This window comes from Octopus sinensis, linkage group LG1 (assembly GCF_006345805.1).
Source record: "Octopus sinensis linkage group LG1, ASM634580v1, whole genome shotgun sequence".
Lineage (NCBI taxonomy): Eukaryota > Metazoa > Mollusca > Cephalopoda > Octopoda > Octopodidae > Octopus > Octopus sinensis.
The window spans coordinates 99,618,747-99,687,442 of record NC_042997.1 but is presented as its reverse complement, the minus strand read 5'-3'; the positions used below and the strand labels follow the sequence as shown (position 1 = coordinate 99,687,442).

Genomic DNA, 68,696 nt, shown 5'->3' with positions numbered 1-68,696 from the left:
TTGGGGTCCACACAACAAAACAGTAAATTTAAAGATCCACAATAATATTTTAAGGGCCCCTGAAAAAAATTTGCTTTTGATGTATTGCAAGAAACAGCTAAGTTTCTTTCTCTAACATTTTACTCAATTCAACTTACACAAGTTGATGTATGTAAAACAAAATAGGTATTTTGAAAGAAGTTTTTAGAAAACTAGTTTTTAAACAATGAATGGCTATGGGGGTCCACTAGAGTAAAATAGTAATAAAGGGGTCTAAAGATAAAAAATGATTGAGAATTCCTGTAAGACTGTCCTCAAGAAAAGCCACAGTACTTCAACAACTGGTGGACATGTGTGACTTAGTGGTTAGGGTGTTGGATTCATGATTGTAAGATTGTGGTTTCAGTTCCTGGATTGAGCAATGCTTTGTGTTCTTGAGTAAAAACACTTCATTTCATGATGGTCTAGTCCACTCAGCTACCATAAATGAGTAATATGGTGATGTCATGACAAGCCTGGCAAGCTGGTGATGGATGGTGGACCTACCTAAGAAACAAACAAAAGGGAACTTCTGAACTCACAAGGCAAAAGGCCTATCCTGGTGTTGGGTATTATCTATTTCTCCAACAACTATCTCACATATACGCTGTTTCTTCTCTCTGTCTCTTCTGTCGCTAGTATAATGACTTCTGTACTGTTGAACCAATAGTTGTATACCCTCTCCACCTAAGTTTATTCCACTCCTTCATTTCTCAGACTGATTTGTCTTACTCTCCATATCTGGCACTATTATACTGAATCCTTCCTACTCATTATTACAATAGCATAGAACTCACAACTTGCTCACCATTTTACTTTATAGAATGTTTGTGTCTCCTTGACGTTACTAACAAGTGTCACAGTCATACAAGCAATGTCATTCATTTTCAGTATTCTGCAAAAGCATGTCTTGCAATATTACTTTCCTTTAAGGCAGCGAGCTGGTAGAATTGTTAGCACACCAGGCAAAATGCTTAGTGGCATTTCGTTTGTGCATACATTCTGAATTCAAATTCTACCAAAGTTGATTTTGCCTCCCATTCTTTTGGTGCCCATAAAATAAGTACCAGTTGAGCACTGACATTGAAATTGCTGGCGTTGTGCCAAAATTTGAAACCAGTATTACCTTGCTTGGATACAGGTGAGGTTTGTGACAAGAAGAGCATTAAACTGTAGAAAATCTACCTCATTGATCTCTGTTCCACTGTTGCAAGCATGAAAAAGTGGATGCTAAAATGATGATGATAAAATCCATGTTAAAATTCATATGCATTGCCCTCATCAGGGCCTGCAACAGTCATGGCTCTTAGATCTTATCATTCAGCTGCTTCTTTTTTATTTTGTCACATTACACTAATACCAACTTGCTACACAATTTTATCAGTTACACATTATCAATTCTTCACCACATTTGTGTACAAATATATCTTGTAAATACCAACTGATCAGTGTCCTTCATGCTTTTTAAATTCATTTGCACACTACTAGCTAAGCTGATTAGTTAAATATAATCAGATAAATTTGCTCAAGTAATATGTTTGTTTCCTTATAATCTAAAAGTAGTTATTTTTGTTGGTCATCAAAATCATCTTTTACAGAAAGAATATATATTTTGTCTTTCTCTAAAATAAATTCAGAGAGCAGCTTTTATCATTTACTTGTTTCAGTCATTTGATTGTGGCCATACTGGGGCACCACTTCAAAGGATTCAGTCAAAGAAATTAACCCTAGTACTTATTTTTTAAAACCTGGCACTTATGCTATTGGCTTTTTTTAAAAACTGAACTGTTAAGCTACTGGAACATAAACAAACCAACACTGGTTGTCAAGCAGTTGTGGGAGAAAAACACAAATACAACGATACACATACATAAATATATACATACATACATATATATGATGAGTTTGTTTTAGTTTCCACCTACCAAATCCACCTCTAGATGAAAACTGTGGAAGTCTATTATGTGTGTATGTGTGTGCATATATACACATATATATATGACATGTATATGTATCATGTGTGTGTGTGTGTGAGTGTGCCTGTCATTATGTTTCTTATCATACCATTTGACAACCTGTTTTGGTTTTGTTTACATTGCTATAACTTAATAGTTTGGTAAAGGAAACTGATAGAATAGGTACCAGACTGAAATAAATAAGTACTGACATCGATTTGTTCAACTTAAACTTGCCAAGATGATGCCCCAGCATGGTCACAGTCCAATAACTGAAACAATTAAAAGAATACATAAATATCCAAACCTGTTTCTGTAGGATGCAGAAGGAAAATAACTTCTGGAGTTGATTTGAAAAGGAAATACTATAATGCCCCAATATACAAGTTAATTTGTTTGCAGAGATCACTGGTTAAGCAAAGCAATAATTTCCCATACTAGCAATGCTATAAATTGTAATTTGTTCCCAGAAAAATACTTCACTTATAATATTTATGATACTCATAAATCAGTAGCAATGAAATAACAGCAGAGTGTAAAGAATCTTTTATATAATCTAAAAAGAATGTCTAGATCATTTATAATAAAAAATATTATTATTATTAAAATTTTCTGAATCACATTCACTCATACTAGACGCATGCACACCATTTCACATGTAGACACAATTGCTGATTCACAAGCACTTGTAGACGGACTTGTAGATTTCTTTTTAAAAAACAAGTCTAGAGTTGTTTGCTTAGAAGAAGAAGCTGTTTTTCGCTCTCCATAAATTTCTTGGTAACACGCAGCAGCATTTGTTATGGTAGTAGAAACTTTTGCACTTCATTCAAAATTTGGATTTTGTGCTTCAAAAATTTCAGATCATACAAAAGAGAGTTGAAAAATAAAACTCGTAAACCCAGTGTCTTGTAAAGTGGGTCCTCGTAAAGTGAGGTGTTACTGTGTTTTTTTTTCTGTTTATCACTTCGATATATTTAACCCTTTAGCATTTAAACCGGCCATATCTGGCCAAAATAATCTACCTGTTTTATCTTCAGATTGGCCAGATCCAGCCTCTCACATTTACCTTACAATATTATTCTAAAAATTAACAATCATGTCATTGAAATCCTAAAGCTACAAGGTAATGCATGACTAATTTAAATCAATGTAAATAAATAAACATTACATTTGACACAGAAATCTGAATGCTAAAGGGTTAAATTTTGTTTTATCTTATTTATTCGTTTATTTATTCATTTATTTACTTGTTTTTTTCCAGGAACATGTACATCTGTTCCAGAGTTCTGACATTGTTTCAGAAACCACATTCAAAAGAAAGGACAGATATGTACCAATTTGGGTACAACTGATCAGCAATTACATAAAAAACTTCTTTTGATAAATTATTCTCCACAAACGACAAAAAAAAAAGAAAGAAAAATACAAAATACTCATACACACATCAAAAACAAAATACAGAAGGAAAAATTTTTTCTTCAATTTTTTCATTTTTTTGTACTTGTGCTGGCTTATTTATTCTAGAACACATGCATTTATATGCATATGCATATATATAAATATATATATATATATATACATATATATATATATATATAAATGTACACTATATATATATATGTGTGTGTGTAAATCGTATTAAATAATTAATATCCTTCATGTTTTGTTTTGTTTCTTGTAATTGAATGAAATGTTTGAAATCACATACTTGCAATGAATTCCTTTGTATTCTACCCAAAGAATCCCTGTCTTTTGTCTACAGATTTCAAATACTACTAGGGAACACCTGAAGAGAATTAATAAACTTTATTTACCAGGAATATTGCACAAACTCAGTATTAGACTATGGTGACAAATTTTAATTTGCATCTTCCACTATTTCCTGAGTTTTTAATTATTTAAATTTTTTTTTACCTTTTGAGAGAGTAATAGTGAATCCTTTGTTTTTCAAAATTATTTTATGCAATGTTTTAGGGGAAAAAATGACAGGATCATTAGAACATTTGAAAGAATGCTCCTTGTTATTTGTTCTGAGTTCAAATTCTGCCCTGGCCTTATCAGCACCTGTCAAACTGTCCAACCGATGCCAGCATGGGAAACTGGCATTAAATGATGATGATGATGATGATAATGAATCTATGTAGTTATGTGTTTTCATGTACCCTTGTCTTGACATCATGTAATGTTTGTAAACAAGCATCAGTGTGATTCAAGCAATAGTTCATCTCCAGTCTTCCATGAAAGCATGTTTGGCCATGGGAAAATATTACCTTGCATGGAAACAGGTAAGGGTTGGTGATAGGAAGAGCATCCAGTCATAGAAAATCTGCCCCAACAAATTCTGTTTGATCCATGCAATTGTGGAAAAAAAAAATTAAATGATGATGATATGGGTAAAATAGGAGTAGAAAGCATTAAAGAGCTAAGGAGGACTGAGGCAAGCAAAGTTATCTGCTTCACTAGAGTTATGACAGGAGTTGTAATAAAATTTGAGCACCTTGATTAGTATGAAAGTGTTGGGGTTGTAGAATTTGCTTCTATTTTTTTATATAAAATATTTCAACTACCGTAAATCCTCGAGTATAATCCACATTTTTTTCTCAAATTTTAAAGGTCAAAATCCCTAGTGCGTACTATATACGAGGTTAAAAATGAAAATTATTTTCTAAGCAATGTCCGAGTCTCTATTTGCTGTCCGGCAATGTTTATTCAGGTGCATTTTGTGAAGTCGGGCGCAAAAATACCTTAAGCTAAGCCTGAAAGCAATGAACTCATAAAAGAATCATCCAATGTTTATTCAGACACATTTTGTGACGTCGGATGCGAAAATACCTTAAGCTAAGCCTGAAAGCAATGAAGTCATAAAAGAATCATCCATAACTTGCAGTAAGCAACATTTATTAAACGTTATTACTGTTATTTCTTTATTTTCTGCAAACAAAATGCACAAAAAAGCTACACGTTTGCATAATGTTATATATACAATAATAATAATGTACATTACTGTATACATTTTTACAAACCAAGGACGTTGTATAGACCTCCTTGACTCAAGTTAGAGAAGGGGTACATATTATACAAAAGGTTTAGGTTTATCAGAGGTACAGCCCCCTAAAAATCCCCTGCATATTATACTCAAGGGTGGACTATACTCGAGGATTTACAGTATTTTATACCTGGATAAATGGTCATATCTTATGACCTGTAATACAATATGTCATTGTCATTGGGGCATCTTACCAAGCCACTTTATGATTCATCATTGTAAACTGAATTTGATTAACAAAAGCTATGTAGAAGCTTTGTGTGTGTGCATGTTTGTGTTTGTTTCCCCACACTATTTGTCTTCTAGTTTTGGTTGGCTTAATATCCTTGTAACTTAGAAACTTGGCAAAAGCGGGGTGATAGAATAAGCAGCAAACTTAAAATGCTTATTGGTATTGTCTGACTAAATCCTTCAATGCAGTGTCCCAGCATGGCCACAGTCCAGTAACTGGAACAAGCCATAGAATAAGATAACACACACACATGTATGTATATAAATAAAGCTTTGGGTGTTAAAGGTTGTTAAATTTTATGAAATCATGAATCATATTTATTATACATATTGGGTTGACTCAGATTTCTGAATTTCACCTCTAGCAACATTTTTGTGCAATGGTTCAAATACATTGATGTTGTAATACTTTAAATGTAAAAAAATAACTAAAAATATCAGGATTTGGGGCATATGGTAATTCATTGAGCAGTAGTATGTGGATAATTATTTGGATATGTACAAAAGACCATCACAGTTAAGCAAACGTTCACACAAACCTTTTTTTCAGATGCTGTCCAGTTTAAAACTTCAGAACTGGTAGAATGAAAGGTAATTCTGGTGAGATTGTTGAAATGTTAGAATGGAGGTCTGCAGATGTGTGCTGTGTGCAAGAGATGAAATGGAGGGGAGCCTCAGCCAAACTTTTCACAGAAAAAAGGCCTATATGTACTAGTTCATACACGCATGTAAAAATTGGGATCCAAGCAAAGTAGTGATGGCCTGAATCAAGAATTAGAAAGTATAAGCTGTTAAGAAGCAGAAGATGTCTGTCCATCCCTCTTTGTTTTATTATTTTGTTAAAATTGTTTTGGAATCCCATGTTTTCAACAACAGAGATTATGATTTTGCCCTGCATGCACAAAACTATGCATGGCAGGATTTGCAATTAAAGTTAATTTCCAGCATGTTTTCTTTTGCAGTGTTATCTTCTAACATACTCAAGTGCTTTGCAAAGGAATTGAGAAACTGTGTGAAAGCCTGTCGTGTGTATTAAGCACTGAAATAGAAAACGGAAATGCACATGCATATAAATGGACCCTGCATATATATAGATGTGGCTGTGTGATAAGAAACTTGCTTCTCAACCACATGGTTCTGGGTTCAGTCTCACTGTATGACACCTTGAGCAGCTGTCTTTTTCTATAGGCTCAGGCCAACCAAAGCCTTGTGAGTGGATTTGGTAAACGGAAGCTGAAAGAAGCCAGCCGTACACACACACAAACATTGTTTTATTGCTTTACTTGTTTCAGTTATTTGGCAGTGGCTATGCTGGAGCACACATATATATATATACTTCTATGAAATATTCTAAGCACCAAAAAGAATTTATTTTACTTGTGGTCTTAGTGCTAACTGCTCTTGCACATGGGCTAAATACAAAGTCTAATTGTTACAAACCTGCTGGTATTCTTATTTCTTTATTGCCCACAAGGGGCTAAACACAGAGGAGACAAACATGGACAGACAAAGGGATTAAGTCGATTACATCGACCCCAGTGCGTAACTGGTACTTATTTAATTGACTCCGAAAGGATGAAATGCAAAGTCAACCTTGGCAGAATTTGAACTCAGAATGTAATGGCAGACGAAGTATCGCTAAGCATTTCACCCGGCGTGCTAACGTTTCTGCTAGCTCGTCATCTTCTCTGTACCCTTTTCTGGGGGCACCCATAGACCACAGTGTATGGAGTACCTACCCAGGGCTTTTCTGCATATGGAGCATGGCCATTTCATTGATGGTAACAGAACCTTGTCTGCTTTTTTAATTAATATATTGGAATTCCCATGAACAACCATCTTAGTGGCTTAAGAACGCCTACTTGCATCCCATTGACAATTTTCACATTGTTGATTGTATCTCTGTACATAGCTTTCATCACTTCTTCAGATAAACAAATGCAAGGTAGAGTTGACTTACACTTAGCTAAAGCCTTCTCTTACAGTTATGAGATATTTACAGAAGTCAACTAAATTTGAAGATGCCCATATGTATTTATTATATTCTGTATTTATTGAGTATCAGCGAGGTACAGGCATGGTTGTGTAGTTAGAAGTTTGCTTTGCAATGACATGACTCTATGCTCAGTCCCACTGCCCGCCACCTTGAAAAGTGTTTCCATAGCCCTGTGGGATTTCTAAAGCCTTGTGTAGATTTCCAAAACCTTGTGAGTTGATGGAAACCGAAAGACGCTTCTACTCTAGCATCACACACGGATTTCCATGCTTTCCGCTTAACAGCCAGAACCTCAAACCGACCGAGAGCGACACCTCATGAAATGAAAGACCGCTTTAGATGATCATGAAAATGAAGCTTTCGATGTCCATGAGCCCAATCTCCAGTTTCGATCTTGCTGAAGATAAGTTTAGCTGAGGCTCTCCTCCATTTCATTTCTTGCACACAGCACACATCTACAGACCTCCATTATAACATTTCATCATTCTCACCAAATTTATCTTTCATTTTAGCAGCTCTGAAGTTGTAAACTGGACAGCATCTGAAAAAAGGTTTGTGTGAACTACAAAAAACATGTTGTTTACTCGTTCTTTCTTTTTTTTTTGTCATTTAGGTGGTTGTGAGGCGTGCTAAAAATAACAGCTAAATAACGTTTTTGGATAAATCTTTTAAGTTCGTGGTGTCGCATTAAACCACTTGCTGACGGTGTATTCTACTGTTTTAACCACCTGGAAATTTTACCTATCTGTTGACAAATATATTGAAATCACTTGTTGAAGCTGTGTTCCACTGTTTTATCCATCTGGAAATTTTACCTGTCTATTTGATTATGGCAGAAATCTCCAGTAACCATCTATGGTGAAGACTATGGTGAGAACAGGGGAGGATGTTGTGTCGTACCTACAAGAAAAGGGTGTTATACCTAAGAAGAAAATTATGTAAAAGGAAGAAGCATGTTATGAGTACAAGAAGATGAGGTGAGAATGTGTACTGGCGATGCTTGCGCCAAGGATGCGTGGAGTCTGTGTCAATGAGGAAAGACACATGGTTTGAAGGTGGCACTCTTCCTTTTAGGACTGTAGTGCTATTCCTTTACTCATCGGTTAAGGAATTGACTTCAGTCCGGTTTTATGTTGAAGAACTGGGGATGAACCATTGCACAGCTGTTGATTATAACAGCTATGCTATGGAAATATGTGCGGAGAGACTTGCTTCATCATTCAGTTCAAGGTGGTGCTAAAAATAACAGCTAAATAACGTTTTTGGATAAATCTTTTCGTGGTGTCGCATTAAATGCATATATATATATATATATAAACAACACATCTTTTGTTATCTGAAGCATTTAATATGCATTTAATGAGACACTAAGAACTTAAAATATATATATATATATATATATATATATGAATAAAAAAATGGAGTTAACACAGGTGTAATCAAATATTTTTACTTTTGACATTCGAGATTTTTGCTGCCCTGGTAACTATTTATTTTTTCCATGTTAATTGTTAACAAGGTAAAAATACACTCATCTATTTATATATATATATATCGTTTTGGATTTGGTTTACAAGATTCTTTATGTGTGTTCATGTGTTGATGCATGAGAATGACTCTCCCCAGGCACAACAATATATATTCGACCCAACCCCCAACCTGACACGTTCACACTTCTTCTAGCCAAACTTGTTCTCTCCCTCAACTGCTTCTCGTTTGTGGGGGAGTTGTTACACACAATAAGCGTAAGCCAGTGTTAACAGTGGTTCCAGAAATTCCGAGCGCGAAACTACAGCCTAGAAGACGAGCCTCATCCTGGAAGATCTGTAGAGCTTGACGAGGATGTCCTGCAAACCCTGGTGAAACAAAATCCCATCGTAAGTGTTGAGGAACAAGCAGAGAAGCTTGGATTTGGCCATTTAACCGTTTGTTGACACCTGCGTACCACCGTAAAAGTCAGCAAGTTGCATCAATGAGTTCCTCATGAAGTTTCCGAGTCTAATCATGTGTAGGGAATGAATGCGTATTCTTCTTTGCTGTCACGTCCCACGAATGAACCTTTTTTGGACCGAATAGTAACTGGTGACGAGAAATGGGTTCTCTATGAAAATGTTAAGCGCTGAAGACAGTGGGCAGGGAAAGGAGAAACACCAGCATCCCAGACTAAAGGTCACCTACGTTAGGTGGGATATGAAAGGTTCAGTTCGCTTTGAACTTTTAAACCCAAACCAAACGATAACAAAAGAGATCTAATGCAAGCAGCTTACATCAGCGCTAGAAGAAAAAACGACCATTCTTGGTTTCAAGACGAAAAGTGTTCTTCCATCAGGATAATGCTCGGCCACATACAGCGAGGATGACATTCCAAAGTCTGGAGCAGTTTGATTGGGAAACGATGCCCCACCCACCATATTCGCTAGACATTGCTCCTTCTGATTATCATTTATTCCGCAGTCTCCAAAATCATTTGGACAGAAAAAATATGAATTCTGTAGATGAGGAGTATTTTTCGTCACGGACAAGTGAATTTTGGAAGAGGGACCTTGCAAGTCTACCAGATAGGTGGAAGAGCATTGTAGGAATGAATATTTTAGAGTAAAAAAGATCTTTATTTTAATTTTGAAAAAAAGAGAAATATATATTTTAAAAAAACCACGTTATCTGTGGGATGACCAATATGTTGTATTTCGGGATGATCATTTTTTTTTTTTTTGCCAAATAAACACACATATTATATATTCATTCTTCACTCGTTTATTACTATTTTATTTTAACTGATGTCCATTGCCCCGAAATCTTTGTATATACAATATATGCACTCACACACACACATAGATGTGTTCCCCAAATGTAATGATATAGCAAATAAAAGAAAAAGTCAATTATTTAAGCATTTCGTGATCGAATGTAAGTATTAATGGATGAAAATGCTTGAAATTCTAATATCCGCCTATACCCATGCTAGACAGTCCTCGCAAATTACTATATCGCTATCAAGACAAATGTCATGTATTTATCTCCCTTAGGACAGGAAGGAGAGGGGGGTACCAGACTAAGGGAGGTAACACCGGAAAATTGATGGAAATTTCATTAAAGCACGTCTGTATCTTGCAACATGTTCTAGTCATTGAACGCCGTGATGGTGCATCGCCTTGAAACGTTTTAGTAGGAGATATTGACAATCAGTACTTATTTTCTGAAATCTGGTACTTATATCGATCACATCTGGCGAACAGCTAAGTTACGGAGATGTAAACAAGCCAAGAGATATATGAAACATAGACACACACACAACTGGCTTCTTACAGTTTCTTATTTCTTTATTGCCCACAAGGGGCTAAACATAGAGGGGACAAACGGATTAAGTCGATTACATCGACCCCAGTGCGTAACTGGTACTTAATTTATCGACCCCGAAAGGATGAATGGCAAAGTCGACCTTGGCATAATTTAAACTCAGAATGTAGCAGCAGACAAAATACCACTAAGCATTTCGCCTGGCAGGCTAACATTTCTGCCAGCTTGCCGCCTTCTTACAGTTTCTGTCTAGCAAATTCACTCATAAGGCTTCGGTTGGCCAATAGTAGTAGACACTTTTCCAATGTGCCATGCAATGGGACTGAACCGGGAACCATGCAGTTGGGATGCAAACTTCTTACCACAGCCACATCAACCAATTAAATAGTGATTTCAAATTTTGGCACAAGGTCAGCAAGTAAGGGCAGGGGAATCAATTACATTGATCTTACTTTCTTGACTGGTACTTATTTTATTGGTCACTGAAAGAATTTGGGCTCAGAACATGAAGAATGAAATGCCACTAAGCATTTTGCCCAGCTTGGCACAATGCCAGCTATTTTGTGGGAGAAGGCTTGTCAATAACATTACTCAACTGATACTTATTTTATTGACTTCAAAAAAGGATGAAAAGCAAAGTTGACTTTGGCAGAATTTGAATGTAGAGATGGACAAAATGTCGCTAAACATTTTGCCTGACGTGCCAATGGTTCTGCTAGCTCACTGTCTTAAATATTCTCATTTTTATGGAAAAGTTGAGAGTTCTTGAAGAAAGGAGGTAATAACTTTCTTGGAAATAGGTAGAGCAAGTGATGTCATGAAACCCTGTCAGTGGGAAGTGTGCCACCGACAGAAGGAGCAGTGGCCCATCCCAGAAGGAGGGAAGATGAGTTTGTCGTATTCTTTCTGAAGGGAGGAGCAATAGAAAGCTTCCTAAGGAAGCAAGGTTTGAAGGAGGAGCCCTTAGCCTTGACTGGAGGTGACTGCGAAGGTCATGTCGGAGGCTAACATGTCAATGGTGGTGGGCTCCTTTATGAAGGACTTGTACAGAATTATGAGTTGGGACCCCTACCGGGATCCAGGGCAGTACTTATGGGCAGCCCACAGCCTGGTTGGGGGTGAAAAAGAATAGGCCTAGTGCTGTAGTGTGCATTAATATTGTTGTTATTTCTGTAAGAGGGTTATTACCTCAAGATGTGTCTTTTTAAGAGAACAATGTTATAGAGAAGCAGAGGGTCGGCAGGCGCTTTCTGTCTTCTCCCATTTTTTATGATTCGCCTCATTAATGTCTTGTCCAGTACGCAAAGCTAACCCTCTATGGCAAATTTGATAAAATAAAGTGATGTCATTAAAAGCTGGATCTTTAGAATTAACCTGTATTCAATTTTTATCATTAACTTTTTTATTCATTAGTTATGAGCAGGTAAACACATCAATACCAGTTGTGAAGCAGTGATACTAGTCAAATACAAATACATGGAATTATTTTTTTTAAGCTTAGTACTTATTCTATTGGTCACTTTTGCCAACTGCTAAGTTATGGGGATGTAAACACACCAACACTGGTTGTCAAGTGGTGATGAGGGACAAACACCACACACACATATTTATATATATATAATGGGCTTCTTTCAGTTTTCACCTACCAAATCCACTCACAAGGTTTTGGTCGGCTTGAGGCTATAGTAGAAGACCCTTGCTCAAGGTGCCACAGTGGGACTGAACCCAGAATCATGTGGCTGAGAAGCGAGCTTCTTATCACACAGCCACCTACATACATACAAACATATATGTGTGTATATATATATACATATATATATGGGCTTCTTTCAATTTCCATCTCTCAAATCTACTTATCACCCTGAAGACAGAGTAGAATACACTTGCCCAAGGTTCCAGGCAGTGGGACTGAACTTAAAGCTATGTGGTTGGGAAGTAAATTTCTTACCTGGCAAAGATATAGAAATAAAACAGAACTTTTTTTCTCCCCTATTGAAATATGAAAACATTTTGAGTGAAAGACCTGAATACTTTTGGTCAACTGATTTCATTTGCTGAGAAATCTTCATCAATAAAAAGAAATGAAAAGAACAAAAAATATACCTTTTATTCTTACAAATATTTTATTCTCTTTTTTTTTGTTTTCAATCAGTTTTTTTTTCTTCTTCTTTTAATTTTTTTTAAAGGATCTATGAGATTTTGGTTTCAGTGAAAGCAGAATGGGTATAATGTATTGAACATTTTCTTTTTTTTTTCAATGTGAAAGACAGTTATTAATTTTGAAAGTTATTCAAGATTGGTCTGAAAATTAATATATAATAGTTGGCAGTACGGCAGCAACAATAAAAAAAAAAAAAAAATTGAGTGAGGTAGAAAACTAAATCTCTCTCTCTCTTTCTCTCTCATTTTCTTTTGTCTCTTTGTTTCCCATGCTCAACATTCAACCCAAATATTACATATATTCTGATCCATGCAATATATATATAAAGATGTTGGTTCAGCAGCAAAGCAACAGGTTTGAGATGTCTCATAGTTGTGAATGGATAACCATGTTATAACTGAAAAAAGGCAGCAGGAAAGAGTTGTGGGTGGGAGTGGGTAAGTGCACTGAAATAAATACCAGTAATATACTGCGTAAGTCATCATTGTTTCTGAGGAATAAAAATTCAGTGTACCCGCAGCTTGTGATCCATCAGTTCGATTTAAGAAGGAGGAAAAAAAAAAAGTTATAAATCAAAATATTAGCCTATCTGTCGTGATTGCTTTTAACAAACAATCTTTTGTTTATGAATAGGCACAAAACCGTATGGGTGAAAAGGGAATGAAATCGGGTGAGGTTTATGCCCTTTCAAAGGCAATATTAATGTTTGTGAAGTGGCTTGGACTACACTTCTGACATGAAATTCATGATACTGATGTCCCTCAGAATATAATGAACAAATCATTTATATGAATGAATGGAGAAGCATGTCTTGTGTTTCAGAAGCACTTGTCCATTCGTCATGTTTCTGCCAACAGAAACATGAAATATAAAAAAAACAGTTACCCTCCCAGCCTCTTCCTTCATGTATTAAAACAAATATATCATGGGCGAACTAATCTATTACATATATAAATATACATACACATATACACACATATATATATATATATAAATACATATATATACACATACATATACATATATACACATATATATAAATATTCATACATATATGTATTTATATATAAATATATATCACAGATTAAGATTAAAAATTTGTGAGCGAACCCATAAAATAATGATTTTTGATATATGTTTGGTACTTTGCCTTAGTACTAAAATGAAGAAAGGAAATGTGCAGTTGTGAGATAGATGCCTTTTTCAATGTGATGAGGGTCATTTTAATGAGTGAAAGTGGATCACAGACACACCATTGTGCTTGATATGAACCATAAAATAAATGAGAACATATAAACAAAACTGAATGATAGAGAAGTGAAAAATAGAGAGAAATATTTGAATAGTTACATAAAAATCACTTAAATAATTATATTTTTCCAGTTAAAAAAAAAAAAAAATTGCAGCCAATTATTTGATAAGATTTTAAAAGGCAGAACTTGATTTCAAAATTTACACTTAGATGAAAAGGCTCTCAAAGAATGTTATAATGACCCAAAACTCCAAACAATAAGCCAGACCCAATTCCAATGCATGAAATGTAATAAGCAATTCATATCTGAAATATTCGCTGTTTAGTGGGGGGGGGGGAATAGGAGTGATTTCTTAAAAATAATTTAGAGATATTCAAATAGGTATGTCACCATTGTAAATTTGTAAGTATGGACTACTCAAATAAAATATATCAATATTGATGGAAAAATTTTTTTTCAGACCTTCATGTTTTTTTCTGAATTTTAGTAAATCAGTGCTTCTGGTGCACTTTAGTCTGTATTTGTCATTAGAATATGTGCAGCCTGCTGAAGATAGGATTTGAACTTATGAAACCTGTATTACATGTGGTCGAGTTACAACACTATTTTCCATAATACCAATGTTTTCAGCTTTGTGGCGGATAAGAACATTGGGCTCCAGTAAGCAATAAAGGTTTGTAAGTTAGATCCCAGATGAAGTATATGTTCACTTGCTGACAGAAATAAAACTGGCTGCACAGAACATTGCTACTGTTGAATTGCTTGGAAAATATTTCCATCAGTAATATTGATTAACCAATCTCAAAGTAACGGAAGTGAACAAAATTGCTCTATATCTATGTCATGTAATGTTTTGCGGAAAGAAGTTTCATATGAGCACACTAATACAAAACGTTATGTTTAATACGTAAACTGTTTGAATTGATATGAAAGTTTCATATCTTTCCATAATGTTACGTTATAAAAAAAAACCTTTTAATTGTGAACAAAATAATAATAAAAAATAAAAAAAATAAAAATACCATATATATTTTTTTTAAATGAACGTGTAGATATATAAATATACATATTTCAAAAATTGAAGTGAGTTTTCTTGGATTGAGTTTCTGGAGATCAATGAAATACATTTTCCCCACTCCATTTTCTCACAATCATGTTCTTAATTCATTTTTGTGTATCTATCAACCAACAGTTTTGTTTCTTTTCTAGGTTGCAGGAAAAAAAAAAAAGAAAGAAAAAAGACATTAAAACAAAGCATGATTTCTCTTTTAGATATAAATAATTTTCTATATAAAACAGTTACACAAACACACCAGCATTACATCTTTCATACAGAAACTGTATTGGTTTAAGCATTTGATATTTCGGTTCTGTTTAAACATCTGGGACGGTTTATTAGTAGTAATTAAAAAATGGCATAAAAATACTGGTAATTTGAATTTGAATAGTGTCAACGTTAATTGCATATTTTGATAGTACCAGCCATTTGTCCACCTGCTGATTGCTGATGACTCAGTGATAAATTGGGAAGTTTTAGTAGCGAAATAGTTTTGAGCCAGCTTGCAACCAGAAATAAATCCATTAGATTGTAAATTAATCTTTTCTAGACTTGTCACGTCTTCGTTTGGGGACATCTTGTGAATTTGAATTCTCACTGGCATAAAGCTCACGAATGAAACCAAATCGTTGTAAGAAGAAACGCCAAACCAAATACCAGCCTGCAATGAAAACAATAGAAAGAAATAATAAAAAAAAAGGTGAGAACTTGGAACTTACTAAATGGCAAAAATTTAAAAGTTGTTGTTTTGCCTGAATGTAACCATTTTATTTTTATTTTTCAAATATTGCAAATTAAAAATAAAAACAATAGTTGTTAATTTGGAACTAATTAGTACTGCTAAGCCTTATCGTGTGGGGCAAATAGATGTGATTATGCACAGAGGAGCATTACCAAATATTTACATAAAAATGTACATTAATTAATACAAGACACAAACAAGCCCTAAGAGGCTTACACAAACACAGAAGAACCATTAAGAGATATAAAGATAATTCTAGATAGCCAACACCCCAGCAACTTGATGAAACAAATAGAATAACATAAAGATATTTAGTAACCATCTTAATAAAGGAGACAAGTACCTCACCCAATGTATAACAAATCATGAGCAGCCCAACCAAAAAATGAATGTAAACAAACATGAACCTTTCAATACAAGCACTACACTCCAAATCAAAAACAACACACAGAATCATTAAAATGAACAAAGAGCCTTACAAAATCAATAATCTCAACCATAACCTATTCTAAGATCAAACCCTAACTTTGGACAGTGACTGGGGTGAAGTTGAGGTCATCAGCACATACCTATAAATAACAGCACCCCCATCCCCCACAGATCTCTAACTAACAAAAATTTATTTTAGGCAAGTCATCTCAAGGATGACCAAATGGATGGGCTCTGATGAAGCTGCACTGACAATATTGCAAGGTTGCATTTGCAACAGTGAGTAGTCACTGTGATGGAAACATGTGTAGGTCATTATAACAAGCTGTATATAACTATAAAATAAATTTTGTGAATGTCCTACATTCTCGGAGTGGTTGGGCATACAGCTGTAGAAACTCTGCCAGATCAGATTGGAGCCTGGTGCAGCCATCTGGTTCGCGAGTCCTCAGTCAAATCGTCCAATCCATGCTAGCATGGAAAGCGGACGTTAAATGATGATGATGATGACGATGTATAAGTCTCCATACTCTTTATTGTTATTAATGTTATGATGATGATGATGATATATATATATATATCTTCTTTTATTTGTTTTAGTCATTTGACCATGGCCATACTGGAGCACCACCTTAAAGGGTTTTAGTTGAAGAAATTAACCACCAGGACTTATACTTTGTAAGCCCAGTACTTATTCTATCAGTCACTTTTGCCAAACCACTAAGTTATAGGGACTTAAACACACCAACATTGATTGTCAAGTGATGGTGGTGATGGGGAGGGGCACACACACATACATATGGTACTTTTTGGTTATCTCACCCCATTAAAAAATTGCCATTGAAAATTGGGTTATCTCCCCACTAAAAACTGCGTTTATGTGGCAACAAAAGATTGGATAAAACGTGTTAGATCCTTTTGATTCAATACTTCAACACATTGTTGACGCTTGGCCTCCTCAATTGGCATGGTATGATTTGTTATAAAAATATTAACAGATTCAGTCAGTTCTCATGGTGGAGAAACACAAAGACACACATACATATATATATACGATGGGCTTCTTTCAGTTTCCACCTACCAAATCCACTCACAAGGCTTTGGTCAGCCCAAGGTTATAGTAGAAGACGCTTGTCCAAGATGTCACACAGTGGGACTGAAGCTAGGATTTGAACATGTGATTGGGAAGCAAACTTCTCAACCACACAGACACACTTGTGCCTAAGATAGGCTTCTTTTAGTATCTGCAGACCAAATACACTAGCAATCCTTCAGTTAGTCTGTAGTTATAGTTACTAATTTTAACAGGTTGAATCATTGCTCAGAGGCTCTCTTATTGGCTTGTTTCTAACTGTAGCGCTGGGTCAACCCTAACTGATCCAAATTCTTATTTCTTTATTGCCCACAAGGGGCTAAACATAGAGAGAACAAACAAGGACAGACATCGACCCCAGTGTGTAACTGGTACTTAATTTATCGATCCCGAAAGGAAGAAAGGTAAAGTCGACCTCGGCAGAATTTGAACTCAGAATGTAATGGCAGACGAAATACTGCTAAGCATTTTGCCCGGCATGCTAACGTTTCTGCCAGCTCGCCACCTTAACTGAGCCAAATTCTGGCAATGTAGATACTTGATGGAATCATGATACCCCAGCTACAGATCTATTACATATATAACAACCCTTTTAGTCTAAGGGCCATTCTGTACTCACTGACATGTGGGGATACAGAGTAACAATCAGGATGTTGAACTGCTTTCACTATTCAATTTAGTTCTGTATGATAGTAGATTCTGGTGGTGGCTGCAGTGAAGGAGAGTAAAATATTCTCAGCCAGAGAATGGTGGAAATCCCACTAGTATTGTAGCTAGTGAGCCTATTGATTGTACAATTATTTCTGTATGTGTTCCTTTTGTTTGTTTGGATCCAGTTGGAGAGCTGACATTTTTCTGATAATATTGTTGTAATGTTCTGGGGTGTGGCATATGCTTCTGGGTGTTTGGGGGTAGATTTTCATATAATAACAGGGACTGTGAGAATTTAAGCCTACTCCACTAAAAGTCTGTGTCCCTCACTTATTTAGGTGGCTGTATATTTCTGGTATTTTTGTTTCAATGTTTAGGTGACCTGTGGGTATCTCATATATAGTACAACCTGTTATAATAGTGTACTTTTTATGTTCTTTGCTTTGGAGACTGAGGGGCCCAGAGAGCACCAGCATAGTCTATGATAGATCTAGTGTATCATCATTTAATGTCTGTTTCCCATGCTGGGATAGGTTGGATGGCTTGACAGGAACTGGAAAGGTCAAGGGCTATACCAGATTCCATAGTGCTTTGGCTTGGTTTCTACAGCTGGAAGCCCTTTCTAACAGCAACCACTTTACAGAGTGTACCATGTGCTTTTTATGTGGCACCAGCATGAGTACTTTTTATAAAGCACCAGCACTAGTGCTTTTTATGTGGCACCAGCACCGGTGCTTTTTATGTGGCACCAGCACCAGTATTTTTATGTGGCACCTTGGTTTTAGGATCCCAATTCTGTTGTGGTAGGTGAGTCTTTTTGAGTATGGTAATGCTCCACATATCTTCATCCTCTGTCATCTTCCTAAGGTTCAATGTTTCGAGATCAGCCTTCAATACTTTGTCCCATATCTTCCTGGGTCTCTCTCTTCCACAACTTCCCCACCACTTTAAGTGATTGGCATTTTTTTATGCAACTGTCCCCAACCATCTGCATCACAAACCAGTGCAGTCTCCTCTCTTGCATACTTCATCTAATTCCTCTTATGTCCAACTTCTCTCTCAATACACCATTGCTTTGTTGTACATGCATATCCAGTGGAGCATACCAGCTTCATTCCTCTACAGCCTTTGCATAACCTCCACATTCAGGACCCATGCCTCACTACTATGCAGCATCACAGTTCATACACATGCATCATACAATCTTAGACCTTTTGCCAACAGAGTTAAAAGGTCTCTGAACTTTCTCGAGTCATATGTGGTACCTATGATTGCTTTAAACATACTTGTGCTTTGTTTGATGTATTTGATGTTCTCTGGTGTTGCTCATAAGAAAGGAAAACTGGTTTTGGTTGGTGCAACTTTAAAGCAGCTGTTGTGGAACCAGATTGCTAGATGGTTTAAATGAAGTTGGAGTAGTTATACAGTAGTGTTTGAAGAATGGTGGGAGGATGTTATGAAGCTTGTGAAGATGTGAGAATGTTGTATAGGTATATGTTGAAAAGAATTGGTGAGAAGATGGAGCCTTGTGGAAAATGAAGCTTCTAGAAGTGTATTTGTACATTGTTTGCTGGCTAGTGGTTTGTGTTGTTTCTTGAGGGAGTCCTGAGTATTTTTTTGTATGAGTAGCTAGCAGAAAATAATTGATGTAGATCAGGGATTCTCAACCATTTTTTTAATCCATGGATTACTTTGATTACTATTTTATTCATTTAGTCATTCAATGTTTAAAAACTAGTTTTATAGAAACTTCTTTCAAAATTCGTGTTTTGGTTTTTCTCAAGTTAACTTGTGTTGTATGGACCCTGGTTGAGAAACCACTGATGTAGATGGTAGTTAGAGTGGTACATAGAGGAGAAATGTTTTGTTGTTGAAGTCAAGTATTCTGTGTTAGGTTTGTGAACAATATAGTTGTTTAACAGAGTCATCTGAATCAGTGCTGTGATTGAGAGAGAGAGAGAGAGAGAGAGAGAGAGAGAGAGAGAGAGAGAGAGAGAGAGAGATGTGGGTTTGTGATATCAAGGATTAGCATCAAGTAGTGGCTAGAGAAGACAGCAATACCTATTTCTTTATTACCCACAAAGGGTTAAACACAGTGAGGACAAACAAGGACAGACAAATGGATTAAACTGATAATATTGACTCCAGTGCATAACTGGTACTTAATTTATCAACCCCAAAAGGATGAAAGCAAAGTCGACCTCGGTGGAATTTGAACTCAGAATGTAACGGCAGACGAAATACCACTAAGCATTTCGCCCAGCATGCTAATGATTCTGCCAGCTTGCCGCCTTGAAGACAGCAATACCAGAGTTAGTCTGCAATGGTTGTTGCTCCTCTATGATACAGTCACTCATACTTCATAAATTTGCAGCCAGTTATTGAGTGAGTAAAGACACATCTATATGATTACTTAACTTGTTAGAATTGGCAGCCAATCTCCTCTGAATCTTAGCCTTATCATGTGAATACACTAGATAACGTCGAACTGAATATAAGTGCCAGAAAATAAACAGAGATGGTCATGGCTTGAATAATATACATTCCATGTACACAGATTAGGAATTACTAAATGAACTGGATACAATAATTAGTACATGGTTTTGCATGTAATTTAGTTCATTTTCCGGAGATTTTCAAGAACAGATTTGTAACTTTGACACAAGGCCATAGATTTAAGGTCAATCCCACTCTGGTGGTATTTATTCTAAGATTACTGGAAAAGTTGACCTGACATGGTTTGAACAGGACAGTCACAATAATAACATGACCTGCAAGTAATAGTAATGAAATTTTAACCCTTTCGTTACTGTATTTATTTTGAGATGCTCTGTGTTTCTTTCAGTTACTTTAAATATAACAAAGGATTTAGTAAAATAACTTTGTTATCATTCAGCTAGTGTTAGGAACATAAATTGTGACTAAGGTTTGGTGGAAAATTTTAATTCAGAACTTTTGAAAACAAGACATTTGTACTGAGAGCCAGAGCCGGTTTCAGCTGGGTTGGTAACGAAAGGGTTAAAACTTACACAATAGGAAAAAAAGAGACCCTACTCTGGGTAATGTGAGGACAGAAGTTATGATGGTCATAAACATGAATACAGTGGCAGTATTAGTATTAATAGGACATGTTGTTAAAGACAGTCTTAGTATTTACTTGTGACTGCATCAAATGAACTTATCTTCCTTTTCACTGCCAGAAATATTGCAGCATCCAACAGTTACTAATCCTGTATAAAGCTCTAGTGAGGCCCTCAATAGTATACTGCCCCTACATTTACACTGCTGCTTCCACTACACATACAGATATCCTAGACTGTATTCCCTGAACAGGCACCCAACTCCTTAAAACTAGTTGATCTTGTACTACTTCCAATAAGATTCATCCAACCAGCTTAAAAAGCCTCTCTTCCTGTCATCACCTATATTGTGACCCAACCTCCACTTTACTCAGTAACTCACCCCACCCAGCCAATGTCAGTCCTCTAGAATTCCATCATTACCCAAGTTTTCCCTTCAGCTGCTAACTTGCGATTGTATAAGAGGAACATTAACCACAATCTCAGAATGCCCATGAAGACCATGCATGGGCACAGCACCACCTCACACAGACCAAACAATTAAGAATATGTTTCTTTATTGGCCACACAGGGTTGAAAACAAAGAGGACAAAATACAAAGTAGAGCTTTTCTTTTTGGGAAGAAGAAGAGAAGAAAAAAAAGAAAAAAAAGTGGGTCGAATTCCAATCGAAAGGGATCATAAAAAAAGGAAGGGGGGATCAATAGGGATCATGTATCACAGAAATGTCAATGTAAAAAGGGAAAACAGATCAGGTTTATCCATGGAAAGAAAAGCCTATGGAAAAGACCATGGGAACCTTGGGCAATAGTTTCATGCAAAAAAACACATTACAGTAAGTAGCTCTCTTTTTCCTTTCTTTTTTTTTTTGGTTCATACAATTATGCCCAAGCTGGCTCTGTCATTCAAATGTGCCATTCTTGCTACATTCACCCATCATTTTTTGAAACATTTGTCTCAAAACTTCCCTCTCTACTCTCACCTTCCTCTTCAAGTGATACTTGACGAAGTTGATGAGAGATTTACCATTAAGAATAAAATAATTTTTTTGTTCCACCAAACCTCCCTAATTGTAGCATGCAGGACCTTTGCAAGTAAAAGCAGTTTTTCTTGTCTTTGATCGACTAATATAATAATAGTATGTTGTAAGTGGACAATGTCAACCAAACAATGTTTCAGTAAAAAGGATGTAAAGCAAATATCAACCACTGTTAGGAGTTCAGTACTACAAGGATCCATCCTCTCACCCACACTTTTTAACCTACAAGACTATATATTACATCTCCATAAAACATATACTTGTATACAGATGAATGACATGCTTACATCTCCCAGTATTTGCCTTAACTACTCCAACACCACTTACATCATCTAGAAACTTGGTCCCATCCAAATCAACGAATTTAAAGTAGCATCTACCAATTCCACTGTCTCCTTTCTTTACAAGCACTGGCAGAGAACATCAAATACAACACAGACATGGTACAAACACACACAAATCAAAAATATACGTCCACAACATACTTAAAAGGCACAATAAAGAAATGATACACAATGATGTACAAACAATACATTAGATCCATTATAGACAACATTAATCCTATCTGGATCTCTGTTCTGCATTCTCTACACAATACCTACACTAAAGTACAAAGGACACGAAAGAAAGATATTACACATCATAATAGGTCGTAAATATAACATATTCACAGATTAAAACACTGAAGCAGCACCTGAACAAGTGCGGGGGCACAATTTGTTAGTGCAGTAAGCTTCAACACCCACAATCCTTGTCATTAAATGAAAGACCACTTCCAAACATCCACACATATACAACACCCTAGGACACGATTATCATATTATAAAAATGCTAGCCCTTTCACCAAGTCCAAAATAAAAATTTCCAATAAAGTCTGTATATGGTTTTATATATTTCATATTTTTATATATATATATATATATATAAACTTAAAATTAAAACACACATATGTGGCTAACATATTATGAAGAAAGAAATAGAATTCAAGGAAAATAGTGAAGATCTGAGTTAGAAAGTAGTAAATACAAAGTTTACAAATTATTTTTACCCACAGAAACATAATTTATTCCACTTAACGAACTCGATGTAGCAAAGAGCTACATTAGGGTAACATACGGTGGTGTTCGTGTTTAACCGCAGGTCAGCCCTATAGGTAGGTGGCAATTCCAGCAATGGTCAGTGTTTTCTTTTGGGATAGAGTGCCTCAGACAACATTGTCCTGTGTGTTCTCTATAAGATGATGGGGTGTAGTTTCAGGGACATTTATATGCTATTACTAGCAGGTCGAGCGATCACACGTGGAGGCTCGTTGCTTCATAAACATACGTTACTTTGCCGATGTTACCAGTTTCAAATTATCGAAACATTAACGATTGGTGTGATGTAACTTTGATTTTATTTCATAAGCAAAGATAAATAAACTTCGCCAGCTGTCTAGTAGTTGTGGTTTAGTCCCAAGTCAGCTTAAATAAACAAAAAGGCGTCCCAGCAATGACCATCCTGTTATTTCGTATATCTAAGACTACGATTACAATAATGTGGCATTTGAAGACATTAATATGCGCTTTGGCAGAGATTGGGTCGCTATTTCTAGCAAATTGTGCGATCACTTAGAGACCTCTTTGTTGGCTTGTCAAACATATGTGTTTGGTATGTGTGTGATTTCAAAGTAGATCAAACTTATAAGTGAGTGGGAGGGGATTATAGAGCCGAGGAAACCCGAAAATTTTCATAAGAATCAGCCTAGGCTTGTGTTGTGAAGGTGTACACTATAAAATTTTATAACTTCCAGATAGAAGTAAATATAAAATTTATTGGCATAAGTATGTGCAGGTGTGTTAGGAATAAAGAAAACCCCAAACGTCACATGTATGGAAGACAATGTACAGACTGTATTGTGCGATGGTTGTTGTTTCATCAAAAATTGCTCCATAATTTTTAACCACGGATATATCTATTAGAGTCAATGTGATTGCTAAAACTATAAGCATCGAACAAACGTCATATATTGAATAAAACGTTAAGCGATCGAGACAACAATGAAACCTCTATCAGGTCGCTCGATCTGCTAGAAATAGTAGCCAAATCACACCTTAAATAAGACATATTGGACATTGCTGTCCAAGACAAAAACTCGAGTTAACCACAGCCGGAATGTCTTTGATCATAGATCTAATCGATCAGGGCTGACCAGGGACCAAAGAACAACATATTAAATAATAAAGTGGCCTGAGAGCTGATGGTACAGATGATTAACAATAATTTACAGAATTTAATTTCGATTTAGCTTAGATCAACTTAGTAAAATTTTTTTTTATATATAACTTCCCACGATCGATAATTTAACAGATATACGCTTGAGTAATGTAATCGAATGTCTCATCCCGGCAATAATCACCCACGTGCTTAATGAATTTTATCTTCAATATCAGGGGTGGAAACTTTGAAATAAATCGTTATTGATATTAAAGGTGTTTTTCTCATTCACTATATGAAGATTTCCCACCTCTAAACGTAATAACAGAATATCATAGAAATAACACAAATACAATGATGTGAAAAGTACATCTGTACGCACATATATAGATATATGTGTATTTGTTTTATCCATAGAGGAGACATCTAGTTAAAGGATAGAAAAAATAACGATTACAAACACAGTCATCTTAAAACATTAGGACAAGACAAAAATAATAATGATAAAAATGGAAGATTGCAGGGAAGAGGCGAAAGAATGAAAGTGAAAAAAGTTTTTAAGTGAATTATCAATTGATAGAGAAGTTTGCTGAAACATTTCACTCGAAAATAAATAAGGTTCTAAAGTGATCGATTGGTAAAACTAGTAGATATTTAGTAAATTTGATATAATAGATATAGAAAAATAATTGGTGCCATTTGTTTTCTTTTTCTTGTTTGTAAAATAAAAACAGAAGTGGGACAAAAACGTAAACAAAACACTGAGTCTGAATAGAACCATCCCAAACTATCTACCTACCCGATGAAAAAACAGAGAAATGTACATATTAAACTGGTGAAGTAGGGTGAACTTACCTAATAAAATAAATAATAATACTATGAAAAAACAAAAGACAAATACGCAGAAGGAGATGAAAGTTGTTTGTACAGTCATTGCGTCTTCTACATTTCCCTCTGCTGCTGACGGATTTCTTCAACACATGGCAGCAATTGCTGTTCGCAGATAGAAAGAAATATCAACTAAACTAAACTATTGAGTCACAATTAATATATCGCTAAAAACATTAGCAAAAATATAATAGAAAAATTAATGATATTTAAAAAATCTAAAATGCTGTTGTTTTAAATTTCAAATTGTATGTGTCTTTTGCTGTATGTTTTCATAAAACTTAATTGTTAATGATTGTGTGCTGTATTTCATTTTCCGCTAAAATAGCCAAAACGAAACCGGGTTGGGGTGACAATGAATTCAACTTATATGTTGCGCTTCCTCCCTCCCATCTCTCTCTATTTCTCTCTCTCTGATACACATAGATTCGCTACAATATAATTAGTGTATTATTGTATAGTGATTTAGAATCGGTCAATTTATAAACACTTCAATACTTTTTAAATATGAATTAACCGTAAACTTTTGTGGATAATATTTTATTAGGCGATGTTACAGTATAAGTAGCGGTGTACTTCCGGAAGTAACATCGCCTTTCATTAAAATAAATGTATTGAATATTTATTTTATTCTGAGAATATATAAGCAAAATTTCATAATTTTTGCTGATGGAAATATGATGATGAATGAAACCGGAGCGGAAGTACTTCCGAATTGATTTGCTTAACCGTTTCCGGTTTAATAAACAATCAAAGATGGCGTTAATGGAAGTTTGCGGTTTCTCAACCGACTACGGAAGAGATCATTTCTCATTGTCTAGTGGACCATTTGGCTCGAATTCACTGACTAATAACGTCCTTTACTCATCAGACCATTTTACGATTCCTGAAAATTTTGATGTAAGTCTCATTTTCTATTATTACCTGGGTACATTTTGAAAGAAGAAAAACCGCTTCATCATGTTGGCTGAATGTATATACAGACACTGCCATATAGTATACGTTATATATTGAGTGTACACAGTTAACATTTCATATATATATATATATATATATATATATATATATATATATAATATATATATATATATATATATATATATATATATATATATATATATTGCGGTACCTATATTGCTTTAGTTTGAATTATATTCTGTTTAGATTAGATTGAGCTATGTTTTTATCAAAAATATGTTAATCCTATTTAGCACTGTTTTGAAATATCTAATAATTTGTTCATTGAAATTAATCTTTTTAATGATTTCATGTAGGATACTGGGTGCATAGCTTTCGCAGACTATCCGGGTTAGGTGAGGCCGATGCAATTGATGTTCATCATGGACAACTTTTAGTTGGAAATTCCTTGTATACTTTGATGAAGGAGGAACTGGACATGTTGGTTAATGTGGGAACTTCGCACAGGAGTGGAGCGAGAATTGACAATATGAGTGACGATTGGAAGAGGTACGGGCAAGGTGGGTTGGTTTGAGATGGTAAATGATCAATAACTCCGTGGAGTAGAGGCTGTTGTAGGAATAGAAGAGGCACAGGCAATATCACATGTATGTTTTGGAAGTTGGAGTGTGTTGGTGACCATGCCAGTGTATTTATTGTATGGTCTTTTTTTTTTTTTTCTTTTGGATGCAGTTAAGATGTACATGTAATAGCATCACCGTCTCAGATGTGAGAGCAGTATCCCATTGTGGACCTCACTTGAGCTTTGTAGAATGTTAAGAGTTCAAGAAGTTTTTAGCTCTGAAAAAGAAGTAATTTTGGGGGACGAAGGTTTTGTTATTTAACTTCAAGTGAGTTCAGTTGCCTTTTAGCTCAAGTGACTGGATATGTATCAACACTTAGCAACCTGTTGTTTGCCAGCAGATTGGTGCTGAAAATAAAGCAAATAGTGAATGTTGAAGCTTTATCTGCAAGGATATTTTCTGTTTATAGAGCCACTTGGTTGAAAAGTGACAGGTTATTGTTACATAGCCCCAAATCCTGTCCGATTGAGCAGTCCTTTGGCTAACTTAACTAAGCTTAGTCAGTCGAATAGCTAAGTGCAACCTACAGTTTATTTTTCCAGTTGTATCATGCTTTTGCCTTTTTTTTAAAAAAAAAGAAATTGTACACCCTGACATTCAGTCATGAATAAATATTAAGTGCAGTAGAACTGTCAAAGCATGTAAACTTTCCATTTCTCTGCAACCCCATAAATGCTGGTGATGGTAAAATAGAATTAACCAGAGCATACCTGCATTACATTGTTGGTGTGCATTCCAACTTGATATTATTAAGATGATTGATATTACAGCTATTTTTTGTGTGTATGTATTTTTGATGCTCATCTGGGCTGAGTGGAAGAAATATGAGGGTGAGTCAAAAAGTAATGCCATTTTGTTTAGGACAATGAAGCTGGTCCTCTGTGGATCACATCGCTTCTCAACATAGTCACCGTTTCTCTCAATAGCAGTGTTCCACCTTCAAATGAGAGCATGTATCCCTGCCCTGTAAAATTCTGTTGACTGTTCTTTGAGCCACTTCTTCACTACAGTTTTCACTTCCTTGTCACTGGACTATCATCTCTTTGGCCCCATGAAAGAGGGTTTGAGAGGCAAACATTATTCCAGCGAAGAGGAATTGAAAGCTGTAGTGAAGAAGTGACTCAAAGAACAGTCAACAGAATTTTACAGGACAGGGATACATACTCTCATTTGAAGGTGAAACATTGCTATTGAGGGAAACAGTGACTACGTTGAGAAGTAGGGATGTGATCCACAGAGGACCAGCTTCATTTTGATGTATGATACATGTTCCTGTGTTGGTAATTATGCCTGTCCTAAACAAAATGGCATTACTTTTTGACTCACCCTCGTAACATTTTTAGCATGCTGTTTGTGTGGAGATAGTTCTGATCAGTGACTTGAGCCTGCTTATAAGGCAAGAGAACTTGCAGACTATCGAGTCCTGTGCAAAACTGGACTTATTCTATCAACTCTAAAAGGATGAAAAGCTAAGTCAACCTTGGCTGAATTTGCACTTAGAAAAACTGCTGCTATGCGGTTTCTCCGACATGTTTATGATTCTGCCAGCTTGCCTCCTTTTTGTTAACTATATTGCTGATATAAATGAATGAGTAGTTTTTCATTTTTAATAGATTAGTCAGAGGAAGAAGCACAGTGCTCATGGCATTTTTGCAGGACCTCTAAGACTGGTGGAAGAAAGAGATGAAGAGTTTTAAGTCTTTAAACTGGACATCTGGTCTGAATGTTTCCATCAATATTGCTACAATGCATCTGAAGATTTGGCATAATCTACCTACCCAGAAGGCTTATATTGATCCAAATCTGTGATTGAAGACATTGGCCCAATGTGGCATGCTGTGGGATCAACAAACCCAGTCCATGTGATTGTGAAGGGAACTTATTAACCACATGCCATCTCATGCCTGTGCTTATTTAACAGCAGGAAAGGCATCCAGCCATAAAGTCAGTTAATTCACAATATGCAGTAGATAACTTTTTGCAGAACTCTTCCTACCCAGAATTGCATAGTAAAAATTGATGTTCAATGAAAATAAAACCAAACAATGTTTTGGTTTATTTGACTATTTTAAGAATGATTCTTTTAAATTACATTTATGTAATTTGTTTTGCAAAATTCTTGATGTAAATAAGCAGGACAAGAGGAGACACATGGGACAGAGAGTCACTGATGAGGTCATAGAATGTGTGACAAAAGAACTTTGATAGACAAATTAAAAATAACATGAATATAAACTAAAAGTGAAGAGCAAATAAATTGTGTGTGCATTTAATTAGAAAAAAAATATGATCGTCCCCAAGTATATCAATATGTTTTAACCCTTTCGTTACTGTATTTATTTTAAGATGCTCTGTGTTTCTTTCAATTACTTTAAATATAACAAAGAATTTAGTAAAATAACTTAGTTATCATTAAGCTAGTGTTAGGAACATAAATTGTGACAAAGGTTTGGTGGAAGATTTTAATTCAAAACTTATGAAAACATGATATTTGTACTCAGAGCCAGGGGCGGTTTCAGCCGGTTTGGTAATGAAAGGGTTAAATTATTTTCACCGAAATTTTCTGTTTTTTTAGCCTGTTGAAAACCTGAAGCAGTTTACAGATGAAAAAAGTCAAGTAAAGATTCACTTTAATCATGGAACTACTACATTAGCATTCAAGTTTCAACATGGTGTCATTGTCGCTGTGGATTCCCGGGCTACGGCTGGTGCCTATATTGGTTAGTAGAAAAATACTTATTTTGTATGTGAACTTTTTTTTTGCTTTTTGACTTATTTATACTGGCAAATAATTTAACTAATAAGTAAAGTGGTGATGTTCTGAACGATGTATCTGAAATATTTAAAATTAATTGAAATTTTCCTTGGAGAAAGAAAAGGAAAGAAAACAAATTTGTAGTAATTGTTAAGTAATACTCAAAAAAAGAGGGGAGATAATTTCAAGAAATTAAGAATTAATTTTCCTAAATCAATTTACTCTGATTTTCAGGCAAACGGACAACTATGGACATGTTTCATCCTCTTTGAACTTCATCAACATAATATAACTTGCTTGGTTGCTTTGAACTGTTGACAATAACTTTTACATATAGCAAAAATTTATGATTGTTTTCTTTTTTGACAGTTTAAATGAGCTTAGGGAAATAACTCGAGTCAATGGCATGTATTGAGATAAAGTTAAGAGATGTACTGAGCAGTATACACAAAATATTCATCAGTTGAAATTTCCCTCTTTAATCAATGTTTTTGATAGATGTTTACCTTCTTATTGTACTTTTGTATGTGATTTGTTTATCCTTTGAGCAGACTTTTCTTGAAAGGAGTTACAATCATATTCGTCCCATCTTTTTTTCCAGACACAGTCCATCTAGGACTACATTATCCAATGTGCCCTTTTTTTTTAGGTCATAGAGTGTGATTTGGCTGCCATTATTAGTAGTTAAATTGTTTGTGTAGCAAGTCTTAATTATCTCATTTATACAGTCGTATCTTGTAATGGCACACTAGTAGTGTACTTTTGACAAGGCTCCTTATTAATTTTGTAGAGGATATGTATCATAAATTGAACTAATCCCAGTATATTTTTGGTATTTACTGAGACCTTGGAGGTTTGCTGTGCTTGAGAAGACTTGTCAGGCCAAGTGAAATCATAGTTGTGGGCTGTGCCAGTGACACATAAAAGACACTCATGATGCTGACATGTAAAAGGCACCCACTACGTTCTTAGAGTGGTTGGTGTTAGGAAGGGCATCCGGCTGTAGAAAGCAAGTCAAAATCAGACTGGAACCTGGTACAGCTCTCCAGCTTACCAGTTAGTCGAACCGTCTAACCCATGCCAGCATAGAAAAACGGATGCTAAAATGATGATTTTATGAACTGCTTGAATGATATAGGTAAAGTCACCCTCTGCGATTTGAACTAAACATATTAAGTGATAGTAATATCTACTATGTGACATCTACACTAATGTTATATAATTCCTAAAAAGTCTGCTGTGACTCCCATTAGAATCTACATCTACATAGAAATAGGGTAACCAGTGGAGAGTGTACAATATGTCCAGGCTGTCACAGTCTACCACTTATGATTCAGCACTACCTGTTGGAGTGGAAGCAGGTATATCTGATAAATTACATCTGGTTCAAGTAACTACATGCAAGCTGTAAAACTGCTTGACTAAGGCTGATCTTTCAGATCATATTTACAAGCCCTGCATTGTGTTCCCACCAAAGACTTAATTCTCAATTCCTCCAATTAGATATCATGAATAAATGTTCTAATGGAGCAGAAGTGTTATCAAAAGCATTCCAATCCTAACATTCTGTCTCTTGGTATATCTATAACTACGCTGTCCACGTCATTTCTTTTTTAAATTGTAATTTGGATGTTATTTCTAGTAAGTTGAGGTGCTACATGAAAACTCTTTTGTTGCTTTATTTGGGTTGTGTTAAGCCAAGCACTAACTTTAAACTCTTGCTTGTGCAGCAGGTCAGAAAGGCTCTACAATAATGTAAAAACTTATGTTTCAAAAGTTCTAGGCTTAGCAGATGCATGGTATATCTGAGACAATAGACTGTGAGTCATATTTAATTGTTCAACTGACTACCTTTGTACCATAGTCTGAGATTAATTAACGATAATTTGGTTTTGTTGTTCATTTCATTTTAAATAATTCTTCATAAGAAGTTGATTTTTATTTATTGTTTGATGTCACTGAAATATGACTGAAGACAAATTTTCTTAAACCTTGTTTGTAGCATCTGATGGTTTTAGTTTGTGCTACCAAATAGTTTTGTGATTTGTTTAATCTGTTCTGAAATTTAACTTTATCCAAGAGAAAGACAAAAATTAAGATAAATTATGTTTATTTAGGCTCCCTAAATAAAACCAATTGGTGCTTAATACCTTTTCAATTACTGATTACTAACTTCAACGCAAGGCCACAAATTTGTAGGAACAGTATATATAACCATTGAGATTGACAATAGTACATAATTTTGTATTTATTTTATTGACCATAGAGGAATGAAAGGCAAAACCAGACTAAGAAAGGTTTGAACATAGAATAAAAATATATATTGTCAGTGCAAGTGTAGCTTTATGGTAAGAAGCTTGCTTCTCAATTACATAGTTCTGGGTTCAATCCCACCATGTGGCACTTTGGGTAAGTGTTTTCTACTACAACCCATGGCAAACCAAAGCCTTTTGAGTGGATTTGGTAGACAGAAACTGAAAGAAGCTGGTCATGTGTGTGTGTATATCTGATGCCTTGCTGTTCTCAAAAAGACCCATTCACTATGGTGGAATTGATACCACTGCCGGTGCTATATAAAAAGCACTTGTGCTGGTGACATGTTAAAGGTACTGGTACTACATAAAATGTACTCAGTGCAGTCTGTACAGTAGTTAGCATTAGGAAGTGTATCCAACTGTACAAACCATGCCAGAACAGTAAATGGAGCCTTGTGCAGCCCCTGGCCTTACCAGCTCATGTCAAACCATTCAACCCATGACACTATGGAAAGCAGCTGTTAAATGATGTGTGTGTGTGTGAGTTACTGTCTTCCTGCCTTGACATTGCATGGTAGTTGGTAATGAATATCTCCATCATGCAGATTGTGTCCTTTATTTTCAGTCTTCTTGGTTGCAAAGAAATATTACCTTATTTGGAAACAGGTGAGTGTTGGTTACAGGAAGGGCATCTGGTTGTAAAAAAATCTGCTTCTACAAAATTGCATGTGACCCATGCAAGCATAGGAAAGTGGGCATTAAAATGATGATGATGATGTGCTTTCTTTTCATGTATTTAAAAAACAATCACTTTATTGATATACTAAAAATTTTCTTCCTTTTTTTTTTTTTTCATTTAACATTTCTTAGATATTCATTGTCAATTGTAAAACCAAATGTTCTTGTTTTCTCTAGCTTCTCAAACCGTAAAGAAAGTGATAGAAATCAACCCATACTTATTGGGTACCATGGCTGGAGGAGCTGCTGATTGTGCCTACTGGGAACGTGTTCTAGCCAGACAGTGCAGGTATAGCTTTCATTTTTTTTTTCAAATCTTCAGACAATTCTTTTCCTTTTGGTGCCATTTTAATCTCAGTGAAGATTTTCACCACAGTACACAAATCAGAATTCCTGCAGATGCAATAACAATGATCGGTGCAAAAATGCCAAGGGAAATAATTTATTAGAATTGAAATTAATCAGCAATATCTGAATTTATTAAAAAAATGTGCATAAAATATTGAATATAGCAAATAATCCTTTAGGGTGTACATGTTTTTGTATCGTTTAAAAATTAATATTTTATTCATATCTTTGAAAATGTTTGTTTTGTGTTCCAAATTTGTATAATGTTTGCATGTATAATATATTTTATTCACTATAAATTTTATTTGATTTCCTTTGATATTATCAGTGTAATGGCAATTTTACTGAAATTTTTTAGGGGTGTACATACTTCTGTGAGATACTGTATATATATATGTATATATATTGTGCTTGCATGGGTTGGATAGATATGTTATTATATTGTTTTACAGCAGGTTGCTCTTCCTGATACTAACCCTTACCTGTTATTTTAAGGAACCTCTTATTCCATATGACTTTGAAAATATGAAGTTACTGGACAGTTTGTTTAATGGAGAAACTGACAATGCATACACATGCACGTACCTACCAACACAAATATACACCCACAATGATCATCTTTTAGTTTCTTCCCAGCAAATTCATTCTTGAGTTTTTGGTCGGCCTGGGGCTATAATAAAAAAGTACAAGGTGCTGTGTGGTGGAACTGAATCTGAAACCACATGGTTGGGAAGAAAACTTTGTTATACAACCACAGTATCAACAACTGTCCATCAAATCTACAACTGAAATTGTGTCCCATTAAGACTTCTGAGTCTAGCATTGATGACTGCTTTGACAGCCACTGCATCCATTTGTCTCCCAGACTTAAGACTCGGCAAGCGCAAGTGAGACCATAACCTTGTGGCCTATGCCAGGGGTGTAACCAGTCCACTTATGTATACCTTTCCTTCATTGGACACTAAACTCCACTTGCGAAGACTTGTTGAGGCAAGTGAAATCGAAATCAAATTTGATGACTGGCATCCTTGCTAGTGGAGCACTAAGAGCATGATCATTACCTGTGTCGCCTTACTAGCACTTGTGCTGGTGGCATGTAGAAAAACATTTGAGCTAGGTCGTTGCCAGTGCTGCTGGACTGGCTCCTGTGCAGGTGGCACATAAAAAGCACCATTTGAGTGTGGCTGTTGCCAGTACTACCTGACTGTCCGTCGTGCCGGTGGCACGTAAAAGCACCCACTACACTCTCAGAGTGGTTGGTGTTAGGAAGGGCATCCAGCTGTAGAAACTCAGCCAGATCAGATTGGAGTCTGGTGCAGCCATCTGGTTCGCCAGACCTCAGTCAAATCGTCCAACCCATGCTAGCATGGAAAGCGGACGTTAAATGATGATGATGAATGGCTGTGATATTGAGTTACTCCATCATTGGCTAAATGTGCGCGAGTTCAAGCTTCAGTATTCCAGCTTCTGCATTACATTTTTGAGCTGATTAAATCATTTATAAGTACTTCTTTTCTGTATAAAATTAAGCTTTATACTAGTGAAAATAAAGCCAATCAACGTTCTTCTTACAGGATCTATGAACTAAGGAATAAGGAACGTATATCTGTGGCTGCAGCATCCAAATTGCTTGCGAATATCTTGTACAATTACAAAGGAATGGGTCTCTCTCTTGTAAGTTGTTTTATATTTTCCTTTTGCTTTTCCTCTTCTGTTTTTACTGAGTAATTATGTAATATGAGTAATATGCGTTCAGTTTTATTTATAAGGGCATTTAGGGAATGAATAACAGATGGTGGGTGAAAAGGGCCTTGAGTTGGTTGTGGGAAGTAAGTTTGGAAGAGGTAAATAAAAGGCAGTATGGGAAATAGTTCAAAGATACCTAAGATGGTTTGGTCTCAGAAAAAAATGACTTGGCACTGGTATCTTAAAGTAATTTTGTATTAAAGACTTGTCTGACTGATGGTAGTATGGAAAAAAAAAACTCCAAAAAGTGTTCAAACAAATAGTTTTTCAGTTGAAATTTGAAAAGTTTGATTTAAAGTAAAATGCCATAGTTTAAAATTCTTGTATTTTTGTTAAACTTACAACCCTTGGCTGTGTTAGTCGTGGAGCTCCAAGCCAGCCTGATCAAGCTGACCTATGATTAAAACCATTTGAGTAATGACTCTCCAGTTGATTTTTGTTCTTTTTGTTTTTTGGATTAGTGTACCATGGATTACACTATCCAGTATGTCATTTACATGATGTTAAAGTATAGTTTAAGAGAAATTTGGCTGGCTGTGGTTTCTCAGAAATATGTAGAAACCCTCTTGGAGCAATTTCAATCCACCCAATTTTCATAATTGTTGTCTCTCTTTGCCAGCAAAGAGGAAATGGTCTTTGCATCACTAATTTAGAATTATTTGGTGAAAACTGAAATTTGTATCTCTTAACATTTCAATTAAATTTATTGGGCTATATTTCCAGTTTCTCACCCTATATTTTATAATTAAAATTTTCTCACAGAATTAAAGTACATTATATAAGTGGAGCTACCTAGTTGTATTTCTTTTAGAGATGTTCAAGTGTAGGTTTAGCTGTTGAACTACTAACCTCACAATTACGAGTTCAAGCCGTAATAGAGCCAGTGTGTGCTGTAGCAATCTCTGGCTTGCAAGCATGTTTCATTTGTATTTCATTACTGTCTTTAACGTGTGTGAAGCTGTGGAAACAGTTGGTATTTAATGAGCTCAGTAATTAATGCCTAAATCTAGAGGCATACTGCCCCTAGTATTTATTTGCTTTATTTGATAGTTCTTCATATAGACATGCTTCATGTTTTCTCTAGAAGCTACATACAAGTCCCTCTGGGTTTTCTTTTAGATGCAAGTATGGGATCTCTGGTAATCTCTCTATGATACTTATCACATGGCAATGACTTAGGATCAGTTAATATACTTCATCTCACCATGGCACCTTGCTATCGGTTTTGAGTGTAGCATTTAGAATTTAGCCAGCATTTAACACACATACATGGGTATTTTGACTGGGGTCAATTGCAGCTTCCACCTACAATTGCTTCCTGTATAAAGGAGAGTAAGAAAGAAAGAGTGTTCTGAGAGATAGGGGGAGGGTGAATATTTTCTTTAAGGGTATATTTCCAAAAAACTATACTGTATTCAGCATGAAAGTGGAAAGTAGGTGGCATTAAGCAGTTATTCTTATAGCACATTTGTTGAGCTGCATGTGCTATCCTACTATTCATTGCTTTTTGCTAGTACAGTCTCTTGTTAGTCTGTGGCAGCTTATTTGATGCCAAAAGTCTATTCTATTAGCCAGTGAATCACTCAGTAGGAATTATTTAGTCAGGCCTTTTTGTAAGCATGTAAATATGGTAACCCACTGTAAAAAATAACTTGGTGGTTTTGTGGTTGTTTATTAATTTTAGTTTTAAAATATCTGTATCAGTATATTCTTGATTCATTTTTATTCGCTATCTTTTTCTTTTTTTTAGGGAACCATGATTTGTGGATGGGACAAAAAGGTATATATTAAGTTTTTTTTTCTTTTGATACTTGTAAATTCAAAAGGTGTAATGACTGAGTTAAAAGTGTCAGCCTACCTCTTCATGGGCTTATACCTGCTGCTGGCCCTTGGATGTTTTTTAAATCCCTGTTTTTTCTTAGCTGTAAATAGAGGAACACTGAACCTTACGGAGGAGATGACAGAGGACTGAGATATGTGGCTCATTGCCTTACTCAACAAGACCCACCCATCACAACAGAATTGTGATTCTAAAAACAAGGTGCCATGTGAAAGCTTTGGTGTGGTTGTGGGTGCCTCATAAAAAAAAACACTGGTGCTGGTATTGGTGTCACTTAAAAACACTGGTGATGGTGCCACATAAGAAAGCACCCAGTGGTTGGTGTTAGGGAGGGCATCCAGCCATGGAAACCAAGCTAAAACGGAGTATAGAACCTGGTGTTCTCCCTGGTCTTACCAGTTTCTGTTAAGTTCAACTCATGCCAGCATGAAAAACAGACATTAAATGATGATGATAAGGAAGAGCAAGTGATAAAGGACAGTAATAATGATATAATGTGAAATGTAGGATAACTGGTGTCATTTACAACAGCTGAGTGAGTAGTGCTAGTACTATTTAATGTTTGGCATAACTGGAAAGCATGGTCCCTATGGAATTGCAGCTTATACATACAGTATGGAAGACTAGAATATTACATTCTGTGGTCACAAATTGTCTTACCGCCGTTACTGGGTTCTCCTGCTTGTGTGGTATAGTGCAGAGTCCTGTTGCCATACATAGGGTCTTCCAGCGGCCACCCTCTTGACCCAGCATTACCTCCTCCAGGCACTTGATGTAGGCCTCTGTGTTGAGTCTGAGACTGTATGGGAAGATGAATGGCAGCATAACATTGCCATCACTAGTGATCACTCTAAACACCATGATGTTGACTGGATGTTTGATTTTTATCAGTAAGTGTTTTGGGGACATGGTTGTTCTGTGTGTTCACCATGTTTGTATTGGAGTTTCAGTTGTGAATGCCAAGTACAGCATGTTGTTTCCAAATTTCTGGCAGAGTGAATTATGTCATGGCACTGTTTTTCTTAGAGATGTCGCCCAACTGCCCCTACTATATGGTGTAGTCAACAAAATCAAAAACAATGTGTGAAATTAAAATTATATATAAAATGGTACCTTGTATATATATACACACACACACACACAGATGCACAAAGGGCTGCTTTTAGTTTCTGTGTACTTGATCCACTCAAAACTTAGGTTGGCCTGGGACTTGTAGCATAAGACACTTGTCTAAGGTGCCACATAGTGTGACTGAACCCCAAACCATGTGTTTGAGAAGCAGGCTTCTCGCTCACTCAGCTGTACTGGTGCCATTACACATTTCTATTGAAAATACAGAAATATTTTAAGCTAAAGTTGTTGATAATGAAAGTGCTTACATTCTGTATTAAGTCCTCGTTATTGAAAATTGGCAGCAGTAATTCCATGTTTGCCAGTAGTACCAAACATTCATTTTACTTTTAGAAATATATCGACATTTGTTGGCTGTATCTGCTCAGTGTCTAACTAATTACAACAAAATTTTGCTCATAATTGCAGATAGGAATTAATTCCAAAATATAATTGACATTGATGAGGATTGATAACAGTGAAATAGTTTTGTTTTGTTTATGTAGACATAAACACATACTATAAATAAATTCTATATACATTTGATAGCAACAAAATTTATCTCCTAAAATTACTTATGAAATATTGGATGGGGTGTTTAATGCTTTTTTGATTCCAGTTCACCAGATGCCATCCCTGGTTCTATGTTAAAAACGTCTAGTTTTTCAAGGGATCTAAACCTTCCATTGAAATTTCATACACCTGCTAAATAATGACATAGTTATTTTACTAAATACTTAATCATTTCCAGGATTAATTGAAATATTGTGATGAAAGGTTAAAACAGAACTCTTTTGTTACCATATTTCTGTTGAAATAGATTGCTTTTATTTCAGTTAATTTTGAAAATAATTAATTTAGTAAAATAATTTTGTATCGTTAATCTAATATGTGTAATATAAAATAACATTAAAAAATCAAATGGAAATTGTAGTTGTGATACCTGTGCCAGTGTCACGTAAAAAGCACCAACTGATCGTGGCCGTTGCCAGCCTCCCCTACACTCACGGAGTGGTTGGCGTTAGGAAGGGCATCCAACTGTAGAAGCCCTGCCAGATCAGACTGGAGACTAGTGCAGCCTCCTGGCTTCCCAGACCCCAGTTGAACTGTCCAACCCATGCTAGCATGGAAAACGGACATTAAATGATGATGATGATTAAACTTTAATGAGAGGTTTTAATTTAAATTACTTGAACCCTTTTGCTACCCACTCGTCTGAGAGCACCTTAGTTATATTCTACGAATCAAGACCTTCCATCAAAACTTCATGTCAGTCTATGTTCCAAACATCAGCTTATACTTATATAAATATTTATCTTTTACTTATTTCAGTTGTCAGATTGTGGCCATGCTCGGGCATCACCCTGAAAAACTTTAGTTGAACTTACTGACTCTAGTACTTGATTTTTTTGTAAAGCTTAGTACTTGTTCTACTGGCCTCTTCTGCTGAACTGCTAAGTTACGGGGATGTAAACACACCAACACTGGTTATCAAGTGGTGGTGAGGGACAAATACATAAAAGACACATACACACAGAGGTATATTTATACAACAGGCTTCTTTCAGTTTCCATCTACCAAATCCACTCACCAGGCTTTGGTCAGCCTAAGGCTATAATAATAGACACTTGCTCAAGGTGTCACACTGGGACTGAACCTGGTACCATGTGGTTGAGAAACAAGCTTCTTACCACACTATCACACCTGTGCCTATAATATCTAAGTTATTTTATTTAAGTCTTTATTTTTAAAGTTAATTGAAATAAAGGCAGCACATTTCAACCAAAATATGGTAAGCAGGCAATTTGTATCTTAGAACCAACGATGGTCTTGGGTGGGTTGGTATCAAAAGGTTTAAAATGCCTTTTCAATTTATTAACATAGCAATAAAAAGAAAGTTGAAAAATTAAAATTATCAAAAAAAAAAGAAACATTTTTTTACTAACTTGTGAATATCTGGAATATCTTAAAACAGAAAAATGTAGAGACTTAAAAAAATGTCATAAAAGACTTAGTGGAGTTTTAAAAAATTCATACTTAAGCAATAAATACTTTGTTCTTGGACAGCATGACAATGTTTGCATCACTACAAACTGAATAGTAAAATTAATCAAATAAGTTATTTAGGTACAGTTATAAAAAAAAATAAGATTTTCTAGGAAATAGAAACATGATTATGTAACTTTGAGTGTGTTGATCTCATAGCAGTTGCACTTTTATGGCCTACATTGGTAAAGCTCAAAAGAATTTTGAATTTACTTTGTGTTTTAGTTAGGCTGTGAGAACTTTTTCAGTGTATTTTAAACAGCAATTATAATAAATTTGACTAAACACTTCCTTTTCTAAACATCATAACATTAAAGAAAAGTGTGTGTGATTTATATACTGACAATTTTTTTTTCTAGGATTTCATTGTTCATAATTAGTGGTGTGCATTACATATATAGATGCATATTATGCATGAAAAAATATATTTGTTCATTTAAGGATTATTTTACAGTCTATGAATATTGTTACTGGCAGTTATTCATGTATGTGTCGGTGGCACGTAAAAAGCACCATCTGAACGTGGCCGATGCCAGCGCCGCCTTGACTGGCTTCCGTGCCGGTGGCACGTAAAAAGCACCAACTGATTGTGGCTGTTGCCAGTCTCGCCTGGCACCTGTGCCGGTGACACGTAAAAAGCACCCACTACACTCACGGAGTGGTTGGCATTAGGAAGGGCATCCAGCTGTAGAAACACTGCCAGATCAGACTGGAGCCTGGTGCAGCCTCCTGGCTTCCCAGACCCCGGTTGAACTGTCCAACCTATGCTAGCATGGAAAACGGACGTTAAACGATGATGATGATATTTTTATGTATTATGTATAATTCTTTTTTATTTACTTTCAATATGATTTCTTTCTTTCTGACTAGGGTCCTGGATTGTACTATGTTGATAATAATGGTGAGCGAATGAGCAATGAAATGTTCTCTGTTGGGTCTGGTTCCACTCATGCTTATGGTGTTATGGACTGTGGCCACAGGTATGACTTATCAGCAGAGGAAGCATATGAACTGGGGAAGCGAGCCATTTACCATGCTACTTACAGAGATGCTTTCAGTGGTGGTATTGTCAGTTGTAAGTATTATTTTTATATGCAGTTGTTAAGCCTACCACTGTTTATTATAACATTGTATTGAAATATGTTAATACATATTAAACACACTTTCATATGGCTGTGTGGTTTAAAAGTTTGCTTTGCAATCACATGGTCCTAAGTTCATTTCCACTACATAGTAATTTGAGCATCTTCTACAATACCTTTGGATCAATCCAAGCCATCTGACTAAAATTGGGTTGGTAGAATTTACGTAGAGGCCAATTATCAAATACCAATTGGCTCTTGGATGTCTTTAGCAATGTACTGTCTATTACAAGCATTTAGCCCAGGTTTGAGGAAAACCTTTGAGTCATGGGTTGTTCATCACGTTTCCTTTCCTGGACCAGTCTTGAATATTGTGCAAAAAGGTCCTGTATTCATGTTCTTGCCCTAACATTCCTATATTTTTTTTATTGTTAGCTGAAGTGTCCTTTTTCATTTTAAGAAGGTACACTTTGATTGAATATGGCTGTTGTTGAGTGTAGCCCCAAGTCAACAATGATCAGACAGCATGATGATCTGTTTATTCAAGACTTCCTCTTTTAATATGGCAGGATGTGATTTGTGGGAGATTTGACTACTATTTCTAACAAGTTATATAGCCATGTAGAGGAGGTTTCTGTAGTGCTTTATGGATTTAGCTGGTTTTACAGCTGGCTATTTTCTTTTCAGCTGTAAAATAGAAATAAAACTTACTTTTCAGCCAAGCATATCACAGCAATCTTTTTGTTATTTGCTATTTGGGACTAATTTTTGCCATCCCACCCTGAATGTTTCATGCAGTTTTTTTTTTTGGATCAGTTGGTTTTAATTAGCTATTTCTTTCAGTGGTTGATCTGTTACAACCAGTTTGTAAACACGACAAGCAGAGTTATGTACCTTGGGCATGATGCAATGACTAAGGTATAAGCCAATGAGAACTGCAGTCCAAGGGAATTAGATTTAGTCTGTGCTCTGCAAAGGCCATTTTGGTAAAATACACAAATTTGGACAAGCTAATATCTCTACAGTACCAAGTTGGAATTAATATAATATATTTGGTGGTGTATAATTTTCACTTTTAGCAGCCTGAAATATGATCAAATCTCTTTGGGAGAATATACTATTAAATTCCAAGTAGCTGTAGATTTAATGAAAAAGTACTGTAATCCTCTTTAAATTGAAACATGAACTAACGAGGGAGCCTCTACTTGGTCGTTTGATCTGCTAGAAATAGCACCCATTCCCCTCCTCAAATTAGACTACTATCTTAAAAGAGGAAAAACTGATTGAATAATATCAAGGAAGAAAATGATGGGATGATCTTGAGTGAAACACCTTTGATTATAGGTTTGCTTGTTCAAGACTGGTCTAAGAATAAATAACAACATCTTCATTTAGATTCAATTATTTGCCAGTGAGTGTAAGTGGTCTATATTTAGTTTATGAACTCTTAAAACTAGATACAATTTATACTGTTTTACATCACTGTCTTAACCAACTATAGCTATTATCTCCATTGATCAGAGATGACTTTTTGTCTGCACCTCTTTGTGCAGTCCTGGGCAAGTTTTTTTTTTTTTGTGGAAGGGTGACAGTTGCCCATGCATGCATGACTCCCCTCTTCATACCACCATTATTGACTGAGTGAAAGACCACTGCTTTAAGGCTGACACAGCTTGGTACCAGTTTTGTGCTTAGAACATGAAGGGCTGGAAAAAATAACACAAGGTATATTGTGTGACATTCTAACAAGTGCTATAAGTCACCGACCTGAATTGTTACTTTTTATTGATTCTGAAAAAAAGAAAAGTAAAATTGACCTCTGCAGGACTTGAACTCGGCATGCAGATTGTTGGAGCAGATATTATGAGGTATTCTGTTGAATGTTCTAATGATTCTGTCAGTTTGCTACCTTTATTAGTTTACTAACTATATACTTTTATCTCATGTTTGGAGTTTCATGGCAATATGAGTTCACATGTGGTCCCTGGTAACATGCATACACACTTTGGGATAGTGTGATATATTACAGCTCATCTTGCTATTGATTGTCCACCATCACAGAGGATTCATTGATCAAGTCACTGCCGATTATTTAAGATGTAGCCTGGGTTTGAAGCGGATTCTAGAGACATGCTTCAACAAAAGCTATGGGGTACCTTGCTCCTGGTGGTCGTCAAACATGCTGGACACCATCCCAGAATTTTTGAGGGCCTGTGCTATTGCTAGATAGTCGTTGAACCTGCTCTAGGTTCATCTGTCCTTTGGATAGGTTTTGTTTTTAGTCCTGCTGGGTTTCTTGCAACCCTCCTCACCAGGCAAACCTAGTGGGGATGCTTGTTTAGTTGCCAAAAACCCAACCATGTAACAGGTTGTACTGGATTCCATGTCATTAGTGGCACTCAGACCATCTAAGGGGAGATAATGTCAAGAAATTAACTGCTCCAAGTGCAACTAATATATCTTGCTCATCACAGCTATATGATTCTCTTTTTTTTTTTAAAGAATATTTAAGTTGATGTGGATTTGTTAACAAATTGCTGAGCTTGTATCCTGCCGTAAGAATTGCATTATGTTCACTTGTTTTAAATGACAGCAGCTGAGGCCTACATACTCTTTTCCTGGTTTCAGTTAGGTTTCAACCATTGAGGTGTAATCACGAAGGGACCTAACACACACACGACGAACTTCCACTTAGTTTCTGTCTTACAAATTCATTCACAAATCATTGGTTGATCTGGGGTTATGATAGAAGACACTTGCCCATGGTGCTGCACAGTAGGACTGAACCCAAAGTCATGTATGTGGTTGCTCAGCAAGACCTAATATACTGAGATATTGTCTGGTGTGCTAATGGTCTACCAGTCTGTTGCCTTTCATATGTTTCGTAATAAGTAAAAGAAATATTTTTTCATGTATGTCTTTATTTCTTTACAAGTTTTGAAATATTTTAATTGAAAAACGCCCTCAAGGATGTTTGATTTAATTTGAGTAGTAAGAAGAGAAGCTCTGTACAGAGTGTCTGGACAGTTTCTTGGATGATTTAAATTTTGTTTCCACGAAGTTGTAAAACCTCAAGTTTTGTCAGCATCAATGATTTTCTGTAACGTTTTGTAATTTTGTTGTAAAATGAAACAATGGATAAAATAGTTTCTAGCATTTTTTTAAACATTATTTCTTGTTTTAAACCATATTGTAGATGTAATGACATGCTTTTCTATATTAACCCTTTACCATTCATATTACTCTGTCAAATATAATACTTATGTTATTCACATTTTCAATTAATCATGCATAATCTCATAGCTTTGAGGGTTCAGTGATGTGATTGTTTGTTTGTATAATGACATTGTAGGGTAGGTGTGAGAGATCAGATCTATCCTATTTGAGCATAAAACAAGTAGAATATTTTGGCCAGATATGGTCGGTTTAAATGCTAAAGGGTTACTAGCCATATCAAACCCAGATATTCTTCCTGTTTTAGATTCACACCAACCACATCTGACCTCTTACACTTACCCTACAATTTCATTCTAATAATATACAATCATCATCATCATTTAACATTCGTTGTCCATGCTGGCATGGGTTAGATGGTTTGACCAGGGCTGGTAAGCTGAGGGGCTGCACCAGACTCTAGTCTGATTTGCATGGTTTCTATGGCTGGATGCCCTTTCTAATGCCAACCACTATAATGGGTGTTTTTATGTGCCACTGGCATGGGTGCCAGTTGCATGACACCAGTATCTGCCATGACTATGGTTTCACTAGGCTTGATGCATCTTCTTTTCAAGCACAGCATATTGCTAAAGGTCTCGATCATTTGCTATTGTCTCTGTGAGGCCCAATGCTTGGAAAGTGTTTCCTATGTTCCACTGGCATGGGTGCTAGTTATGCGACACCGGCATTGGCCACATATGTTCTCATGAGGCCCAGTGCTTGTAAGGTGTTTTTTTACATGTCGCCAGCATAGGTGCTAGTTATGTGACACCAGCATTGGCCATGACTACGAATTCACTTGGCTTGACAGGTCTTCTCAAGCACAGCATATCAACAAATATCTCAGTCACTAGTCATTGCCTCCATGAGGCCCAACGTTTGAAGATCATGCATCACCATCTTGTCCCATGTCTTCCTGGGTCCACCTCTTCCACAGGTTCCCCTCCACAGTTAGAGATCAACATTTCTTTACACAGCTATCCTTGTTCATATACATCACATGACCATACAATAATACCGTCAAAATCTCAAAGCAACAAGATAATACATGATTCATTCAAAATAATGTGAATAAATAAGCATCAAATTTAATGGAGTAATCTGAATGCTAAAGAGTTAAAACTTGTCGAAAATGCTCAGACATCATTCTTTGATAATCCAGCATTTTCTGTATCTTTGCAAGTGTCTGATCCTGTGGGTACCAGATTCAAGAGTTTCTATATTCTCTTTTTGTCTGAACCCACAAATCTATATATCATCTACATTGGTTTGTAACTTTAAAAAAATGTGTTTTTCTTTCATTTCTGCAGTGTATCACATGAAGAAGACTGGCTGGGAGTTTGTATCACAAACCAATGTATTAGACTTGCATTACAAGTATGAAGCTGATAGAGAAAAGGCTGCTACTCAGAGAAGCAAATAACTTTCTTTTCATACAACAGTGTTCAGTAAAATTCATTATAGTTTTTCTCTGTAATTGATTGTTGTTCTCAATAAATATCTAATCACATGGATTCTCTCAGGAGATCTAATCACACAAAATTTTCTTTGTTTATGTATCTTTTATCCTTTTGTATCTTTTACTTGTCATTAGACTGGCCATGTTGGGGCACTGCCTTGAAGAACTTTTTTGTTGAATGAATCGATCCCAGTACTTATCTTTTTTAAAGCCTGATACCTATTCCATCTGTCTCTTTTTGCCTAATTGCTAAGTTACAGGCATGTAAACACACCAACAGTGGTGGAGGGATAAACACTGACACACACACAAGTTGGGCTTCTTTCTACCAAAGCCACTCACATGGCTTTGGTTATTGAAGGAGCTATGATAAAACATACATGTCCAAGGTGCCACCCTGGGACTGATCCTGGAACCATGTTGTTGGGAAGGAAGCTTCTTACTACAGCCATGCCTGTGCCTATATATTTTTACTATTTTGCCTTTTAGCTTTTACTTGTTTTAATCATTGGACTGGAATTGACCCCAGTACTATTTTATAAGCCTGGCACTTTGTGGATCTTTTTTGCCAAACTATCAAGTTACACAGATGTAAACAAACCAACTCTAGTTGTCAAGTGGGGTTACAAACACACACACACACACATATGATGGGCTTCCACACATTTTCTGTCTACTAAATTTACTCACAAAGCATTAGTTGCCCTGAGGCTACAGTGCTGAAGGTGGGATGGAATCCAGACCATGTGATTTCAAAGTTACTTTCTTAACAACATAACCATGATAAGATATATGAGTTTTGTTACATCTGAATAGCTTTCTTATTTGTAACTGCTCAAGTTGGGATGGATTTTGTTATTACCAGATTCTCTGAAAGTTCTGTGTTTTTCTAAATAGCAATGTTTGATTACAGTTGTCTTGGAACTCTCATCACTATTTGGTCAACAGTTCTAACCTTAGAACCATTGTGCCTCATTTCTATGATTTAATTAAAACTAGTTCATGTGATAAACATTACACTGAATTTAAAGTTTAAAAACTTTATTATAAACAAATTTCACTTATATTATAAACTATACAAAATACATTATACATGAGAAATAATTGTTAGCGACTGAAGCAGTACTAATACCAAGGGGTAGTATTTGTCCCCACTTGAGGATGGATGTTGTGTCAGAACACGGAGTACTGTGTTATTTACCATGAGGGAAACTCATATTGGATTTTGACATTGGCCACGACTGATCTAACTTGGCTTGACAAGTCTTCTCAGAGCTTTGGCAATATACTGTGTTTGAGAAGACATGTCAAACCAATAGAGATTGCGGTCATGGCTGTTGCTGGTGTTTCATGACTGGCACCTGTGCTAGCGACATGTAAAAAGCATCCACTACAATCATGGAGTGGGTGGTGTTAGGAAGCGCATCCTGCTGTAGAAACTTTGCCAAATCAGATTGGAACCTGGTGCAGCTTACCAGTTTTCAGCTTACCAGTTTTCAGTCAAACCATCCAACCCATGCCGGTATGGAAAATGGACATTAAATGATGATGATGAAACTTAGAAGCATCGAGTGGGTTGGTATTTTACAGAAAATATAGTAAACTTCAGATGCAGGATAGCTGTAAAAAGTGACCTTGAAAAATTGGGTAAATACCCCTAGAAGATGGAAGGAAGTTGCCAGCAGGTGGCTACATCGAATTAAACTCACTGTCTGCTAGTAACTTTTTTCTGTCTTCTAGGGGGTATTTACCCAATTTTCCTAGGTTGGTTTCACAGCTATCCTTTGTTTGAAATTTACTTTATTTTCTGTAAAAACTTTATACAGTTCTGCATTTAAGAGATGAGGAATTATGTACATTTTGAACCTGGGTTCTCATTCCTAAGATATTTTTCGATTATTCAGGTCACTGCTTGTAATCAAACTCAGAATCTTGGAGTTAGTAGCCTGCGCTCTTAACCACTATGCCATATGCCCATGGGCAATTATGGAGTGAATTTTAGGGCTTATAAATCTAATATTTTCCTATCCTTCCTTAATACTGGTTCCCATATGCTACTCATATCTACACTCACTCTGCTTAGGAGGTTGTTGTGTCCTAGTATATGTGCTGCTTCTTTAACAACAAAGATGACAAATATCTGTCAAATGTAAATAAAAAAGAAATTATATTTGTTTGATACTTTATTAGATATATAGCAACCTTTTATTTGCTGTTTCACTTTAGGTATTGGTCTCTCTAAAAGCATTGAATACACTAACCAGTATCTTGGTTTCTTACAATTTAATACAGAAGTTTAGTTAATTACTTGTTAATTGTGCATGTCCTCTGTAAAATTTTCATTGAGATGTTTTATGTAGACAGGTGAAGTGGATCCTTAAGAAACATTACTAGGTTAATAATTGCATATAAGAGTTGTTGGCCTTCCTTCTGGCTGGCAAGTTGACTCTGGTCAGAATATTAAAGATTATTAGAATTGTATGAACTTATGTTGTATTTTTTTTTTTTTTTGATCATCAAAATTTTTAGATAAGATTGTCGAACACTTAGATACCCTTGATTTTAATTCCTAGTTCACTTTTTAACCACATGGTTTTAGGTTTAGTTCCACTGAGTGACACCTTGGAGAAGTATTTTCTATTATAGCCCTGGGCTGATCAAAGCCTTGTGAATGGATTTGGTTGATGGAAACTGGAAGAAGCTGATTGTGTGTGTGTGCGTGTGTGTATTTTTATGTTTAATTTATTATCATCATTTAATGTCTGTGTCCATGCTAACATGGGTTGGATGGTTTGATCAGGGCAGGTAAACTGAGGGGCTACATCAGACTCCAGTCTGATTTGGTATTGTTTCTATAGCTGGATGCCCTTCCTAATGCCAACCACTCTGAGAATGTAATTGGCATTTTTACATGCAACCAGCACAACCATACAATGACTATGATTTCACTTGGTTTGATGGGTCTTCTCAAGCACGGTCTTGGTCATTTGTCATTGCCTCTATGATGCCCAATGCTTGAAAGGTGCTTTTTATATGCCACCAGCACAGGTGCCAGTTACGTGACACTGGCATTGGCCACATTGCCTCTGTGTGGGCCAATGCTCAACAAGTTTAATTTATTAATTTATATATTTCTATAACAAACTACTTAGCATAACATGAAATATATATATATTAGACATTGGTGTGGCTGTGGCAAGAATCTTGCTTTCCAATCACCTGGTTCTGGGCTCAGTCCCACTGTGTGGCACCTTGTGCAAGTGTCTTCTACTATAGCCTCGGATCAACCAAAGCCTTGTGAGTAGATTTGATAGATGGAAACTGAAAGAAACCCGTTGTATGTGTATATATATATATATATACATATACATATACAATGTGAATGTATCTGTATTTGTCCCACCCCCATCACTGCTTGATAACCAGTGTTGGTGTTTATGTCCCTGTAACCTAGCAGTTCGTCAAATGCGACCAATAAAATAAGTATTAGGCTAAAAACAAAAAGTGCTAGGGTCGATTTGTTTGCATAAAACCCTTCATGGCAGTGCTTCAGCATGGCTGCAGTCAATTGGCTGAAACAAATAAAAGAAAATATATATATAGGTGAGGAAAGTCACAGAGTGGGTCATAGCCCAACTAATTGGAGAGAGAGTTTAGATGAGATGCTGTTTGGGTTTGTGTCTGGTAGAAAGCACCACTGATGCCATATTTTTGGTAAGACAGCTGCAGGAGAAATACATAGCCAAAGATAAACCTCTGTACTCGGCTTTTGTTGACATGGAGAAAGCCTTTGACAGGATCCCTCGATCCCTTATCTGGTGGTCAATGTAGAAACTAGGGATAGATGAGTGGTTGGTGAGAGCTGTACAAGCCATGTACAGGTATGTTGTGATTAAGATGAGGGTTGGCAATGAGTATAAAGAAAAATTCAAGATACAAGTAGGGGTTCACTAAAGATCAGTCCTCAGTCCCCTCTTGTTCATCATAGTCCTCCAGGTGATAGCAGATGAATTCAAGATGGGTTGTCCCCGGGAGCTCTTCTATGCTGATGACCTTGCTCTCATTTGCTGAATCAATACCTGAACTAGAGAAGTTTCTGGTGTGGAAGCAAGGTGTAGAATTGAAGGCCCTTAGAGTTAACCTAGCAAAAACCAAAGTCTTAGTAAGTAGGATGGTGGACAAATCATAAATGCCTTCAGGTAGATGGCCCTGCTCATTCTGTAGAAAAAGCGTAGGTAGAAACTCCATAAGATGAACCTGGTGTAAGCTATGGACACATAAGAGGTGCAGTAATATCAGAAGAAGGTTAACAGGAAAGATAGTTTTTGTGTGTGGAAGGTGCACATGTACAATAAACACCAAAAATGTACATCACATGCCAGGGAAAAAAACTAGAAGTAGTCGATAGCTTCCGTTACCTAGGCGACCAAGTCAGTAGTGGGGGTGGATGCTCTGAGAGCATAGCTGCTAGAATAAGAATAGGCTGGGCAAATTTCAGAGAGCTCCTACCTCTGCTGGTAACAAAGGGACTCTCACTCAGAGTGAACGACAGACTGTGTGTAAACAGCCATGCTACACAGCAGTGAAACATGGGCTGTGACTGCTGAGGACATGTGTAGGCTTGTAAGAAATGAAGCTAGTATGCTCTGCTGGATGTGTTATGTTAGTGTGCATACATGATAGAGTGTAAGCATCTTGAGAGAAAAGCTTGATATAAGAAACATCAGATGTGGTAAGAGAGGTGACTGCTGGTATGGTCATGTGATGTGTATGGATGAGGACAGTTGTGTGAAGAAGTCATGCTCTAATGGTGGAGGGAACCTGTGGAAGAGGTAGACCCAAGAAGACAGGAATTGAGGTGGTGAAGCGTGATCTTCGACTGTTGGGCCTCACAGAGGCAATGACAAGCAACTGAGACCTTTGGAGATATGCCGTGCCTGTGAAGACCTGTCAAACCAAGTGAGATTGTAGTCACGACTGATGCTAGTGTCATGTAACTGGCCTATTAAAAGCATCCTTCAATCTTTGGGTGATATGCTGTGCTTGTGGAGACCTGTCAAATCAAGTGAAATTGTAGTTGTGGCTGATGCCAGTGCCGTCTGACTGGCACCCGTACTGGTGACACATAAAAAGGAACCATTCATGTGATGGGCCTCATGGAGGCAGTGATGTCACATCAAGTGAGATCATAGTCATGGTCAATGCCAGTGTTGCATAACTGGCCTGTTAAAGGCACCCTTCAATCATTGGACGATATGCTGTGCTTGTAAAAAATAAGATATGTAAGTACCTCTTGTGGAAATCAGTTGAAATGTGTTCATGATCTTTGTCACTGCTTTAATCTTCCATCTTTCAATGCTTGCATGATTTGGATGGATCTGACATGCAACATATCGACTATCATTCGTATTTTGTGACCCTGTCTTGAAAACCCACTGTTCAGAGATCTGAGCACACCATTTTTTCCCATGATTCCCTTAATTTTCTTCTTTTAAGATTCATGGTTACTGGCCCTCTTACATGTTGCAAGGTTCACAGACAACAGGTGGACCTGTACAGTTGTCAAATGATATTCAAGCGAGAAAAAAATGTGCATTTGGAAGACCTCTACATCAACCAGTCCAGTGTCAAATTTCTAAGATCTTCCAAGAATACATTACATTCCAAGAATACATTACATTCAATATTAATAGAAAATAGAAAACATAGTAAATGCCTCTAAGACTGAAATAAATGCTTTCTGATCTTTTGTGTAGCTCACATTGTGGGATTGAGCTCGAGCACACTTAAGGACCTAGCTTGAATAGAGCTTGCTCTATGTTGTTTAGCACACAAAGCCAGTGCTGATCACAAGCATTCCAACCATGACAATCTTTTCTTTGAATTTCTGAGATGAGCATTTATAATTAAATCATTATAATATATCAACATATTTGGACAAGTGTCCTCATCTTGGATCTTGGTTGTTATAGTAACACAATATATACTTTGGTTCAATAGACAAGAACAAACAACATTATAATTGGAAGAATATACTGATGGGAAAATATGAAATGAGATCGTTTTATCTCTGTCAATTCAATAATGAATTTGGCTTGAAGCTCTAAGAACATCACCGAATTTGACAGACACCTTAAGAAGACTGCAGATTGCAATAGCTGAGATGTTGTGACTATAACAACTAAGATGGCGACTCTGGTCTGAATATATATCAGTGTGCAAATAATTTCCTTTTCTTTTAAGAACAGCTTATTTTGGACAGTTATCTAATGTATAAACAGCATAACAACAGCTTTCTCTAGTGGCATCTATTTCACAACTCGGTGGACAATAAATTCGGTCAGGCATTAAAAGGATCAAAGATCTTTCCCGTTCCATAGGCTCAGAAGGCTAGTTCTCCGAATTCTGCGGCGTATATATTCCTCATCTTGGACGGTACGCCAGTCTGTCGTAAGATTAATCTTTTTTGTCAGCTGAGTGGACTGGAACAGTGTAAAATATTGTGTTTTGGCTCAAGAACTCAACGCATCGTCTGATCCAAGAATTGAAACCACAATCTTACGATCATGAGAGCACCATCCGAACCACTAAAATACGCACCTCCACACACATACGTCAGTTATATTTAACGGCCTTCTCTTGTCATTCAGTTCAGTGTGGTTTTTTTTTTTACTAAGTGGCGAATTTAGTGTATTACAGTCCATGATCCCAAAACAAAGCTAGCCAAGATAATTCGATATTTTGGTCTAAAAGGCTTCGTTACTTTCCAAAAGCCTATCCTAGCCCTTGAGTCCAAGGTCTAGAGTAGGCTTATCCAGTAATTACTTTCCTTTAAACGATTTCTTTAGCAAACTCCACAGATATAGATCTCATTCGCACCACTTTCCTATTTGAGTTGTTCCCCTTGTAATATACCTATCGCTATTTTTCGTCTACTTCAGCTATTCGTATTTCTATGCTTTCAAATTTACATTATAATTTTATTGCATAAGTTTTACTTTCATTTTTACAGGTTTTCTGTTTTCAATGAATTTAAATTATCTGCAGAACTACACACACACGCACACGCATGAATGCGCGTGCATATACATATGGTTTTGAGAGAGAAGGGTTACGTTCATGACCTTTTTGCAAGACGTCTGAAACTGGTGTGGAAGAGGGAAAAATTAATAGGTTATCCACAAACAAGAGACCTGGTAGGAATGTTTGCAGCGGAGCGGTGTTAAACTGAGGGCCGCATTAAACATAACGTCCGAGAACAAGTAGAATAAATCTTGTGGCCTTCTGCGCAATTTCCGTCTATTCATTTCCACTCGAAGCTGTGTATAGTAGAAGACACTTACCAAAGATGCCATGCTATGGGCACAAAACCAGAACCACGTGATTGTGAAGCGAACATCTTAATGACTGTCATATATCTACTTTATATCTCTATGGGTCGAGTACATGATACCAAGTAGTATTTATATGCGTTCGAATACTTTGATGACCACTCAGAGACTAACCGTATAATGCAGCATTCTAGTCTCTGAAGATGGGACCAGAATCGGCTGCGTTAAGGATGCTAAGTAATGATGACTAACTTTTGTGGTACACATTTAACTGACCCTAAAGCGACTTGAGTACCTCCGAAGACCGATCTATATCTAACTCGCTACAGTGTGTAACACGTGCAGAGTTTGTGTTGATTAGATCTTTCCAAATTTGTGCAGGTCCAACGACACTAACACAGAATAGTTGACAAACATAGACACCTATTGTGCTTCTTGTGGAAGGGATAGATTTTCCTTGTTAGAAAATTTATCTGCTACCAACACCCACTCCAGGTGGGAATAGTTTCGTGAAGCGGTGTCTTATGATGTGAAGGAAAAAAAGGCGGGAGAGTTATCAGGAGAGAGTCTTCTTACAGGCCCCGTTTTGCTTGTCTGGAAATAGTCTCCTTTACTTGTGTATATCTGATAGTCCTTTAAATAACAGCTTGCCTTGGTTTGTTTTTGGAGGATTCTCTTTATTTCATCCCTTCGTTAGAATGAGTTTCTTTTCTCCTTTGTATCATCCACCTACTTCACGTCACTCTTTCAAACAACTATGAATGAAACCAATCGAAAGTTATCACCTTTTTGAGGGTATTTCGGCACAGAGATTCTCGAGCTTTCTTATTAAATAATTTAGATAGAAGAGGAAGAACAATGTTTATAAACTTTTGAGTTCTTCCCAGGTGGGCGTGCTTGGTGCAGGTAACATTAAACTTGAACATTTGTAGGTTAATGCTTGTATGAAAGCATGGGTGAGTTGAGAATTCCAAAAGGTGCAGTTCCGTGGAATAAAGTGTGTGTGTGTGTGTGTGTGTGTGTGTGTGTGTGGTAGCGGGGGTAGTATTTCGTGCGAGGTCTGTTGAAACACTAAGATTGATGATGGTTTGTGGAGAGAGAGGTATTCTGGGTGGAGAGGATATGAAGCCAGCTTATATGAAGAACTTATATAGTAAAAGAGAATGAGTGACTTCTTTTCAATATACTTCTGTTCCGCCTTGCAATTAAGGCTCGTGTTCATGTCATCCGCACCACCATGTCAGTTCTACAAGAACAAATCTATGATCAGAGTCATTCAAACCAGATCGTCCTATATTTTTCCCGGAGCATAATAGACCAAAAACTACATTAACCAACGTGTCTTCCCACATATAACGCAATAGGGTTTAATTTGAGGGATATTTAGCTGGTACTTTTATTAAATCAAATGACTATGGATAGGCTTCCTTGGTGGTTCACCATAAACGATGTAGCATAACATAGTGTCAAACTTAAAGCTTTGGTTCCATATTGGAACAGGGCTGAAGAGGGAACTTCTATCGTAGATTTGCACTCTTCCGCTACGTGAGGTCCGTACTTCTGGGAGGACCATCGAAAGATGCTAGAAGTTGTTGTGATCCTCACCCCATCCATCTATCCCGTAAAACCTCATTCAGGTATTCCCTGGCATTGATGGCACTGTGGGGGTGGGGCACCATCTTGTTGAAACCAACAATCATTGAAATCCCATTCAATCTCTTAACATGGCAAGGTTAGAATACTAGTTAACAGAGCCCTCGAAGGAATAGGGTCCTATGAAGTGTTTACTCGATATAGCGACCCAACTCATCAGATGTAGGGGTGGGTTGTGTTCCAGTTCTTCGTAATAGTGCGGATTTTCTTGACTCCAGAAATAAATATTCCTAGCCCGGCCACTATGGTAAATTGCACGTTGTAGGATTGTTGGAAACGTATCAAGAAACATGCCACACATATTTTGTCTCTGTCGTTATCGCTTAGTTTGTTGATGAACGTTGGCCTGAACAATTTCAAATGAAGGTCCTTTGTCATATGTGTTAACATTGTAGCTTTTAGAATTCGTAGCTCAGAAGACCAATTTCGTAGTGACTTCGAGGTTCATGGTAGCACAGATGCCGCCACATCTGTACATGTGTCCCTTCGAGTTGAGGGTTGCCTTGTCCTCGGTTTGTCCTTAATTGATCCTGTCAGAAACAGTTTATGTTCTCAACGCCGTATCGTCTTCTTCGGAGGGGATAGCCTGCTGAATCTTGCAGTGAAGTCATGTCGCACATCCTCCATGTTCTTGCCAGAATGCCAGAATGTGCCCATACACTTGCAATCAACTTCTCTTCCAAACTGTAGGATCTCGGGTTAGCCATCTGAAATAAAAAAATTAAAACAATATTTACATGTGATGACAAGACTTTCGGGCCACCCTGTACATTACCAGAATGTCTTTTTACTTTTTAAAGTCAGTGAGGTACAAATTGATATAAATTTGATTGTTAACTCTAACAAGTAGAACGGCTACGTAGAAAATTCTCAGTTTACTTGGCAAAATATATTTGTAGTTTGTGGTCTTTGAACCATGATTCAATACTCAGCTCTGTAATTAGCGGCTATTTATTTATAGACTGCAAATAAAATCTTGCTTCAAATGCCACATTTTCACACATTATTTGCATAATTAATGCCCTTCAGACTGGATAAAACTGCTTTGGTATGAAGATGTAATATTTTACCCGATCACCAAACTACTTTTTTTTCGCTTGTCATACTCAACATTTACTTCTTTTTATATAACCTTTATATAAATGTCTGGTAATATTGCGATATAAACGTTTCTTTGCAACACTCAGTAAGATAATCAATTCTGCATGTTAGAACAATTAGTTTTATTCTGATATAATTTTGTGGTTAAAGGCCTAAGTATATGGACATACATACATACATACATACCTGTATGTCTCATCATCATGATCATCATTTAACTTTCGTTTTCCATACTGGCATGGGTTGGACGGTTTGTTAGAAGTTGGCATGAAAGTTTAGAGTCTTTTTTTAAGGGACATAGTAGGCTGCTGCAAAACGTGCAGTTTCTTAGAGAGATGAAGATCACTATGTGCTCGGATGATTAAGAAAGACTCATGTCAAATGTACTTCTGTGCAAAGCATTTCTCTGATCTCAAAGTTTCCAGATAAAATGAGACAGGAAGGTGGAATTTTTCTTTCTCTGAACTTAAAGGAGTACACATGCTAAGTTAATCTTTCCTTAAAATTGTTGGCTATGAGTCTCATGTAGTTGCTCAGAATACCATAAAATGGAGTGGAGAAGGTCCTGGGAAGGCAGAGTCATTTTAATGGATAGATGGATTGATTCCGCCAGTTCCAAGCGGGTATCTGGAATAGGGACTGCGTTGGAGTGTGTTTTTTTCTGTTCCCGCATGTAATGTTATCTAGGCAGAAACAACTAACGAGAACGTTATGTACATTAAAAAGCTTGCGGTATTCATATGCGCGAGAATTGGTGAAATATTCGTAGTTCAATAACTGGTGGTCTTGTAAGTGTTAGGCAGAGTGGCTTCTGAGGAAGTGCAGAATGTCAACCTTCATAGTGAAGTTGGTATATAATGTACCCTGGACGCAGAGATTTGTTAGAGATAGGGAGTGACGGATTCAGGTCTTAAAAAAGTATTGTAATTTGCTTATTTCAAATATAAGGATTAGAAAAAATTCTGAGTGTACATATAGCACAGCGATAACATAGTTCACAACGTGTAACATATACAGCCATCAAAACAAGGAAGTGCCACTGATTATGTCACATTTTTTTTTGTTTCATTGATTCCATGAGAGTCTTTTATGGTTGAAAACTATTGAAGTTAGGATGTCCAGTTTCTTTTTAATCAATAATTAATAAGCAAAAAAAAAACAAAAACAAAAACAAACAAAAAACAAAACAAAAAACAAAAAACATAAAAAATAAAATGAAAAATAAAACAAAACTGAAACACAAAAATTAACAAAGAAAAAAGTATACGTAAAATTCATTTTTGTGAAAGAGGTATTAAGTTAAGTACGTACGCAGCTTAATTCCCCACGTCATACATGGAAATACTTTCATATACAGTAAAGGCATATAGCAATGAAGCTATTACAAACAACAACAACAACAGCTGCTGCTGCTGCTACTACTACTACTACTACTACTACTACTACTACTGCTGCTGCTGCTGCTGCCGCCGCCGCCGCCGCTACCGCTGCCGCCGCCTCCGCCGCCGCCGCTGCCGCCGCTGCCGCGCTGCCGCCGCTGCCGCCGCTGCCGCCGCTGCCGCCGCTGCCGCCGCTGCCGCTGCCGCCGCCGCCGCTGCCGCCGCTGCCGCTGCCGTTGCCGCCGCCGCTGCTGCTGCCGCCGCCGCCGCTGCTGCTGCCGCCGCCGCCGCTGCTGCCGCCGCCGCTGCTGCCGCCGCCGCTGCTGCTGCTGCTACTACTACTACTACTACTACTACTACTACTACTACTACTGCTGCTGCTGCTGCTGCTGCTATTACTACTACTCCTTTTCCAGCAATAAATATGTGAACTACGTGCAAAGGGAATAATAGTTCAGATTTTAGAATAATGGTTCCGCTCTCGATCTGCTTAGATTATCAAACTTTGCAAACTGAAAAACCGCAACAAAATATCGCGCCCCAAAAGGCGGCGAGCTGGCAGAAACGTTAGCACGCTGGGCGAAATGCTTAGCAGTATTTCGTCTGCCGCTACGTTCTGAGTTCGAATTCCGCCGAGGTCGACTTTGCCTTTCATCCTTTCGGGGTCGATAAATTAAGTACCAGTTACGCACTGGGGTTGATATAATCGACTTAATCCCTTTGTCTGTCTTTGTTTGTCCCCTCTGTGTTTAGCCCCTTGTGGGCAATAAAGAAATAAGAATATCTCACCCCACCGAAACAAAACAAAATAAAACATCACAAAAAAACATTAATGTACATGACTTCAAGAGTATTTTGTGTATCTGTTTATAGAAATCCATAAAAAGGGTATACATAATTGAAAAAAAAAAAGAAGAAAATTAAAAAAAAAACTAGTGAACGCTTGGAGTTATCAAGTTTATTAGAATGTCAAATAAATCATATAAAAAACAAAATTGAGACACAGAAAAAGAAAAGAAAACAAAATTATTTTCACTTTTTATACATTAGTCATGTCTACAGCAACACAACCAACCGAAATGCAAGCAGGCGTTTCTCTCTATCAGAGAACGAGGCATCCTTCCATGAACAGCTAATTTGAAGCTATACTTTTCACACCTATTATTGATGATTCGGCTATTTTAGTTTGTTAATAGGATTATAAATAATTAAGATTCTCTCACCCTCACTTAGTCACTCACTGTCGGCTCCGGCACTTTCTTTCTTTACGTCGTGGCAATCTGCCAAATATTTCACTAAAGTTTCCGGAGAGTCATATTTTGCCAATTCCTGCTCTAACTAATTAATACTTTGTGTTTGTGCTTAGCAGAAGCCAAATGACCAAGGAGATGAAGTATTACGCAATCAGCAGCTCATCGATTGTGAGATCAAATAAACTCTAGCCGTTTCGGTGCTGGTTTGGACACAACGTCTACCTTATTTCTTCTGGTTGACGGGTAATAGGTCTCCAAAGTGCAATGTTATTTGTGTGTGAGGTGTTCCAATAACGGCGACGACATACAGTAAACTTTATTCTGTACTAGCAGTATCGCCTGGTGTTGCTCGGGTTTATTTCGATCCTTTAGAAAAATTGAACTTTTGAAAAGTAAAAATTTTGCCTTATGTAGCTTGTTATCCTCTTTTAATGAACATTTTTATGGTTGAAATACACCGAAAAATGGCGACACAGCAGTAAAAAAATCGTAAAAAATAGGGATTTTCATAGAAAAAAAGCACCTTTTTGATGTAAATAATTTTTGGTGTTAACATGATCCGATTTGAATTTTTCTTCCACAGAAGGAAGAACAAGCCTTCTTCTATCATACTCTCAATTTTGGTCAACTTGCGCCGCAGGATCTCGGAGGAGATAGTGTTAGTTGAAGGCTACCAAATCTGCCATACACAGACAACTTCAGCTTTATATATAGAGATTAGGCGGGAATACAACGCGCATGCTTCAATTACAATGAAAGAGCAATATCTCTACTGAATGAATATTGTACTAGATTTGGCACACCCTGTTGATTTTCTGGAACGTGACTGTACCATGAACAATAAGCGGCACACTGAGGCACCCTAAATGGTTAGAAAAATTATTAGGAAGAAAAAAAAAACACAAAAAAAACTCGAAGAAGCATCTGAAAATGACTCGCATCATGACAAAATACGACAACTCAAGCAATTGGAGAACTGGGTTAGTTAGTGTTCCACCATACAGCCCATGTTTGACGTCCTCCGACTTCCACCTGTTCGGTCCAATGAAGGACAATCTTCGGGAAAAATTTTTGATTACACAGACAGCGAGATTGTGAAGAAAAGTGGACATAACTTTACATTAAAATTTTTCCAAAGAGCATTCGAGGGTTTGGTTCAACGGTGGAGCAAATGCATTTTGATAAAAGCTACGAGGGGCGTTCAATAAGTAATACCCCTGACCCACTTCCCATAGCAGTAGAGCAACGAAACTTGGCACAGTTATTAGTCGTTTTCTACATAGGAACCACTCAGAGTTACGCATTTCTCCCATCGTTTGATGCAGCTCTGGAGACCGTTTTTTTAGAAGACCCCAGCTTGGTCCTCCAACCAGGACGCTACTTCAGAAATCAAAGCTGCATCATCTGGGAAGCGTTTTCCTTTCAAAAACAACTTCATGACTGGGAAGAGGTGAAAATCAGAGGGTGCAAGGTCAGGAGTTCATAGCCGCACGCCTGTGCTTCTGGTCTGGTGACACATGAGTTGTGGACCGGAGCGTTGTCCTGCAGGAGGAGGATGCCTTTGCTGATCTTGCCCCGCCTCTTGATTTTGATAGCTTCTCTTAATTTCCTCAAAAGTGAGGCATAATAGGCTCCTGTAATTGTGGTACCCTTTGCCAGGAAATCTGTCATCACTACTCCGTCCTGGTCCCAGAAGACTGTGAGCATGGCCTTGCCAGCGGAGGGCTGCATCCTAGCCTTCTTTGGAGGAGGTGAGTCACGGTGCTTCCACTGCATTGACTGGGCTTTGGTCTCTGGATCATAGTGATGACCCAGGTTTCATCCTGTGTAATCAGTCTTTTGAAAAATTGTGACTCATCTTCTTGGCACATCTCCAAATTCATCCTCGAGCACTCGACGCGTTCTTGCTTCTGGAAAGGTGTGAGCAACCTGGGAATCCATCTGGCAGACACCTTTTGCATATGCAAATGGTCATGAATGATAGTTTCCACAGACCCGGTACTAATGTTGACCTCATGGGCTATTTGGCGAATAGTTATGCGTCAATCGTCCAAAATGGCAGCCTCAACTTGACGGACAGATGCCTCATCAATGGCAGAAGGGGGGCGACCAGATCTGGGAGCTGTTTTCACAGAGTTCCGACCATGTTTGAATTCACGACGCCAGCGTTTTACAAGGTCATATGATGGGGCATCATCACCATAAGTTAATTTGATTTCATCAAAAGTCTCCCGTGGTGTGCGTCCTTTCAAATACAAAAACCGGATCATTGCTCGACACTCAACAGGCTCCATTTCACACTTGACTCAGTTTAAAAACCTGTAAATCAGAAACCACAATAATTTGCCACTTAATCTATAGAGATATAAATAATTGCACATGCAAAATTTCAGCTAGATCAAACAACTGCAAGTGGGTCAGGGGCATTACTTATTGAACTTCCTATGATGAGTAACGCCTTTGTAGGGAGAAAACAGTTATTTAACCAACATGTGCAATTTGGTTAACCCTATGTCAGTTAGTATAAAAGTTATACTCACTTCTCCATTACTTCCGGTTTAACTCTCATGTTTGTGTGTGTGTGTATGTGTGTGTGTGTGCGTGTGTATATGCTTATATATAGTTGTGTATATATATATGTACATGTATATGTTGTGTGTGTGTATGTGTGCATAAGCGTATGTGTGCATAATACATACATATACATATTTACATACATACATTTTATAAAGATATATATATATATATATATTATAAAATGAGATAGGGGTTGAAAATTCAACCCACCATGGGATAATATATATCCAATATACTGCCAGATAGGTACCCAACAAGATTAATACATAGATGTTAAAAATTGTCAAACAATCAGTTCATCTATTGTATTATATGGGTAAAGGTAATAATATTACCGTAAATTAATACTACAAAATTAGAGAATGGAGAAACATACTTAAATCAATAAAACATCAACTATCCGATGATACCCAATCAATACTTTAATACACCATTACATATGAGTAAAGGCATTATATAAAATGAGATATACAGTAATAGTAAAAAGATAAAGAGATATAAGTAAAAAATTTTCAAATATAATATGCAATTAAATCAAAACTGACAGCTGTTTCGGCAGTGAGGGCAGTCATACCTCATTTAACCTCTTAGCCATAAAGGCAGGTATAAATGAGGCATTAACAAGGAGGTTAAATGAGGTATGACTGCCCTCACTGCCGAAACAGCTGTCAGTTTTGATTTAATTGCATATTATATTTGAAAATTTTTTACTTATATCTCTTTATCTTTTTACTATTACTGTATATCTCATTTTATATAATGCCTTTACTCATATGTAATGGTGTATTAAGTATTGATTGGGTATCATCGGATAGTTGATGTTTTATTGATTTAAGTATGTTTCTCCATTCTCTAATTTTGTAGTATATATATATATATATATATATATATATATATATATATATATATATATATATAGCAATAATAAATCTCTGAACGAGGTATAAACAGTAACTGCACGACAATGTGAGGTATACTTGCAAAAGGAGGTCACCTAGAAACTGCAGTCCGTGCGTATCACTTAGGTTGACCTCCCTTTGCAAATACCATAAGGACACAGAAAGTGTGCCTAAAGCCAGCTGGAGACGATGTTCTGGTGCTACAAGCTACAGTAACACCCACCCTTAGTGGTTAACCATATTGAGATGGCAAGTATACCTCACATTGTCGTGCAAGTTCCTGTTTATACCTCGTTCAGAGATTTATTATTGCTTGCATACAGTTTTTCGAGATCAGTGACGAAAAGCTACTGGAAAAACAATATAAATATTTGCATTGGAACCCTTTTATCGAAAACCGGTGATTGTCGTACGCTGAAGACAGGTCAATACCTAGAAACTGCAGTCCGTGCGTATCACTTAGGTTGACGAGGGAAGGGTGACCTCCTTTTGCAAATACCATAAGGGCACAGAAAGTGTGCCTAAAGCCAGCTGGAGACGATGTTCTCCTGGGGATACAAGCTACAGTAACACCCACCCTTAGTGGTTAGCCATATTGAGATGGCAAGTATACCTCACATTATATATATATATAATAAAGAGTAAAATCAATAAATTTTACTAGGTAGACAGTGCAGAAATAAAAACGTCATAGGTAAATTGTACAAAATATTTTATAATTATATACTTAATCATAACAAGGGATCAGCTTTACGTTTCACCATGCATTGCAAGAAATAGAAGCTAAAAGCCACTATTACCACCTTTAATTTTCCGAGTGTGTTATTCTCGGAGATTTTAAGGCGGAGATAGTGGCTTTTAGCTTCTATTTCTTGCAGCGCGTGGTGAGGGGTAAAGCCAATCCCTTGTTATAATAATAATAATAATAATAATAATAATAATAATAATAATAATAATAATAATGATATTAATAATAATAATAATAATAATAATAATAATATATATATATATATATATATATATATATATATATATATATATATATATATAATATATATATATATATATATATGGGCGCAGGAGTAGCTGTGTGGTATGTAGCTTGCTTACCAAACACATGTTTCCGGGTTTGCGTAGAACCTTGGGCAAGTGTCTTCTACTAAGCAATGGGACTGAACGCGGAACAATGTGGTTGGGAAGCAAACTTCTTACCACACAGCCACTCCTGTGCCTATACATGTGTGCATGTGTGTGCGTGCGTATGTGTGTGTATATACACACACACATACATACAAACATATTAGAGTAACTAAAGACGAACAAAAGTAGCCTCAAGACACTGACCTCGGGAGCTTCACAGACACTGAAATTTATCTACTTGTATAAATCTTTATGCCTACGAGGAAGTCGTTTTTTTTTTCTCGCCTTCTTTTCTATTTTCTTTCAGTGTTTATCGACATCCATCCCGCAGATTTTCAAACCATAGCTGTTTGTTAAACGATGAATCTACATGTTTGATTTTAAGCTACAGGCAAAACTCCATTTATAATAAAAATATGAACCAAATTACTTGTTGCCAGGAGCAAAACTTTTGTCTGAATGTGCATTAAATATTTTTTCTTATGGGAATTAACTTTAATTAATATTCATTTCCTCGGTATAATATTGATTTTTGAAAATAGGCACAAGCTCCGAAGCTGAAGATTAGGCGTATGGTCGTTTTAATTGACCCGCTGTATGTAAATTACATTCGCATTTATTAACGTTTCCTGCTGTGCTGTATATGAGGCTTTCCGTGGACGGCTTTTGTTGCACAAAAAGTAGTATGTCCTCTACTCAACCGTCCTCCAGTTTTAGAGAAGCAGATGCTGTGAGTGCATCTCTCGACCCTTTGGGCAGCACGACGTCGTCTTTCTTGTGTAAAAAGGAGTGGAGAGTATGAGAGTGGGAGAGTGTGTGTGAGAGAAAGAGAGAGAGAGAGAGAGAAAGAGAGAGAGAGAGAGAGAGAGAGAGAGAGAGAGAGAGAGAAAGAGAACAGAATCGATCGGCCTCAGTACTTGACAGGTACTTTATCAGTCGGCCTGAGAAAAAGCAAAGGCAAAGTTGATCTTGACTGGATTTGAACTGAAAACGCTGGCAGTTGGAACGAATATCACAACTGGCATGTAATTTATCAACTCTCTCTCTCTACTCTCTAGAAGAACTGAAGACAAAACTGACTACGGTGGGAACTGAGGTTAAAAGAAAAGGAAGATGACAAAATACCTCAAGACATTTTGTCCGGTATTCTACTGACTCAGCTATTCACCTTTCCGCCTCTGATTAAAGTTTTCGAGAATATTTTGGCTGGACACCTATCTGCAGGCGGCGAGGTTGTAAAAAAAATCAAAGCTATGTATTTAAAAAAAAATATTCTTCCTATGAAGCAGGAGCTGATTTCTAACAAAGAAACAAAAAGCTTCCATATCTGGAATTTAAATAAGAACAACAAAAATGTGCTGAGCTTCAAAAAATTTTTGCAAATTTTTAACGTTCCGCTTGTATATTATATTTGTAAAGAGCATGTTAACATCCCACTTTCTTTGGGTGAAAATTCTAACTTTTCTAAACTGTCAACCAAGCATTTATAAACATTGCTAAGTACGTCAATAATTATTGGTATAAATGTGATTTTATAATCTGGAGAGAGAAACTAGGATTCGAAACAGTTTCCATAAATATTTAACTTCTTACTTATTTTTCAAAGATATATTAACATCTTCAAGATAAGTGACTTCTATGACTATATATAATTTTCCTTTTGTTAGTAACGATCCAAAATAGTTGATCTCAAACTTACATTATCTTACCATATCACAATACATTTTCATACTATTTCATTGCAAAATACATTGTCGCATTTAACTGTAACATATCCCATTATTTTTTCTATTATCTAAATCCGGTCATTCACAAAAAAATATCTTAAGCAGTTCATACTCAAATGTCAATTCAATGTATCGATTTCATTTTTCTTTAACTTGAGATGTATACTTGCCTGACCTAATCATTTTGCAGCAGCTTAAGATGTCTATTTTCATATGTACTTTTTTCGGATCTTTTCGGTTCGAACGGCAGTTTTTAACATAATTTCTAGGTAACTAAAAAATTTTAAACTTCATATACTGGTAGAATGTGTTTATTAAACATCTTTTTCTCTTGGCTTTATTTAGAAAATTCTATAGTTTGTAAGATATTTGTTGTTTTTTTCTTCAATTTCTGTAATTTCAACCAATCAAATACGTTTATTGAGCTGAAAACATTCTGTGCCGCATGAATATGTCCCTCGTTTAAGAAACAGATTGGGTTTATTTACATTTGTGAAGAAAAATAGATACCCTTCCCCCCACCCTAACCCTAACCCTAACCCTATCCCTAACTAACCCTAATCCTAAAAGAGATTGAAATGCAATAGATCGATACTAGGGTCATAATTATTGGGTGACAATTTCATATGACACCGCTAGAAAAAACCTGCCGTTCAAACCGAAAAGATCCCTTTTTTCTCACGTCCAAGTTTCCCAGAAATACAAAACTTACTGGAATTTATTATCGCTTCAACGCTTGTTTTAATTATTTTTACATTATGTCAGTTTTTAACAATTTTCAGTACATTACCTGTTATATTTTTCTTAAATACACGACGAATACATTTAAAATAACCTGCTTGAAAACAACCCTTTATGAAGAAGTTTTATAGAAATCTTTAGCGTATTTCATATTTAAAAAATTATCAATATTATTCTATCTTATTCATTCTGCCTGACTTTTTAGCCTGCAAGCTACCTTAAATCTCTTATGATTTAATCCTTTAGCATTCAAACAGGGTTTATGTTCAAACTGGCCAGATTTGACATGCCACACCTACTCTACAATGTGTTTCTAAAAAGAAACCATCACATCATAAAAACCTCAAAGCTATGAGATAATGCATAATTAATTAAAAAGCATTACATTTGACTGAGTAATCTGAATGTTAACGGGCTAAACTTCTTTCGTTTTCGTTTAGTTTGAAGTATTTACATTTCGAAATTAATTTTTAATTATTTAGACCAAGCAAATTACTTCCCTTCGATTAGATTTCAAGTGTAAAGCTAATCAGATCCTCTTCGCCAAGCTTTCAGATTTCTAATATTTTCTATACACTCAAATTCATTAAAAAAAATCTGACTACGTATTGTGTTTCTACTGATTAGATTTCTTTAAAAAAAAAGTAAATTAATCTGTTAACGTCAAAGCTTCTCAATTACAAGACACCTCAAATTCAACTCTCACTTTTACCATATCTTACATCGTTTCCCCCTCTACATCTCAATCTGTTATTTCCCGCTCATCTTATGTAACACGTCTGAATTTTATTAATAGAATCAGCGACCAAGAATATATTATTTATGCAAAATGATTTAGCTTATGATTGTGGCTATATATAGTGTGTCATTGTAAAAATAAAAGACGAGTAGTCAACTGTTAATGAAATCTTAATAGAGATTAGAACTAATTCAGTTGATCAAAAATATATTGACTTTCCAAGTATATAAATATGGAATCTTAATAGAGATTAGAACAACCAGCTAATGAAATCTTAATAGAGATTAAAACTAATCCATTTGATCAAAAAACTTATGACTTTCCTAAGTATATAAGTTTAACCAACACACACAGTGTTAGCTGAAGCCTATAACTTTATTATATAATACATTACAGCATAAAGTGAAGAGCAAATTTTCTTCCAGACTGTGTGAGATGGGATTGCGCATGCCAACTTGGAGACAGTGCACAGTCCTGTGTTCCGCATACGCCACGACATACGTCATAGACATACACCACGCGAGCCTGATCACAAGGCTTGAACGTTTCCACAGGGTTATAGAAAAAAGGCGCAGTGACAGGCTGATCTAGTCAACAAAAACAGTGGCCTGCGAATTTTAGCCGTCTTTGTTTGATTGTCTGGCTGACGGTCATTAAAGATCCATATAGTGACTTGTCTGATATAAGTCGGAATAAAAGATGTTAAAGGTCTTGCGCAGAAGTCGAGAGTATGTGCCGTCTAATGATCGTTGTTGGGCCACCGTAAGAGGCGTGGAGCAGAACACATACTACTGTAACACGAAACAGATATAGTTGTAGATCATGTGACGGTTGTGGTGCTTTCCAAATTTTCCAAATTAGACTCTCCTATTTATATAATTAAAATTAATTTATGCAGGTACTGAAATCCATAGATCATGTGACAGTTGTGGTGCTTTCCAGATTTTCCGTATCTTGTCGGTAGACAAATATTTTAGACTCTCGTATTTATATAATTAAGATTAATTTATGCTGGTACTGAAATCCATAGATCATGGGACAGTTGTGGTGCTTTCCAAATTTTCCGTATCTTGTCGGATGTTGACCATCACTTTTAACATGTGCGCTGGTAGAGTGAATATGATAGTCCAGGTAACAGGAATCGGCAAATAACTTATTGAACACGATGTCCACGAGTGATGTAGAGTAGACTTTAAAAGACAGCGTAAACAAGGAAATTACCTAAGCTTCATTAGATTATTAATCGAACAAGCAACTAAAAATGAGATATTTATATAAATCGTTTCTCCCATTTAATAGAGCTCAGAATAAACGTTGCTGTATATACAGTACTTCTTTGGACAGTTAGAGACAGGCAGTCAGGTACTGATAACATTTCAATAAAGAACCAATGTAGCTCACTCTTTTTCTGTGGCCAGAGAAATTATATAGATAGACAAATATTTTAGACTTTCCTATTTATATAATTAAGATTAATTTATGCAGGTAGTGAAATCCATAGATTTATTCTGTTGTACATTACAGCATACTTACATAGGTACATATATATATATATATATATATATATACACACACAAATATCCATACATATATATATATATAAATATATATATATATATATATATATATATATATATATATATATATACACAAATATCTATACATATAAAACTGAGAATGTGTGTGTGTCTGTCCGTGAGTGTGTCTGTATGTGTGCATCACTAAAACTCGAGGACTACCCAACCGATTTCATTCAAATTTTACACATGCCTTACTTAGGGACCACGCAGTGTCATCGGCCCCCAAAATCTTCAACTTCTTGCCTAATGCGAGCCCGGAGCAATCGCTTATCTCTTACACCATTTCAATTTTACGTGTCGAAAGTGAAGCAATAACATCTCTGTTGTATTGTGAGATAATACTTTCAGTTTTAGTGGTTTCACTATTAATACGTTCACTATAACATATACATAGTGAAACTATTAATACTGAAACTATTATCTGATTTACATATATACATGCACATATATATGTATATATATATATATATATATATATATGTGTGTGTATGTATGTATGTATGTATGTATGTATGTATGTATGTATGTATGTATGTATGTATGTATGTATGTACGTATGTATGTATACACACACACACACACACACACACACACACATATATATAGGCGCAGGAGTGGTTGTGTGGTAAGTAGCTTGCTTACCAACCACATGGTTCTGGGTTCAGTCCCAATGCGTGGCACTTGGGCAAGTGTCTTCTGATGTAGCCTCGGGCCGACCAAAGCCTTGTGAGTGGATTTGCGTGTGCGTGTGTGTTTGGGTGTCTGTGTTTCTCCCCCACTATAGCTTGACAACCGATATTGGTGTGTTCACGCCCCCGTATATAACATATACATAGTGAAACTACCGGTTCAGCAAAAGAGACCGGTAGAATAAGTATATATATGTATATGTATAGATGTATATAGATTTATATGTATATACATGTGTATATATATGTATATATATGTATATATATATTTATGTATATATATATATATATACTGTTTTACTTGTTTCAGTCATTTGACTGCGACCATGTTGGAGCACCGCCTTTAGTCGAGCAAATCGACCCTAGGACTTATTCTTTGTACTTATTCTATCGGTTCCTTTTGCCGAATCGCTAAGTTGCGGGGACGTAAACACAACACCATCGGTTAATCTACCTTGGAAGCTCTGTACAAAATTATGGAAATCTTGATACAGAAATACATCTGCGAATTCAAAGGGCAGCAAATGTATTTGGTAACTTGGACACATAAGAATACAATGCTGGCTCTTTACAAATCATTTGTCTTACCATCCCTGTTGTATTCTTGTGAAACATGA

At 36.4% G+C, this 68,696-nt stretch overlaps 2 protein-coding genes and 1 long non-coding RNA gene across 7 annotated transcripts in view; 2 read left to right on the top strand and 1 right to left on the bottom strand.

The window, feature by feature from the left end:
* Positions 1 to 3,389, top strand: part of LOC115214762 (CDP-diacylglycerol--glycerol-3-phosphate 3-phosphatidyltransferase, mitochondrial) — a 307,311-nt gene extending 303,922 nt beyond the window's left edge. For all 5 annotated transcript variants that reach the window (XM_029783799.2, XM_029783790.2, XM_036503260.1 and 2 more), the window contains exon 9: positions 3,238 to 3,389. In XM_029783799.2, the coding sequence (XP_029639659.1) occupies positions 3,238 to 3,357 (120 nt within the window). In that variant the 3' untranslated portion in view covers positions 3,358 to 3,389. The remainder of the gene's footprint in view (positions 1 to 3,237) is intronic.
* A 9,567-nt stretch (positions 3,390 to 12,956) lies between these two features.
* Positions 12,957 to 25,310, bottom strand: LOC118763594. The gene is made up of 2 exons (XR_004999346.1): positions 25,102 to 25,310; positions 12,957 to 15,678 (listed from the first exon to the last, which is right to left on the bottom strand). It is a non-coding gene; the product is annotated as an uncharacterized LOC118763594 (long non-coding RNA).
* Positions 25,311 to 25,860: 550 nt separating this feature from the next.
* Positions 25,861 to 45,353, top strand: LOC115218742 (proteasome subunit beta type-5). The gene is made up of 7 exons (XM_029788652.2): positions 25,861 to 26,034; positions 29,251 to 29,395; positions 32,601 to 32,712; positions 34,346 to 34,445; positions 36,268 to 36,297; positions 40,384 to 40,588; positions 45,122 to 45,353. Exons 1-7 carry the CDS (start codon positions 25,891 to 25,893, stop codon positions 45,232 to 45,234), a joined length of 849 nt encoding a protein of 282 aa, XP_029644512.1. The 5' UTR covers positions 25,861 to 25,890; the 3' UTR covers positions 45,235 to 45,353.
* Positions 45,354 to 68,696: the final 23,343 nt, after the last annotated feature.

Bases quoted from the DNA above. Each gene is read 5' to 3' on its own strand.
- LOC115218742 (XM_029788652.2), top strand. From the start codon at position 25,891: ATGGCGTTAATGGAAGTTTGCGGTTTCTCAACCGACTACGGAAGAGAT. The intron at 32,713-34,345 runs GTATAGCTTTCA...TTCTTCTTACAG, and splicing joins GTTCTAGCCAGACAGTGCAG to GATCTATGAACTAAGGAATA. The intron at 34,446-36,267 runs GTAAGTTGTTTT...TCTTTTTTTTAG, and splicing joins AAGGAATGGGTCTCTCTCTT to GGAACCATGATTTGTGGATG.